We start from the raw sequence: 72,089 nt of genomic DNA, 5'->3' as shown, positions 1-72,089 counted from the left end.
GAGAGATGAAAATCAAATTTTGGGACATAAGGACCCAAAATAGATAGAGGAAATGATGGAAGAATAGTTTTGGAAAGATGTTTAGATAGATCTCTAACACTGAAGGTTGGATGTCAACAAAGTTCTTTGTGAATTGCTTTTCCTTGTGTTTTTCAACAATTTGATGAGATGAGGTATAGCAAGGTTTGAGATGTGTTACAAACCAAGCTACCTAGTAATGAGAGGATGCACTCATAAACTAGTTTTAACCTATCTAAATGTGTAGAAATGCCTCTTAGGATGATTGATCCTAGACGTAGAGACACCCTAAAAGTGATTTGTTGGTTTGATTTAAGCAATATCTAGAAGTACTAAGAACAAGAACCTTTTTGTGTTTTGAGAGTTGAATGGTTTTGTGATGCATGGAGGTGAAAGTGGATAGAATATGTACCTCAATAAAAACTTTATGTTACAAAGGGGGTTTCTACTTCTTCCTCTTTCTCAGGGGTTGGTGGTTCCCCTCGAGCTTCGTTGTATGTGATACAAATTTTATGAAAGAAAACATGATTGATCTTGCCCCCTTTGTTCTTGTGATAATCAAAAGCTCTATACTGATTAAAATCTCTATTGCCCAGAGGCTCTTTGTCAAATTCGTTGGATTTGCCTTGAAGATACAAGTGCATATGATGCAAGAAGGCTCTGTGTGAGAGAAAAAGTTGTCTATTGATATAGAAAATTTTCCTTCTTTTGATAAGAGCTTTTGAACTCAATTGTCTCTTCTTCAATTTGGTCTTTTGATGATGATTTCATTTTCTCAAGATACGAGTGATGGTCATACAAACTAATATTTTGTTTCACTTGTTAATGTTGTTTTGTTTGTCAATGTTGATGTAGATTTGTTGGATGGATACTTTATTTTAATTTGTTTTGAAATTCTTTGACAAGAAAACACAACAAGCACAATAATCTTGCCCCTTTTCAATAAAAGGCACAATAGGGGTGGGTCTAAATCAACCCAATCATGAAATTTTTTACCCTTTTCAAATGTATTTTTTTGTTTCCCAAAGCCTGAAGTTGACCCAAATTATTACTTGTCTGAAACAAGACGAAGACAACTCAAACACTTTTTATCCCTAAGGTCATGGCCAGTTGCAATATTTTCAGCCCACATCTTGATATTTCTTCGACTTTGGTACTACATACCTTATGGATCACGTCGTGGCAGGTAAGGATGTGATATACTAAGTCTTGTGTGAGCATAATAAATAAATGATCCCTATGATGGGGGAGTCACCACTTTCATCAAGCTACAAGTAGCTTTTCAAAAAGCCTTGTTTCTACTCAAGGAAATATGTATGGTGAGTATCTTGGGAGCAAAACCATCTATGCTCTTGCACTGAAATTTTCACAAATATCCTCAATCAATAGAATGGGTGGGCTTCTAGAATAAGAGGTGTCTAGTAATGTTCGATGTCTTTGGATGTAAGTTCATTCTGCAGTGACTCACTTAAGAGCCTTGTAACTTGTGGTGGGGCACATATGTCCTTTCGAAAAGTTACACTGTAGGAACAGCTACAGCTTTCGCTCTCACCTGATTTTTATAGCGGCTCGAAGGATTTACCGTGCAAGGTCGTTCCCAAGAGTGATGTGTCTCTTGGCAGGCCTCTCTTAAAAATAGAAAATTTAGAGCGTTACTAACACTTTTCTCTTGCACCTAGGACCACGAGAGCCAAGGGAGAGGATAGTGTGTTCTTTTTAATTCCACAAAGCCATTTGTTTTCTAACTAGAAAAGTGAAATCCTGGTCAACAAAATTGAAAGCACGTTTGCTTAAAAGAAAATCACTTTTTGTAAACAAAAATGGACAAGTTTTGATTGTTCTTTTTAACTTGCAAATAAAAGATTGATTGTGAATTTTATCCTTGCAAGAAATGAAAGTTTGTTTGGTTTGTTTTAAGCCCAAATTGAAAAGTTTGTCCCTAACTTGCAAGAAATTAAAGTTTGTTTGATTTGTTGTTCTTTTTAGCTTACAATGAGATTTTTTTTAAGCCCAAATGAAGATTTGTTGATTTTTAACCCAAAGTAAAAGATGAGGTTCGTTTTAAACAAAAGGAAAATGAATTCTTTTTACCCAACTTTTAAAAAAGCTAGAAAGAAAATAAATTTTCCTAATTTTAATTCCTCGAATCCTGCAAGAAAACGTTAGTAACCTGCAAAAAAAGAAAAATTAGTGAAATGAAGATCTTTTTGGTGGGCTTCTACAAGCCTAAGTTTTTTTTTCAGTTACAATTATTTTTTGAACTCTCTGTTACAAAAGCGCTACTCTGTGAAAACACAGAAGCACTACTTCGGACAACAGCGCCGAAGTATTAGCACAAGCGCCAAATAAATATCAACAACGCTAAAAGATAAACAAAAGCACTAATCTAAATTGTTCGACAGAATGAAAAGACTAACAGACAGAGAGAACAAAGGTGCTATAATATTACAATAGTGCTATTTAACAGACAAAAGCGCTACAACTATCACTAAAGCGCTAAAACTTATATCAAAAGCACTAGAACTCAAACAAAAGCACTAAATCTTCTTCTGACAATGGCGCTAAAGTGAGTGCCAAAAGCGCTAAAGCGCAACCTGTGTGGAAATTTATAAACAAAATCACAAAAAGTTAGTTTTAACAAATCAGAAGGTTGCATGTTCGATTCACGTCGGGTTCACCAAATGATGCACGCTAAAATGGATGGCGAAAGGCACACACAAGTTCACAAAAATATTCGTATGTTAAATACGGAACACAAATGAACCTATGATCCTAAACATGCATATCAAGAGAGATATAAAGCATACAATGAGAAACATGCAAAAATGGAAAAGGAAGAGAAAACTCCCCAAGATGCTCCTCGCAATGCTCATAGTTGCTCCTCCCTTGTTCCTCTCCTCTCCAAGTTCCACATGAGTGTAGCCCTCAACTTTTTGCACTATTTATGGATGTCTTATGGAGATTCAAGATTATGAAAATGAAAAATAACTACTTATGCAAGTGTAAACAAGCTAACATGAGAAAGCACCTTAATTATTCTATGTTAATTTTAGCACAATAACAAAGAAAAATGCTTCTAAATGCTCTCTCAAAATTACTATAAGTTTGATGCATAAAGATTTCTGGATTTCTAGATTTCTGGATCCTTTTGAAGAAGGAATGGGCTCTATTTATAGGAAAAATAGAGAAATGGATGGTTGAGATTGAGTAAGCTCAACAAGGGTTAGGATTGAAAGTTAATCAATCCATGTGATAGCTTTCAACCCAATCTCAGGATGACAAATGTCAACATGAGATGGCTTGAGAGGAGAGGGAAGAAGCATTAAATACTTGAGATGACGTGAAGGTTACCCTGGGAGGGTTTGGTTAGGCTTGAGTTAGTGAATAAAGCTTTTATCCAATGAATAATGCTTTTATCCAATGGACAAACTCTTATGCAAGAGTTAGTGGAGATAACCATGGTCAAAGCAATAAATGCTTGAAGAGACACATGAGTTAGATTGGGGTTGAGTTAGAGGGAAAGCCTCTAACCATGTGGGCAAGTTGAATTAATCATTAATGGTTTGGAAGAGTTTAGGGGTTAACCTGTTGAAGACATGAAGCCTTTAATGCTTTTCAAAGACTTTGGAGGCTTTGAGAAGTGAATTCAAGTTGCTTAGGAATGTGACAATAATTAGGGGATGGGATTAGGCTAATTAGGAATAGTTTAGAAGAATCTAGAATGGGTTTAGGATGCAAGTGGGGTTGGTGGTTGAAAGAAAATAAGATTTTAATTAAAATAAAATTACTTTATTTCAACCAAATAGTGCAACTTGCATTTGTAGGAGAATGCAAGTCGGGGAGTAGTTTAGGGATTTAAATAAATATTTATTTTATTTAAAGGAGGAAAGGGGTTAAATTAAATAAATATGTTTTATTCATTTAATTGATTGTTAGAGTGTGGCTTAATGAATTAATTTAAATAAATTGAATAATTTATTTAGCTAATAGAAGAAGCGGTTGAGGATGAACTAATTAAATAATAATTTAATTAACTGATTATTGATGGTTTATTAATCAAATAAATATTAAATATTCATTTAATTAAGTGGATAGATTTATGTTAAAACAATGTGCACATGGATCAAGATTTTATTTGTAAAAATCTCAAATTTCCCATGATTAATATAACCCTCCCCCCCCCCCCCCCCCCCCCCGAAAAGAAATGTAACTACAAAAAGAGCTCAAGGGTATCTCACTTTTCAAAGGGAGGGCCTATGTGGGCTTTAAAAAAACTATAATTTTTCGTAGCAAAAGTAGAAACTGTAACTAAGCCTTGTCTCAATTTCTTAGGGTGAAAGTTCAACATTATGCCACAATTGTATAAAGGAAATGACCAATACAAATATATTATTCTAACTTGTACTACCTGAAAGTAACATCTATGTTTTGAATTTTAAAATGATATTAAATAATGAAATATAGAACTTTTAATGTAGTTTATGTTTTTTTTATTTTTTTTATTTTTTTTCTAAAATTAGTTGGGTATAATTTTCTATAAATTTAAGAGAAATAAATTTAACTAATAAAATAATTTTAAAAAGTTCGGTCAATTGGACACCACAAAAAATACAAAATTCCTCTTCGATTTTTTCTATTTATATAACTTGAAAATATAGTGCACAAAAAAAAAATTAATACTAATTTTTTAATATTTTTGAAAATCAAATGAATATTTTTTTTTATATATATTTTAAAATCAAATCAACTCGAAATGTCATAGGTTTGATGGGATGTCATCTTTTACTAAAATTTAATAATAATAAAAAAAGTTAAAATACCCTCTCATAAAAGATTCTCTCCTCTAGTGCATATTTAATCAATCTCGTGTTTAATTTTAATAACTTAATTACATTAATATAAAAACTAATCAAACTATTAAAAAATATATATTTTTAAGTTTGTAGATGCCAAACTCTAGATAGAAAATCATTTTTTATTTTTATGAAAATACCCTTGATCAAAGAAATTTAGAGTAGATTTTTCTTACTGAGCACTCTCTCCAAAAGAGAGGCTAGACTATCACATATATATTCTTAATTAAAGAGTTTCACTAACTATATTTATAGGCCTCATAATTAAAAAACTAGCTACATGTGTGTTCCCTTTGTTGTCTTTGGCTGGTGTGTCTATAATAAGTATCCAATTTGAGAAAATTTAAATGGACTTCCCTATTATGAAGGATGACCTAAGTGCACCCTCCTACCTTTTTGTGTTTCTATCATGCATCTAAGTTTCCATAATTGATAATGTTTTCATGTTTCAAATGCTTTAGGAAGCTTTTATATTTTTTTCATGGTTTTTCACAATTTTCCACAAACTTTGTTGACTCATAATGACAAGTTTTGAACCATGTCTAAATGATTAATGGGTCTTAGTTGCCACACTCTCATGGGTTTGAAAACTAGTCAAATTTTTTTGATGTTGTCTTTTTCTTCCACTGATATTTTTTAAGCCTTGTGCCTCAAGCACTAGTGGATGTCAATAATTTCTACATGGTCCTAAACTTCCTCTAAGATATTTTTTAAGCCTTGTGCCTCAAGCACTATAGTGGAAGTCAGTAATTTCTACATGGTCCTAAACTTCCTCTAAGGAGTTGATGGATCATCCAAGCCTCTAAGAAATAAGATATTTTTTAAGCCTTGTGCCTCAAGCACTATAGTGGATGTCAGTAATTTCTACATGGTCCTAAACTTCCTCTAAGGAGTTGATGGATCTTCCAAGCCTCTAAGAAATTTGTTTGAAGTGGGAGAAAGGATTAATGTAGAAAGGAAAAATGAAACATGACCAATTTTAAGAACTATAAAGTCATTAGGAGATTTTAAGTCTCAAATATATTATTCTATATATTGTTGTCAACCCCAAGATATTTCTAACCATTAGGGCTAATGGTATGTAGCATAAATTGGTTTATTCTATAGAATTTATTGATATTTTCCCAATTTAGATCATTTAGATTTCATAGCTAGGATACTTGTAGGAACCAAAGGTCATTCTCCCATACCTCATAGGTACTACCAAATGTGCTTTTAGGCATAACTGATGGACGATGACCCCTAAGAAGTATGGGTGCCCTATGCATTGTACTAATCAAATATATCATTAATTAAATGTAATTTTCCACACCCTCCTCTAGGGTATTAAGAACCAAGAAGTATTTTATTTTAAGGAGGATGAAAAATGGGGAGAAAATAAATGAGTATAGTAGAAAAAGAAATTAGCTTAAGAAAATTAATAGATTCTCAATTTTCTACTTTAGATAAATAATTTAAAGATTGTGTAATAATCGAGGTTTACCTCGAATTTGAAATCACATTTGTAAGATGTGAAGAGTAAGTAATTAAGGTTGGAATCAACCTTCATTAAGTGTCTCCTTATTCATAATACACATTTCCAAATGTGTTGTTGACAAGTTAGCTATCCAGAAGAGTGTACATTCACAAATATTTTTTGCAATATCATTTTAGAGCTATAAAAAATATGCATTAGTATGTTAAAGTATTACCAAGTAGACTTATCAAATATTCTACAAATATCTAGTTTAAGTGCATGTGTAGAACGTAGTTTATTTTTTGCATTTTAGAATGTATGTTCTTTTGTGATACCTTCATTAAGGTGTCATCTTTTGTCTAAAATTTATAATTTAAAAAAAAAAACAAATATCATCTTAGAAATGATTCTCTCCTCCAGTGCATATTTAATCAGCCTCATGTTTAATTTTAATAACCTAATTACAATAATTTTAAAAAACTAATCAATATATCAAAAAATATGTAGTTTTAGATTCTAGATGTCAAACTCTATTAAAATTCCTTTTTTTATTTTTATGAAAATACTCTTGGTCGAAGAAATTAAGAGTATATTTTTATTACTGACCTCACTCCAATAGAGAGATTAAACTACCACATATATATTCTTAAACTAACCGTATTTCTAGGCCTCATAATTACAAAAAACTAGCATACATGTTCTTTTGTAATATCATCAAGGTGTCACCTTTGGTTTCATTTATTATATTGTTTTGTATGAATTAAATGGATTTTTAGCCCAACTAGATATAGACACTAATCTTTTATTGGCTTCATCTCCCACCATCTTAGCATATTAAAAAAATGTCTATGCCTATTGCTATGTCGTCTAAGTCTCCCGCCCAACCATTTTTTAACCTTCCCACTGCGTCGATGGATGGTGTCCCCCCCCTCCCCTTGCTTTTGGTTGTGGGGGTTGGTGGTGGTCCTATGGGTATTGGTGTTGTAGCTGCTTCATCCAGTGATGTTGACGTTGCCTCTGTTGATGATGGTGGCCCTGACGTTGCATCTTCCTTTGATGGTGGGTTAAGCTTTTCTCACGTGGCCAGATATGTTGCTCATCCTCCCAGAGGGAATCATCCTCTTCCTTGTGCCAAGACCTCCCCTATGGTGGTTTGTGGCTAGGATGTGGTGGAAAATGTTATGCATATTTGTTGGATTCTAAACTTCTCTCCTTGACCTCCATTATTGGGTGAGTGATTCTTGGAAGCCTTTGGTTGCTAGTATCATTGAGCTTTACCCTTGTGCTAAAGACTTTTTTATTGCTTCATTTGATCGTGACTTAGTACTGGGCAAGTTGTGGGCTTGGGGAGTTAGCTCTCTCTCCATCAAACCCTCGACAGTTTCTTTTAACCCTCTTACCGAACCACTTAATGTGCGTCTGGTATGGATTCGCCTTCCTAATCTTCCCCTTCATTTTTGGGAGCATTCTTGCTACGAGGCCATCGGTAACTCTATAGGTTGATTCTTGAAGGTTGATGATTTCACGTCTACCATGGGTCATTCTACCTTTGCTCGCATTTTAATCGGCATTGACATAGATCTATGTCTCTCCTTGGAGATGTGGTTCTTGTTGTTGGGGATAGGTCATGGACTCAATCGTTGGATTATGAGGGCCTCCCCTTTCATTATCAGAGATGCTTCTCAACAGATCACTTAACTTTAGATTGTTCTCTGTCACGCCACAGGGGTGATGCTACTTGGTGGAAAGACGCTACTATTGATCACTCGACTGTCAAGGCTTCTAATTCCGATGTTTCTAATGACTCCTCACAAGAGGATGATGACTCCTCCCGGGATGAGGTTGTGCCTCTTACTGTTGTTGAGGCCTCTACTAGCCCTCTTATTGCTACTGATGTGGCCTCCTCTGACCCTAGGGCTTCTACACCTATTGCTCATGTTCTGCAACATCAATCTACTCCTGATGTATTTTGCAATAGCAGTCTGCTCCTATTACAGACATAAACTCTACGAGGATCTCCTCACTCAGGATCCTTCTTTTGATGCTCCTAATAATAGTATAGTCTGGACTGTTGTTTTTCGTAGGTGGAAGGATAAGTCCTCCCCCCCAAAAAAAAACTCCTCTGGATGTTTCTCCCCTCTTGAGTTGGGTTTTTGGGTTGTTGCTAATTTGGCAGGCTTTTAACAATGGTCTTCTAGCTTGTGGTTAAAGGCATGTCTGACCTAGGGCAGTTATAGGTCAACACCCTTGTTTCGATGCCTTTATTTTTCGTTGCCTACAGGTTGTTTGTATAAAGGGTCAACACCCTTGTTTTACTGCTTATTTTAATCAAAAACATATTCAAAACAAATAATTTTAAACAACTTTTATTCTATGTTTTTCATATATATTCTTATTTCCATATTTGAATGTATGTAACAACACTAAGAGCTATCTCAAAAATAATTTTAAATAGTTAGTGTGGTGGTCCATCAACTTAATTAGGTTCTTAACCCTAAATTTTCAAAATGAGCATAAAGGCACAAAGTGATAACAAAGATAGAGGTGCACTATGCATTGAGTATATTTTGGGTTAGAGTAGGTATATACTTTGTTGGGTGATCCCACAATAATGAGTCCCACTTTTTGGTCAAAGTGGGACATTGGAATCAATAATTTTAACTAATTTGTACTTTCTAACACTTATATTACCTAAACCGTAAAGAATTTGAAGATGAAGCAAACTAATGATTTGTGAGATTTTATGTGTAGATTGTAAATAAATATTTAAAAAATAAATAAAGTGGGGTTTTTTTTACATGGCTTTTTTAAAATAGTAAACAACATTTTTTAAAAGTGGCATTTATGTTAAATCAACGAGTAAAGGTTGGGATGGTCTCAACAAGCTTATGAATGGTGATCTTCTCTAGATTGTTGACGGAGCGATAGGGATGTAGTCTCTTGGCACACCCATATTAGAGGGCATGCATGTCATGTTTTCAAAATTATCTATATATGGGAGTGGACCCCTCATCCACAACTACCAAAAAAAAAAGTGGCATTTATGTTGTAATCCATAACTTTTTTAATAGAAGGGATTAAATTATAATTTTTTAAATATAAATTTGTAACACCAATATCTAGAGCATGTATTTTTTTTATAAATTAAATTTTCATATATTTCTAAACATTTTTGAAGTCAAAGTACAATTTGGACATAGGTGTATGGTGTAACACATAACTTATTTTTTATGTATCAAAATTCAAATTTTTTGTTGAAACAAGGAAATCAATACATAACATGCAAATATTTTTTGGAATTTTTTTCACTATTTTATTATTTTTCCATGTGTAGAACAGAGAACTTGATGTTAGATGATAAACCTATGTACAATAAAACATAAAATAAAAATATACTTTTTGGAAAGCTCATCCTGAGCGCTATGATCTTAAAAATTATCTCCATCCAAGTTCAAAAATATGATGTCCCATGTTTAGGACTCATTTTTGTGAGATCGCCCTATAATGATAGAACATCCGGTGGTTCAACAAAGCTAGAAGTGAATGAGGTTTTAACCACCTCAATAGTTGATCAAAAGTTACCCTATGCAATCATAAGGTCAAAGGTTCCACCCTATGTTTGACACCCTTGGCACTTAAGAAGAGGATTAACTTTAAGGATTTGAAATTTGATAATTTTGATCACCAACAAGAGTTACAACTAAAACTCTTTTGTCCAATTGCTCATGTCATATCACTATTTGTCATAAAACTAGTTGTAGTGGGTCTTTTAATAGTGCATTAAAAGTGTCATGTCAATACTTATCCCCAAAAAAATTTCCTTAAATTTAAAAAAGCAACCAATTATGCAATGCCACATCAATGCACCAGTAAACGTGACTTAGCGCACTACTATATGTCTTACTTTTTAGGGGGAGCATTATGGTCACCTCAACAAAAAAGCATGCTAATGTGGCATGAAATTTGAGCATGTAGACTTGAAACCAATATTTTTAGTAGGGAATTTGATAAATAAATTGGTATATAAAATTGAGAATGATTTGAAATATCCACAATGAATTTTAAGAAGCGTGAAGCTAGTGTGCTCCACTACAAGGTCCTCTCCCCTATATTTGAAAAATAAATATCTAATGAAAATCATATACATTTGGAAAAATAGACAGTTATTATAGAATAGACATTTATGTTGATTGGACTTTTATGACAATTAATAGGTAATTTTGTTTTCATCTTATAAAGAACATTTTTTTAGAGGAACAATAATCTTTATTTTGCTTTAATGAATATTTTGTTAAGTGGTGGGGCCTTTGTTAAGAAGTGGGGGCCAAGTAATCAACTCTGATACCCACGATAGGAGGCCACACAACCATCGAGCCCTCTCCCCTAGCATGATTTCTATTTCCTTTTTTAGGTTTGTGAGGTCCCCCTCACTCCTTAGGCTTTTGAAAGAAATCTCCTTTTCTCTAACATGCCCTAAAATTATATACATGAAGAAGATATTTGAAAAGTGCCTAGTGATGCCATGTCTTAAAAAGCCCACTAATCTAAACCATGATAATTGTTGCTGAAACCAATAGTGATATTTTGCACCATAGATAACATTGCAGAAAGAAATTCAAGTAGTAAAATAAAACCATATAGATAATGCATGTAGATGATAGACCGTTTATGGCCATACCGGGTGGGCTGATGGTTGGAGGGCAAGTCCAAAGAGAATTTTTCATTTATGTCAAGAAACGATTTTCATTATTTATACAGACCAAATTTTTCAAATGGTATTGGCTAGCTCACTGTTTGGATTTACTCACCCCATGATTTTATAATTTGGGGGTTTTATCTAGATTTACTATTACTTTATTCTTATTTTAGTTGAGCTGCACTCTCCTTAACTAGTATTTTCGATCAGTGGAACTGAGACAGCCAATCGATGTTGCATAGCGTTATACAATTCATAGTCTGGCGTGTGCTTCATTGGTCATCCTCCTCGCCTTAAGACTATAGATGAATTGAAATATCCATCGAATCTCTTGTATGCTTAAAAAACTTCTAATTTTGAGTGAATAATTATTTATGTTATAGTTTAGAATAGTGGGTTAGGGGTAGGGCCCACATTGTTTAATTTCAGTTGTAGGTGATTGGCCTAGCTTTCCACCCTCCCAATACTTTCAATCTCTACTATACTGCAACATCAGCATAATTTTTGAGTGCCATAAAATACAAAGGAAAAAAATAGGTTCATAATTTATCATTAAGTTATTTCGGTGCACTTTTTGTTATTCAAATTAATAACAGCAAAATATGGGTGTTGATCTTTATACAAACAGTTTGTAAGTCACTAAAAAATAATCAGCAAAACAAGGGTGCTGACCCAATACAAATTCATGTTGAACAGCCTATTAACAGCAAATCACAAGACCATTGTGCAAAACAAAAGCCAAACAGACCTTCAATCGTTGAGTTTTCTGTAGCTCGAATTGAAGGTTCAGGGAAAGAATGTTTTCTATTTTGTAAATAGAATATTTCCTAGAATTGTGAGGTTAACACCAAGAGCGGTTTTATGTGTGAGATAGTCTCGGTTGTGTAAGACAAGTTTCCTTTCTCTTGCATCATGTAAGGAATGTTTCTCTTGGATAATTATATGTAAGGAAAGTTTCACTTCTCTTGCATAATTGATGTTTCATCAAGAGGGCTACATATGTAAGATCATTGTAGCAACTAGGATTAAATTCTCGAAAGAAAATTTGCTCAAGGCTGAATAGAAGATTCAACATTTGCAGGTTTTTCTTCACATTGGGTATATCGGTGTTATCTATGTTATTGTGTTTATGTGTTTGGTTTCGTGTGAATTTGTTTCCATTGTTCATTATTGTTAATTAACCCAGTGTATTAATTGTTACAAATCAAATAGGTAAATAATTAATTTATTGCTAGGTTATAGAAATTAACAAACATAACACTTATAGAACGGCAAGGAACCCAACTCAAGAGTGGAAAGAAATTTCACTCACAACTCTAGAAAAAGTATTGGGGAAATAAATACCTTTATGCTTACGACAAACAATAGTCCAAGCAATACTATTGTTAGGAACCTCATTACAAGTGGGATCAAGGTGTAAAATCCCAATAGAGGGTCTATCAACATCAGCAAAAGGTTGCTACAAGATAGGAGCAATAGGAGTAAGAACCATAGGGCATGAGGAGTTTGAAATCCCTTTAGAAGGTTTGTCACCACTAGTAGAAATTTGTTGCAGAACAAAAGCACCAGGAGCGCAAGGCCAAAGGAGGCCATACCAATAACAAGAGGGGGAATGGTAGTAAAAGGCACAACCTCACTTGGGAGGAGTCATCATCAGCATTTGAAGAGTCATCAAAATTGGAAGCCTTGACAGCCAAATGATCACCATTTGCATTCTTCCACTAAGTAGCAACACTTTTGTGATGTGAGAGAGAACAATCTGTAGCTAAGTGACCAAATGAGAAGAATCTACAACAACGAAAGGGGAGGCCTTCATAATCCAACGATTGAATCCATGGCCTATCTCCAACCATAAGAACCACATCCCCAAGGAGAGACAGAGAGATGTCAATGTCGATTAAAATGCGAGCAAAAGTAAAATGACCCATGAAAAAAGTTGCATCATCAACCTTCAAGAAGCGTTAGATAGAGTTGTCAATGGCCTCATAACAAGAATGCTTCCAAAATGAAGAGGAATATTGCGAAGAGAAACCCACACCAAATGCACATTGAGTGGTTCAATAAGAGAATTAAAAGAAGCTATCCAAAATTTGACCAAGAGAATTAACTCCCCAAACCCACAGCTTGCTCAGCACCAAGTCACAAGCATACAAAGAAGCAATAGAAAAACCCTTAGCACAAAGAAAAATCTCAATGCTACCAACAACCAAAGGCTTCCAAGAATCGCACACCCAATAATGTGTTAATGTTTGTGTACGCTTTAAGAGATTTTACTTATTTCTCCGATGGTTTTTCCGTTTTGTTGTTCCTTATTTCTTGTTCGGCAATTAGCTGGAAGTATTACCATCTTTGTCTCGTGTATGTGTTGGCAACGATTATTTCATCATGGATTTCATCCGTTGAAGTTCTTTGGCTCTTTGTGTATGTCAGTTGTGTAACGGACATCTTCTTTGGGTGTTTGGCCTTCTGTCTTTCTTCTTCGTGAGCCATATCGAGTCATGTCATGTGTTATATATATGTCATGGGATGTGAAGTTTAAGGTGATCAATATTATGACGTATTTGATGATTACCAATGAAAAGCTCAGATTTTGTTGATGTGACCTTGCATCATCTTCAATCTTCTGATATAATTATTATGTTCAGCAGAGATCATTTGTGTGTGAGGATTTGATCTCTTAAGTTCTGTACACAATTTGTGCATTCAATAAAATATTTTTTGTGTGGCTAGGTTTTTCATCCTTAGGTGGAGGGTTTTCCCAGGATAAATTATGTGTATCTTGTTCTTGTAAGATTTTAAAGTTTCACATTTTTGTGTCATGTTTTTGGTTCTAACATTGACATGGTATTAGAGCAAGTCTGAGGTCGTCTCGCTCACAAGAGGCCTCGGGATTTTGGGAGGGTTGTTTGTTTATTGTTTGGTGTTATTCGATCTATGTTTTCTTAAGACAACACCATTCTCTAAGTTGCGACTTCATTTCTGCCTATTTCGGATTTCTTGAGCAGCCCTGCAAAACACGTCGAGATCTTTGTAATGCGATTAATCAGAGGGCATCTCATCGTGTGAGGTCCGTTTTATTGTTTTGGAAGGACAAGATCATAGCTTCTCTGTGTCGTTGCTCTTATCTGACATCTCCATCCTATCAGCTTGCATTTGTTGTGATCACTTATCACATTGTTGTCATTGCTATTGTCTGCAATCTCTGTCTTGTTCAAAGGAGAGAACACTCGGTATGTGGTGTATTTGAGCAAACCTTAATGTATACCAAAATATTCCTGATATAAAGAACTCGGCTACAGGACTAACTCAATGGGAACCGGCAATAAAGAGGTGAAGGCTACACATGTTCTAGGTCCTAGGATCGTGGTCTTTTCCGCTTCAAAGGGAGCTTGACATTTCAGCTTCAGAAGGAGCTGGATGACAAGGTCTTTCTGACCCTATCTATTTTCAACCACATTTTCAAGCTTGACATTTCAGTAATAGGGTCTTTCTGAGCCTGAGAGAATGAGCAACACTCGCAATAGCCTTGGTAGGACCACTGTCATCAGCAACAACCCATGACCCACCCACAACCAGAGGGGCATTAGAACTTGGATCCACAACTTGGAAGACAACACCCTCATCCACAAGAGTAGGGACACCCAAATGTGCCCATTGTGGAGGCATGAGGCGGGAGAGCTGTTGCGCAAGCCATCGGGAGATTTTTCTAAATTTGTATTTGTTATTTTTTATGTCAACTTAATATAAAAAAAAATATTCTATTTAAGTAGAAGCAATGAAAACTGTGCATCTTATAAAATTTCAAACAAAAAAAAAAATAGGGGCTCCTCAACCTTTTCCTCTCTTCTAGTTACAAGAAATGGTTATTAAAAATTGCACGGTATTTCCTACTGCTAACCTAATTCCTTGGGAATGTACTGATATGCCAAAACAAATTAAGAGTACATTTATTCGTTGCGAGTTGGCATGAACAGATGATATACATTGTGGCTAGATTTTATGATATTGAATTTAAAAATACTTCCACTAATGGGAACAGCTATGCTTGCTATGATATTGAGTTTAATATGATCTTTTTTTTGTATTGATTCTCTTTTCTATATAAAATATTGATAAACTAATTTATTACTGAAATGAACTCTATAGAATTGAACCATATGAACACTTTCTCCCGTGTGCATCATGAAACAAACCTCATTGCTTACGCAAAAAAATTGCCATCCCCATACATATTCGTTATGCGTGTGGAATATTTGAAAACATCACATGACCTAAGGAATTTTATCAAGTAAAAAGAAAGCTGAATTTCAATAATGAAATGCTCAAGTTTAAGATTTTACTTGTTAAGAAGTTTCCAATTAGGAAAATGACCAATGGCAAAAAATGATACATCGTCCAATTGAACTGGCTGACTGTCTAGTAGAAGCAACTCACGCTAGACATTATAGAATCGCTCATAAAATACTTTTTTACAGAATTGCAAAACCACAATATTTTTCCCTTTTTACAAATTGCAATCAAATTAAAAAGGACAATTTAAAATGTTCAGCTCATCCTTCTCCGCACTTTCTTAACTGTAGTATTTCCGGACTCAGTTATTGATGACCTTTTGACAACAGAGGTTTGATTGGAAGTAGCATTAATTGCACACTTTATAAGCACACCCTACTTTAAGATACATTATTAATTTGCCCAAGAGGTAAATGATGTATGTTGAACGGTTACACTCTTCTTGTAGCAACCTAGCTAGAAGACCATTGAGAGTGACTCTCCCCTCACATGTAAAACGAGTTCCAACATTCCACCTTTCAAAGAGATAGTTTGCCTGTCATTTTATGACTTTCACACAATCATTTGCCTAAACTAGCTGAAATAGAATGCTACATTCGTTTGCCTAGGCTGGCCTCCAAAGGCTTTCGTTAACTCACACTAAAATAGACTGATATTATCATTGCAATAATTAATATGATGTGCACCATTTAAATATTAATAATTTGTCATGTTCTATAAAAATCATATAGTAACCTAATAATCATTAAAATTATTTAGTATCAATGACTACTGATGTGCAATGCACCTTATGCATAATTTGGTTTTGAAACCTGCAATACCTAGTTTGAGTGAAATATACCCTGGCTGTATTATTTCAAGTCAATCATCATCATTTAGTAACCAAAATGCCTAATGTATGTGCCTGCAGAGAATGCTTAGATGAAGCAAAAGGGATTTCCCACAAAGGATGGTGCGTTTGACTTGTAAGTCTAAAGAATATAGTATTTATCCTGGATTTCAAACTTTGCACTAGATGTGAATGGGGACTTAGAGTCTTCCACAAAATAGTTGACGAGAGCAACTCATAAAAAATTAATAAATCATAATTTTGAGCACTGAACAGGGTAGTTGGCTAATGCAAGTGTGCATACCTATAAGAGGCAGCATGTTCTGTGGATAAATTGTTACTACAAAGGAAACACAATCCAAGCCATTAATTTATTTATAAGAGCAATGCAAAGGGCAGCTCAAAAAACAGATTGCTTTTAGAAAACCACGGATTCATTGCCTTAACAATTAAGGACCAAGAATTAAGAAAACATCTTACATGAAAATAGAACATTTAATTCCAGAAGTTAACTGGATCCAGTCACACGTTGTGCAATCCAGCCCAGCCCATCATATAGTCCTTCCCCTGTTAGAGCACAACAAGCTTGTATGTGCCAATCATGATTTTTTATAGAATGTAAAGATAGAGCATCACTAATCTCTGCAGGAGTCATTGCTTCTTTAAGGTCCTGCTTATTGGCAAAGACAAGCAAAACTGCATGTTCAAGATCTTCATGCTGCAAGAGTTTAAAAAGCTCATCTTTGATAATTGCAATCCTTGCCCTATCTGTACTGTCAACAACTACCACAACAGAATTTGTGCCTCGGTAGTATGTTGCCCATGATGCTCGAAGACGTTCTTGACCACCTAAGTCCCATACCTGAGGGCAATTCGTTGCAAAAGAACTCGTTGTAAATATATACTTTCATTATGAAAGGCATTTAAGAGACTACAGTAATGTTTTACAACAGCAAAGCCAATCACTTGCCTACCTTAGGCAAGACACAATTTCTCATTATCATTGCTAATTAATAATCTGGGAATACAGTGTTAGCTTATCAACTACTGACATTATATTGAAATTGAACATTATAAACGCGCAAAAAAACATCAAGCTGGAAGAATTCAACAGACAGAAACTTCACTATAGTATTTATAAGTAAAAATACGTATTTTGCTACTGCCTGGAACATGCACTGGGTTAAAGCAGCTAGTGGAGAAAGGCTAAAATATTAAAAATAGTAGATTTCATCCTTAAAAATAGTAATAATAAATGCTTTAGTGCTGTTATTGTGACAGTGATAACAGGTGAAAGTTCAGGCCCAGCTGGTAATGACTCGGATATAAAAGGAGAAAAAGAAAACTCTCTGCAGGGCCAGTTTGCCCTCCAAAAGAGTTTTTTGGTGCTCAAATCACAGCCAGCCAAGGTGGCTGGAGAGCTGGGCATTGGTAGCACAGGCACAAGGATCAGGTTTCTTTTGGATAATGGTGGTTCTGCTGCTGCTATAGCATGGGTACGTGAGCCAGGGGGTAGAGAATTTTTCCTGATTGTCAGAATGCCACTAGCCCCTTAAATACCTACGATGAGTTTTGTAAAAGTATTTTGTTGCAGCCAGACACCTCTTATGTTTCTCTCCTTGTATGAATTGTTGTGGCTGAATCAACTTGACGCCCTGATACTGTTTGTGCTGACAAGCCAATAAGTTTGACCTACACGCCCACCTCAGAGTCACCTTTCTCAGGAATCTTTTAAGGGTATTCATTCGGTCCAACAGTGGAAGCTTCAATATCCACTGTTTTTTCTTCCTGGGGAGCACGCCTTTGTCTTTTTCAGACTTTCCTCCAGATCTCTACCTTCCTGAGAAGCTCAATGGTTCAATTTTTGGAAATTTGGAAAGCCTCTCTATCATTTGCCCTTTCATGAGGCCATATTTGCTCTATCATTTGCCATTTCACAGAAAAATATTGATACACTGAATATGTTTCCTCGTAATGACCCACTGTACTAGAAAAGTTCAGGTAAAATGACAGTGAAGGTCACAATAATTTTAGAAAATGTATTAAATTTGAAAAAATAACAACATTGTCAAAGAAAAATGGAGAATGGAAACTATGGAAAAGAGAATACAGAACAAAATTTAAACCAGAAGCAAAGCTAGCAGAAAGGATTTGACAATAACAAGTTTAGCACATCTAATAACCATTCAGGTCTTGTCACAGAAAAGCACACAATGAAAACTGGTGAGAAGAGAATACTGAATAAAGGTTGAACCAAAAGCTAGTTGAAAACATTTGCCAGTAAGAATCTATTCATATCTGATAACTGTTCACGTCTTGTCAAAATTGATTATAGTGAGAAAAACACAATAGATAGTTTCCCAGGATAACTATTTTCTGTCTTTTTCTAGGGACAGTTTCTGCTGATGCAATGCTGTAGCCATATCAATACTTGTCTGCAGATCAGGATAAACAGAAAACACTAAAGTGAAAAACAATTATGAGTGTAAACAGTGAGAAGCAGTGAGTCAAAAGCATCAAGCATTGACATAGAGAGCTTTGGTGCCCTACTAAAAAATGTTATGGTTAAGTGTTCCTTCAATTCATGCTCGTCTGGCAGATTTCTTATATTTCATTCCAATCAATATAAGGAAAAAAATAAGCCCCATTTATGATGAGGACATCTAATATAGTGAATATTTTAATGATAAATTGATAATTATCAAATATTTATGAATCATATCAATATGCAAGTAGATGGGAATAATTAAATTATAAAAAGCTAGGTTGACAGATAAAACAGTTTAAATAGGCAGGAAGTGATGAATTAAAACTACTCACATCTGGAGTAAATATAAAGGATCCACCGGGAATGAACTATACTATAGGCCAACAACTGGAGCAGCTAAAATAGTAAAGGCAATAATATAAATTAGAAGTGGACAGACAACTAGGATAATGAAATGTCACTGAGAGATTTTTATCCCGCATATATAGGCTTCTATAACATATATTCATGACTTAGAAATAGTCATATCAATTCGTACCAAAGCCTAACGATCAGACCCTTCCCATTTCTGAATTTTTGAGTTTCTCTAGTCTTTAATTCACAGATTGTGTATTTGGAATTCCAGATTGCTAGATGTCTAGACTTAAGTTGCCAGTTTATATTTTCAAATAAGTGATTCAATTTCTGCTCATCAAATTTCTATAGATCTGGCCTCCCATTTTTGATGAGCAGTTCAGTAAATCCACCAAACTCCAGCCAAAATTCCAATTTGCTCCAATTATTCATTCAAAAGATCCACGACCAACAGCAGAAAACTTCATTTCAACTCTTCTTTATGCAGCTGATCACAAAAATGTTACAGCATCTCATGGGGCAACCACTGAACTACCATTTTCATTCCTTTCACCAGCCCAATTGCACAAACTGTTTTGTGTTGTACATCACATTGTCTGTTTCCGAGTTTGATGGCACAATCAATGGGGACATGTTGGATGCTTATATTCTCAATCAGGGGGCATAATTCAAGATATAATCACATCTCGGCTACAATAAACTATAATAGTGAGCACCCATATGAACAATCAAGCTCTCATCTGATCACAATCTCACATCCAGCATCTTTAAGTAAACAGGGCTACCAAAAATTGTTTACTTTGGATAGATTCTAGCATGCAATTTTACCCATAATTTGCAAACATGGTATGGGTTCTTGCCAAACTCACGAGAACTTGCAAGCAAATCCGAAGACCAAATTCTTGCCAAGCTAGTCAGTGAGTCTCACCTGCAACTCACAAGTTTTTCATGAGCTCTATCTGCAGACTCCCACAAAAAACAAATTCACAAACCCTTGATAAAACCCTAGATTTTTGTATCTTTTGTCATTTTTGTCTTCAGCAATTAGGATCTCAGCAGCATAAATTGATGATTTGATTTTCAAGCGATTGAAAAGATTTATCAACAATTGGTTCAAAATTATAAAAAATGGCATGCACCAAAAGGACCCTAGGACTTGAAGACCTTAATTCCTGCCTCCAAACTCCACTAGAGGCCCTAATGGGAGCTATTAGTGATCCATAAACTAGGGTAGCTATGTCACACTCAATCATCAACAAATGGCTTTAATGAGAAGCTCTCAAAATTATCTCAACACACACCAACACAGCCTATAATGGATGCCAAACATAATGACTATAGCAAATAAAGGGAAAACATAGAGAACTTCAAACATGTGGAAATAAAAGAACCTTGCAATCACACATTTTCAGAGACAAAGTTAACTGTGGAAAAACATTCAAATGGGATTAAACTCCACAAAGAGCAAGAATTTGCTCCTTGAGCCAGTAATCCAGAGTCCTGCATGTTTATATGTTGCCTCTCAATTTTTACAGAAGCTCTACTTCACCAAACCAAGTTCAATCAGATCCATATATGCCTTAAAGATGACATTTAAATACAGCGACATTCCCAGCAATGGAAATTAAGGACCAAAGCCTCCCTAATGAGTGATAGATTTCTACCTCCAACTCCATGAAAAGGATTCTGCTATTCCACACATGGAACTGTCCAAAACCTAGGTGAATTAGCCCCATTGGCTCAGTATACAACCTACTATAAATCAGTTATTACCACTACCAAATGGGACAACAACGACCACTCAATCTAGATGCCTAAAGGGAGCTGCTTCGCCACATTTGCAGTAACATACTTCCTCCTTCACTCTCCTAACCAGTCAACCTCTGCGTGGCTCCAGCAATCTCTACCAACCAGCCCATCATGGAATTTCAGCATTCACTGTCAGCCAATCATCTCTCATATAATGGCTTCTGCTATCAAATAACAGGAAGGCTTCTCTTCCCTCCATTTCGTCCACTTTTGTCTCTACACCTTCTGTCTACCCATTCAAATATGCACCGGCTAGGAAAGTGGATGATTGCTGCCCTGAACTGTTGCTGCTCAGTAGTGAGTAAACAGCCATCGTCAAGGGGACAAACCAATGCCACCTAGCAAGGAAAATAGTCACAGTCCTAGGTCAAGAAAAGAGGGCCACCAACAATAGGAAAACAGTGTCCAACATGATGAAATGCACACCCACCAAGAAATAAGATCTGATGCACTCAGAAGAGGAAAAAACGCCTGGGCAGTTAGTAATCTGAAAGGAAAGATGAAGAATCACACACTAAAAAGCGTAAAAACATTGTTGTCTGGGATTAAAGTCACCCAATCAAGGGAAAACAGTCACTGTCAAAAAGACAAAATGGTGCCTCCCATCAAGGAAATAGTTATTATCAAGGGCAATGAATAGTTGTCCCAATTAGAGGGAACACGATAATTGCAAACACAAACTGCCCCCTTGACTTCCTCTCTCTTGTTGATTCAAAATCTGCTACCACCAACAAATACCCACATGGCAGTTTATGTCTTTTGTGCAGCTGTTGAATGCTACCAAACTTGCTCAATTGCATGCCCTAGCCATTCAGCCACACCTACAGCATTAATGCAAGCAAGCAATAGGATCACCCCCAACAGGAATAACCATTAATACAGGCTATCAAGTGTTTCTGTTGGATAATTACACAACAGTTGACAAACTACTAGGTTCTGTTAAGACAATTTGAAACACTAGTGGCCTTTGTTGCATGTGAAATTGCTGCACCACAAAGCACCAGCAACATTGCCGCAGGTGCCGCACCTACAGCATTAATGCAAGCAAGCAATAGGATCACCCCAACAGGAAAAAACATTAATACAGGCTATCGAGTGTATCTGTTGGATACTTAGACAACAGTTGACAAACTACTAGGTTCAGTTAAGACAATTTGAAACACTAGTGACCTTTGTTGCATGTGAAATTGCTGCACCACAAAGCACCAGCAACATTGCTGCAGGTGACTTTAAACTATCTTTATGGTTAACAACGCACTATCACTAGAACCCATGCTAGCACAATTGAAAATAAGACCTTGGGGTTTCACATCTGCATTCAATTGTTTTAGGACAAGACAAGCTTGTTGGAGTTGTTATAGGTGATTGCACGCAATTGACCTGGGTGTTTATTGGAAAGAATAGCATAGAGATGATAGAAGATTCCTGAAAAGCCTTCTGTCATTAATCAGATCAACTCAAGTCTAGTTAATATCTGCGGCTAGAGCTCGGCCCATTATTCTCATCTTGTCATGTTATAGTCGTTTGGGTGTCCATCTTTTAATTGCTAAACAGGACTTAAGTTGATTTCTCAAAACAGTAATTAAAATGCTGGACATGCCTCTATTATTTTCTTCATTTCTTTGTCATAAAGCCACAGGTTTCATATCCATTTTTACCGCTGGAATTAAGATTTAGAGGGCTTCAATATGAGTAGCTGTGAAACTAGTATTTTTTTACTCTGAATCGTAAGGAAAAGAATACAAAAGGTATAATAAATGTCACTGTACACTTAAACTGCTTCCTCTTGAACTTGCCCCTTGACAGATGTATAAATCATATCACCAGGATCTGAGATTCAGTTTGATTTTGGTACGTGATTGAAAATTTATTTCTGTCACATATCTTGTGATTTATTTTTGAACTTTGAACTGCAATAAACTAAGACTTTGAAAGTTCTACCAACTTCTAGAAAAAGTTCAAAATAAGATTCAATAAAGTTTTGAATTAGATAAATAAATCAAACAAATACCTCATAGCGAACAAACAAAAAAAGATTCCCACTAAATAATGTTAAGCAGGATAGGAAAAATGAAAAAAGGGAACCCCCATTAAATGGCAAAGTGGTGCAGGAGCACCCTAGGTTTAGTAGGTTCAAAATTAGCATTTTGGTTTTGTTTGATGTTCTTCCATGTAATAAGGTCATTTAAGACTATGTTATGTGTGCTGGAGTCCATATTAGGTCGCTAGGTGTGTTGGAGTGTCAAGTTGCACAAGTTGTCAATTTTGCTAAGTGTTGTAAAAATTGCAAAACATAGAATATGAAGAGCCATAAGTTGTAAATGTGGGAAATTGAACAGTTGTAATTTGAAAGGTAGTTAGTGATTGTTGAGGATCTGTTGAAAACGGTTTAAAAGGCCTTGTATGGTCAAGAACAAGGGGGTTTTTGATGTTTTGTAAAGATTGGAAGCAATTAAATTCTATTTTCCTGCATTTTCTGAACGCTTCTTTGCTGTTTTCTTGATGGGTACAGATATGTACGGAATTTGTACGACCTGAATGTGGTATGGTTGGAAAGATAAATGAGTTACCTTTCATTTGGTTTTGGTTTGGTTGAATTTCATTAAGTTTGGCGAAAGTTATGGCAATTTTAGTGCAGGCTTCCTGGAACTCTACCTAGGGTTTACTAGTTTGGAAAAAATGGCATAACTCTTATTTCCACCATTGGATTTTGATAAGAATTGGAGGAAAGGTCTGTAATAAGGTCCTTTTCAGTCTCACCGGAGCAATTGGCCTATTTCTTTGATTTGTGAAAGATATAGGTGACTGTTCTTTTCTCTTGCATGCATATTTGTCTAATTAAATCTAGTCAACAAGCAGAACAGTCAAGTTTTGAAGCATTCTGTACAAAGTAACCTACCTTGGTTCTGAGATATGTTGTATAAGGTCCAAATGGGTGTCTGAAAATATGTTTACATTTTTTATGTTGTGTCTGCACTGAAAATTATGGCCAAAAAACCCAATTTGCTGTCCTAAACAAGCCTATTGGAGAAATAGGACAGTCAATTTTTGAGCCCTTCACTCCAAAGTAACCCCTGTCTATTTCAAAATATGTTGTCAAATGCCAAAAAGGGTATCCTAAATGGTGATCAGATTCTGGATTTGAGACCTGGTTGGGAAATTATGCTAGAAAAACCCTGTTCATTGTCCTACAAGGCCTAGGGTCAAATTGTGAAGAAAATCACTTTATTTGAAGTGTTAGGATTTTGGCAAAGAGTCGTTTGAGTTGGTTAAATACAACCACCCTGCTCTGCATCACAAAGCCTTACACAACTTTGAAGGGACCTCCAAAGGAAACCCTAGGATGCGTGAAGGAGGAATAATCAAAGATGTATGTAGCAATATGACTATTCCAAATGCCATTCACATGGAAAAAGCTTCCGACAACAAAGCCAAAGCTATTGCTCTAGGCTCTAGTGTCAAGACAGATGTAATCTCCTTGCTAAATATGACTGCAAATATTTATCAAACCTTCTGCAAATATTATTTTAAATCAGCTGCTCTGGTATAGCTTATATTGTCACAATCAAATATTTATGGTAAATAGTTGACGGAATTAATAATACAAACCCTAAATGTGTATCAATGACTACCCACAACATTAACAACTCGGTTGTAAAACCAAACCTCATAAACCCTAAAGCACATTTACATTAATGGGAATACCCAGAAAATCTGCCTTGCATTCATGCAGGTTATATCAAAGCCTAATATTGTAGGTTGAGCTCATCATGAAAGATAATTGCAGCTTTAAATCTAATTTACCAAACTCCACAAACTAGATTCAACCATAGTTTTGCACTAAGTCACAGAAATCGCCGTATTTCAAGCATGAAGGTCAATTTTGATCAAATTTCAAACCTCTTAAAAAAATACGTTCAAATTCAGCCCAAAAATCGTACGGCCAGACGTCATTTTTTGAAATTAAAGCGAACATTTAAAAAGCGTTTATTTTGGGGGGGTTTTTAAACACGTTTAGGGTTTTTTAAGATTGTCGGTGTATTTTTTTTATAAAAGGTTCATCTCTGCCTCTGTAAACACAGAACTCCCATTGTGCGTGGGTCGTCGTAGCTGTATTTTTTCGGCGGAACTCAAAGTGGGTCGCCATCGTTGCAAGCCTGAAGGGTCGTTGTCACTGCAAGCCTTGCCATCGCTGCGTTGTCTGTTGACCGTCGTTGCGTTGCCTGAAGGGTCGCCACCACTACCGTCGCTGCCATAGCCAAGCCAAGTTCCCAGTTCGCAGTTTTGCCGTGTTCAGGTAGGCGCCCGCCCGATTCATTTTTTTTCCTTTGCCATTGATTTTTTTTTGTGCATTCGATAGTGATATAATTTATTTTTATAGTTTTATAAATTTTTTTGAAGAAATATTATTGTGTTATATATTTTATTAGTCAATTTTTTCATTATTATAAAAAAATATATACAAGTATTATAATACTTGTATATATTTTATTATGATGATTTAATGATTTTTATTATATATTTTATTACAATGACTTTTACTATATATTTTATTACAATGACTTTTATTACAGTTTAGCATAAAGGTGGAAGATTTTTTTATAAACGTATTATAATACTTGTATATATTTTAATTATTTGAAAGCTTTATTACAATGATTTTATTATATATATGTTTTTTAGAGTTAAATATAACAAATATTATATTTAAATAAAGTTTTAAACTTATTGAATTATTTTTCTTTTTGGAGCTAAAAATTAACATGTATATTTTTTGTTTTAATGTTTTTAAATAAAATTTAATCCATGTTTTAAATATCAAAAATCATTTTTCTTCTAAATTGGACAGATTGTAATGACTCCCAACAAATCAACTTCAAAGGGATGGAAACATGTGACCCACAATAATACTTATCTTCATTGTAACTTGTGCCCGAAAGTTTATACCGGAACTTTAACAAGGATAAGGGACCACTTGCTTGGTATTTCAGGGGGTAAAGGTGGAGGTGTTACTGCACGTCCAAATGTGTCCAAAGAAATTAGAGCTATTTTAGACAAAGAGCAAGCCCCTTCGATTTCAAGAAAGATACAGGTAGCACAAAAGAAACAGAAAATTGAAGAGGATGTATCTAGATCCACATCTATTATGTCTTCCTCTTCAAGTCTACCCAAGGCCACATAGGCATCCAAAGAGAGTGGAACTTTGAAAAGTCTTTGGAAACCAGTAGAGAAACAACAGGTGGATGATGCACTAGCAGATTTGTTTTACACAAGTGCTATTCCATTCAATGAAGCTAGAAGTCCGTATTTTCGCAATGCAATTCAAAAAGTTGCAGAGTTTGGCAAAGGGTACACACCTCCTACTTCTGAGGCTTTCAAGACAAGTCTTTTGGAGAGGTCAAAAGTAAGAGTGACTGAGAAACTAGCTGAGGTCAAAGCCTCTTGGAAGGCAACAGGTTGCACCATATTGAGCGATGGATGGTCAGATATATGTCAAAGGCCATTGATCAATGTTTTGGCGGCTTGTCCTGAAGGTGTCGCCTCCTTGAAAGTAATTGACACCATGAACCACAAGAAAACTTCTAAATACATATTTCAAATATTAGAGGAAGCCATTCTTGAAGTAGAGGTGGAAAATGTGGTTCAAGTGGTAACTGACAGTGCAGTAAATTGTGTGGGAGCTGGAAAACTGATTGTTGAGAAATACCCACAAATATATTGGAGTCCATGTGCAGCACATTGTTTGGATTTGTTGCTTCATGATTTGGCTAAGTTTCCATGGATACATGAAGCAATTCATAGAGGGAGAGCAATTGCAAACTTCATAAGAAATCATCGTCTCACATTGAGTCTTTACAGGCAGCATGCATCTAGGGAGTTGTTGAGGCCTTGTGACACAAGATTTGCTTCATTTTATATCTTTGAAAAGAATTGTTGAAGAGAAAGCAGCTTTGAGATCTGTCGTTTGTTCCAATGAGTGGGAAAATTCAGCGCTTTCTAATAGTGCCAAAGGCAAGAACATAGAGCAAATTGTTTTAAATAGTAGCTTTTGGGAAAGTGGAACAAAGGTTTTGAGTATATGTGAGCCAATTGTTGGTGTGCTTCGTATGGTTGATGGTGACAAACCTTGCCTTGGCATGCTTTATGAAAGCATGGATCGTTGTAAGGAAGCTATTCAAAGAGCACTAAATAATGTAGATGCAGAGTACATGGAGATATGGGCAGCAATTGATTCCAGATGGAAAATGATGCACACACCTTTACATGCAGCAGCTTGCTATTTGGAGACTAAGCTATTTCATATTGATCGACAAGCTGATTTGGAAATTATGAAAGGGTTTCATGAAGCCATTAGCAAATTTGAACCAGATCCAGCAATTGCATCTCTAATCAAAGACTAAAATTGGCTATACAAGAGAGCAAAAGGGTTGTTTGGAGTAGCAGGAGCCAAATATGATATGACACGAGATGCGGTGCATAGTTATGGATGGTGGATGAGCTATGGAGCACAAACTCCTGAACTTCAACGCTTTGCCATTAGAATACTGAGTCAGGAAGCAAGTTCATCAGCTTGTGAGAGGAATTGGAGTTGCTTTGACCATATCCATTCCAAGAAGAGGAACAAATTGTTGTCTGGAAAGTTGGGAGATCTTGCCTACATTTGCAGCAATTTGAAATTGTTCATGAAGAAATCACCAAGTGACTCCACATCTTCTTCACAACAACGCATTCCACAAGACATAGAAGTGCCAGTTGCAGATGAGCCTGACTTTCTTGATGAGGAATTGGATAGTGGTACAAATGATGGTGCTACACCATCTGAGCCAAGTGCTCTTGATGACTTAGAGCTTTTCTGAAGTTCTAAAGTCTTAAATTTTTATTGTAACTTTTTAAAAAAGAAAACATCTTCGCAATCGTGATTTCACATGTTTCTTATGGTTTATGCTACACCAACTGAGCCAAGTGCTCTTGATGACTTAGAGCTTTTTTGAAGTTCTAAAGTGGAACAAAGGTTTTGAGTATATGTGAGCCAATTGTTGGTGTGTTTCGTATGGTTGATGGTGACAAACCTTGCCTTGGCATGCTTTATGAAAGCATGGATCGTTGTAAGGAAGCTATTCAAAGAGCACTAAATAATGTAGATGCAGAGTACATGGAGATATGGGCAGCAATTGATTCCAGATGGAAAATGATGCACACACCTTTACATGCAGCAGCTTGCTATTTGGAGACTAAGCTATTTCATATTGATCGACAAGCTGATTTGGAAATTATGAAAGGGTTTCATGAAGCCATTAGCAAATTTGAACTAGATCCAGCAATTGCATCTTGTTGTGACCATTTCACACATCGCCCCATCGCAAATGGGGACCCCCCCCCCTCTTTTTGCTCGCCTTTTGCTTCGTTTTTTAGGATTTTGTTAGTCAGTTAGTTGTCTGGATTTAGGGTCAACCCCTAGGGTTTTTATTTTTGTCTTTTCAGGCCAAAATCCAGTCGTTTTTGAGAGCTTTCGAGCTTCCTTTTCTAGGATGCTAATTTTGAATGCAATAAATTCGCCAGAATGGTTTAATGTTCAATTGGAATGTTGATGCAAAGCTTAATTTGTCTAAGTGTTGAAAGTGAAATGTGTATTTTTGTCTGATTGAATATTTTTGACCAAATTTTGACCTTTATGATTTTTGATCCTAGGCATTTGAAATGATTTGTTTTCGCCTTGTGAAGTGTTTAAATGTGAAAAATCATGTTATTTTGGCCTGTAGGAGCAAATTCGCTCCTGTCCCTCAGTGAAGGACGGGAGCTCGTTTTCAAATATCGCACTATTCCTGCAGAGTTCAGATGAATTACGAATTGTAAGTGATGGGAAAGGCGAGATCTTTCCATTGAATATAAATTGAAGATTTTCATGAACACAGAAATGCCTCCAGGAGGAAAATCGCTCCTGTCCCTCAGTGAAGGACCGGAGCTACAAATCAAATTTTGCCTTGTCCTTGCGAGATTTCGACGACTTGATGATTTGAAGGGGTCCAAAGGGAGATGCTTTACCAGATGAATATAATTTGAGATGCAAACACGAAGGAGAAGGGTCCAGAATGCAAAGTTCGCTCCTGTCCCTCAGGAAGGGACCAGAGCGAAGTACCTTATAGCTCCTGTCCCTCAGGAAGGGACCAGAGCGATGTCCTTCATTGGGCAAAATCCAGGCAAAAATCAAGACAAGTTTACGTTCAAAGGCAAGGAAGAGTGTGAGATGAACGCATTGAATACAAATTGAAGATTCTAAAACGTCTGCAAGGGTCCCAAAAGGCCTAGTTCGCTCCTGTCCCTCAGGAAGGGACCAGAGCGATTTTTGTTATAATTGATTTTCTTGCCAAGTTGCAGACGATATCAAGGCATGGATGAATGGGGTAGAGCATGACGAGTCCGTTGAATATAAATTTGGGACCTGACAAAGTGGAATGAAGGCCACAAGGGATGGATCGCTCCTGTCCCTCTCCAAGGGACCAGGGCGATACGGTGGTTCAAGGCCGTTCCTCCAAGTTCAAGACCTTCTAAGACAAGGAACGAGGGTGGCAAGGACATTTCAAGACATCTTCATCGAGCACAAGCGCTTAAAGGTCATCACAATAAAGAGATTTACACTCTAATACCCAGATCGCTCCTGTCCCTCAGGAAGGGACCAGAGCGATATCTCTATAATGGCGTAAATTTCAAAAGGTAAACAAGTTTCGAGCAACCAAGAGGGTCAAAAGGACATCATTTCACGTAATGAAGATGATTGCAAGTTGGTAAAAACAAGAACAAGCACATAATGATGAACTTCGCTCCTATCCCTCAGGAAGGGACCAGAGCGATGTTGGATATATTGGCCACTTCATGCAAGATTTACGTAAGGTCAAAGTTTTGCGAGATTGTAGAAGGTCCATGGCATGATTAGAGGGTGATACAAAAGGATTTTGAACGTAAAATGATCATCAAATTAAACATAGAGACCATATCGCTCCTGTCCCTCTCCAAGGGACCAGGGCGATTTGCTTTGGATTCTTCGTTTTGCTCCAAGTTCATGCCAAGTCAAAGCTTCGCAAGGTTATGCAAGGTCCAAGGCGTTCTTTGAAGAGGACATGCAAGTGTTTTGAACGTCCAAACATTGTTAAACATGCTAAAGAGCTCATATCGCTCCTGTCCTTTGGACAAGGACCAAGGTGATCCCATCAAAAACACTCATATTCCTTCAAAGTCAAGGCAAGGCGAGGAGGGACAAGGTGAGGGACGGCGTTTGGAAGACATCACAACAAAGATCGAAGTTTAAAGTTGCTAAGATTAAAGAGAAAGACATGGATCGCTCATGTCCCTCTCCAAGGGACAAGGGCGATGATCCCTCTAAACGTCCGAACACTTCATGAAAACAAATGGAACAAGCGTAGAAGAAACGAGCAAAGATGTTATTCGCTTCACAATGAAAGTTCGAGGATCAAAAATGCATATTGAACATGAAAACATGGAGATCGCTCCTGTCCTTTGGACAAGGACCAGGGCGATGAACATCCAAAGGCACTTAAGCACACATGCAAGACGATCTAACTCAAAGGACCCATCAAAATGATCGATATTGAACATGGAAAGGAAGGAGATGAACATTGAAGTTGCAAGAATCAAGACAAAAATCATGAATCGCTCCTGTCCCTCTCCAAGGGACCAGGGCGATGAGGTACGTCCCTTTCATTTTCATAATTTTGGCGCCAAATAAACATTTCAAATTTCCCTTAAATGCTAAGTTCGATAAAATTGAAAATCCTATTTAAATTAGCATTTAATATGGTGTTGATCATTTATTAATTATTTTGCCTTTATTAAAAATCGAAATTTATAAATTAAAAACGAAAGGCATTTAATTAATTATTAATTAATCTATAAAAAATCGAATTGGAGCGCTTTGGCATGTAGGTCGGCCTTGTTATTTAATTAAAAATCATTTAAAAATCGTTCAAAATTGCTATATTTTATCAAGTCGGCCTAAGGGATGAATTGAGGTGCAAGCGCTATATATAGGGGGGTGAAAACTATTATTTTCACATCATTATTTTTATCCCTCTACATGCGGATTAAGGAGAAAGAAGATAGTGCGAAGTGTGCTTGAAGGGGTGCGAATTCCATTCAAACCAAAGGTGGCGCTAATACATCAAAGGTGGTGCGATACTTCATTTGAGTGAATTTGCCAAGAGTTGAAGACCACATCAAAGGCGAACTTGAAGATCACGTTGAAGACAAAGGTGGCGAAGTTGATCTTTTGAGGAGATAACATTGAAGATCATTTATACCTCAATTTTGCCTAGGCGAATTTTGTCTTTTTGCATTCTAGAGTTAGCTCTCTTTTGAGGTATGGCGATTTGATTTTATTGCTTTTATTCATTCATCGTCATATTTTAAATTTTGAAGTTTTGAATTTTGGTTCTCTTAGCTCAATCGTTGTTTTAGGAAATGATAACTCTAGAGACTTATCATGACGTTTCCTAAAAACTTCTCTCTCTAATCTATGTTATTTATTGCAAAATCAAGTTCTTATAATGAAATGGTGCGTAGGTATGGCGACCCCGAAGGCGGGAGCATCCACCAGTCGCTCAGCTCTCATGAAAGAAGATCAGAAGACCGAAGAAGTGGAGACCAAGATCGTGTCGAAGTGGAGCAACATTGGAGATACAAACTTGGGGAACTTTAGCACGAAGAAGTTTCGAGAGGTCCCTTACATTGGCAAGCCATCACCTGTCGCCCGGAGAATAATAGAGAGTGGCATCATCAAGGCGGTCGGTTTTCCTCCAGCTATTCAGTGCCACAAGTTGATGATCGAGTGTGCCCGTCACTACAATCCACAGTCCAGGACAATTGTGTCCAATGAGGGAAACACTTTGGCGTACCTTTCAGAGGAAGCTATAAGTGAAGCTTTCCATCTTCCAGAGCACAGGGACATGATATACAAGAGCATTGAAGGAGTCAGATCAGTGTACGACGATGATCCAGATGCTTGCTTAAGCATAATCAACAAGAACTGGCTACTCAAGAGTCGTCCCCGTCTAAGCAAGGTACCAAACACACCGCACAGGATTGATTTCCAGGAGGAGTACAGAGATTTGATTACTATGCTCAACAGAGTTACAGGAGCACCTCATGCCTTCTATTTTGAGAAGTGGATGTTTTACTTCATCCAGGTGATTGTTCAAGGAAAGGGTACAATACATTGGGCTAGGATAATTAGCCATTGCTTAGACGTACAGTTGAGGAGACTCAGGGCTACTAGGTCCTTCCACATGAGTTCATACGTCATCTATGCTTTGATCAGGAGTGTTGAGTATGCAGGTCTACCTCACAGAGGAGTGATTGGAAGAGGACCCGGCGAGGTCAGAGCTTGTGAATCTTATACCTACTTGCATCATCCGTCAGGGAAAAACTACAAGTTAGTCAATGATACCTTCACGATGAACATCACGAGGACGTTGCAAGGAGGGATTCACAATAGATTATCTCAGGACGCCCAGGAATTCATCAAGAGGTACGGTGCTTGGTTCATTCAGTTTCCCAAGTTTACTTACATTAGAGTGCATGGATGTCCTTTAACTCCATACATGTTGCCGAGGTATCCGACAAACAGAATTGTGTTACTTGAAGTAACAAGGCAGTTGGCAGCATATGTAAAGGCATTCAGACACAGACATCAGAATGGAGTCCAAGTACCTATTATTTTGGGTAATTCAGTTGAGGTATGTCCTAATGTCTTAGCCATGGATGACGCAGAGAAGGAGTTAGCCTTGTATTCTTTTTCATCTTTTGCTTGGAGAGAGAGTTTTGATCCACATGGACATTTAAAGGAGACGGTCGATAGAAGATTTAGACATGAGCATCAAATTGAAGATTTTATGATGAACCTCCTAGATGATCTTGAAGTGAAACGAAAGATACATTCTAGATTGCCTTTGGATTTCATCAGGAAATGCAGGATTTACAGAGTGGCCGACCAAGCTCAGGACAATGGCAGGCATATCCAGTCTTCCTATGATAGAGAAAGCAAAACAATAAGGTTGGATTGGAATGAGCCCGGGATCGTGGATTTAGATACTTTGATGGCACCAGTCTTGTCTTGTACTCGCAGATGGGTTGACATTCAGCATCAGAAGTTAAGAGAACAAGGCATAGCTATGTCTTTTACTTTGGAAGAGAAACCAGCCGAAGGTGGAGCTAGTGTGAGTGAAGGCAATCCTAATCCTAGGAATTCAGGTGAAGGTAACCTTCGATGTGCCAGTGAAGGCAATCTCCATCCGAGAGGTTCGAAGAGAAAGGAAAGATCAGAAAAGAAAGAGCCTTCCAAGAAAAAGCAAGGGGCCAACAAAGATCAAACACCAGGTACTTCTTCTAGACCAGAGAACAGAACAACTCAAGTGGAAGAGTCCATGGAGTCTATGGTACAGAATGACAAGCAGGAGGAAGGACAGGCACAGCATGTTTCGTCAGATGGATCTCTCCAAGACTATGATTTAAATGAAGATAATGAGATGACATCTCCTCCCAGAAAAGAAGAAATAGTGCATAAAGAGATTCAAGTTCAAGAGACAAGATCAAATATCCCAAATTGGTTGAAGGAAAGATTGACTAAGGTGATCGTAGTAGAAGACGAAGACAATGCAATTGATTTAGAGAGCCTTGTTGGACGTTCATGTGAGGTAACAGAGAAGAAGAAGGCTACAAAGATGTCCAAGATGATTCAAGATGAGACTGGATCCAGAAAACTGCAGATAGCTACACCGGCAGCAGACAAATATGAGGGTGAGATCCTAGCAGAGGATTATGATATACAGACTATTGAGTTAGGACCATCCACTGCAGAGCAGACAATGGATGATGCTACCGACACATTTGAGGCATTGAAGGACAAGCTTAGAGAAGAAGTGGAAAAGAATAGAAAGCTTGAGAGAGAGGTCGGTGCATGGAGAACATATTTCAGTCACATCAATGAACCTTTGGGACGTCAGGATCCAGTTAGATCACCAGTGCAAGCATTGCCACTTCAATCGATCAATGAAGCAGAAAGGTTTAGGAACCTGGTCCAGCGTACATGTAATTGGATGGATAGATCTCATACAGTGGCCATAGAGTTTGTTACAAGGATGACGAAGATCATTCATTAGGCTATCCAAGTTCTTGAGATAATCCACAGATTGATGGTAACAGTAGCTGCATTTGCCCATACCAAGGACGCTATCATTCCTGTCTTGAAAGTTATAAGACACACGTCCAGAAGAATTTTAGCGCAGGAGAGGATCTTGGAAGGTGATTCTCACAGTTTATTTCAGTGGTCAACCTTACTCCATATAAAGAATGTTCTCTTCGAGGACATCAGTGTTAGATGCGGTCAAGTTGAGGAGGTGATCAATCCGATCCAGGACAGAGTATTTGAGGTACTTCGTACCATTCTTGGCAGAAGGATCGAGGTCGAGACAGATGTGGATATGCAAAAATTTGAGGATAGAATCAAGATCATCTTTTGCAAGGACGCAGATGTTACAGATGAGCAGTATGATCAGATGTATGCCACCATGCTCCTGATTGATAGAACGAAGGAACTTGAACCTACATGGGACGCAGCTCTTCTAGATGCATTTGATCAGGTCATCCACTTAGAGGAGAGTATGAAGAATCTTCCCGAGATTCCAATCACAGAAATCGAAGGAATCGTGACAAAATTCATTGCATATGCTAAGAAAGAGAATTGGAAAGGGAATAAGATTCTAGATGAAAGGTTGTTACAGATGACATGACACCTTATTTCTCATTGGTTGATACCTCCTAGGTTTTTGTGCCGAATTTAATATTTGGCTATGTATTTAATATTGTTCAGTAAAAAGGAGGTCATTTGTAACAAACCCTAATTAGGGTTTTGGTGTCATGATCTTGTCCGTTGATTTACTTTTAATCTGGACCTTTCATTGTAACTGGGGATGCTATTTATACCCCCATTTTTCATTTCATTAAGAAGAGAGTAATAGTCAATAGTCGAATAGTGAAATAGTTGATGTAAGAGAGATTAGAGTTAGAAGCAATTTTATTTTGTAGCAAGATTGAGTCTTGAAGAGAGAAATTCAAGCAATTGTTGTACATGATGACTTGGAAATCAATAAAATATTGAAGTTATAGTGTTTTGTTGCAAACTTCTTGAGTTATCTTCATGGTTGTTTGATATACTTGAATCGTGCTCAATCGAAGTAGATTGTTAATTTGAAGGACTAAGTGTGAAATTTGATATTTGGTAGGATTCGTAGTCCAAACCACTAGCTTCTTGCTGATTGTAGGAAAGCCTTGCGTGGTCGACTGGAGAAAACTTTGAATCCTTTAATCTTCAATCATTATTGTGTCTTGGATATGTACCTTCGTAGTAGTGTCCTTGATCTTTGATGCATTGAATACCATTATATTACCTTAGAAGATCGCACTAATTTCAATTGAGTTGTTATCTTATGGCAAAATTGAAGTTGGTTGAATCTTACCAAGTCCTGTCCATACTAAGTCATTCATAGGGTTAGGCTAGATTAGACCTCTTTTTAAACCCTATCCTTTTGCTTTTTTTTTGAAAGTTCCTTTTTAGTTTAGTAAAATCTTCGAGCTTTAGAATGCGTAAGACCCCTTGGAGGAAACAGCAAATCACATCATACCACTAAAAAAGCTTGTCCACACGTAGAGACCCTACTAAAAGAACCTTGGAGTCTACCTAACTGATCCTTTTTGCAGATCTTCAGCAGTTAGAGACTATTTTCTCAAGAGAGGATAAGATGCCTATTGGTATTTTATTCTGTGTATGATTGTGTATAAAATACACGTCAACACATCTCTAATCAAAGACTAAAATTGGCTATACAAGAGAGCAAAAGGGTTGTTTGGAGTAGCAGGAGCCAAATATGATATGACACGAGATGCGGTGCATAGTTATGGATGGTGGATGAGCTATGGAGCACAAACTCCTGAACTTCAACGCTTTGCCATTAGAATACTGAGTCAGGAAGCAAGTTCATCAGCTTGTGAGAGGAATTGGAGTTGCTTTGACCATATCCATTCCAAGAAGAGGAACAAATTGTTGTCTGGAAAGTTGGGAGATCTTGCCTACATTTGCAGCAATTTGAAATTGTTCATGAAGAAATCACCAAGTGACTCCACATCTTCTTCACAACAACGCATTCCACAAGACATAGAAATGCCAGTTGCAGATGAGCCTGACTTTCTTGATGAGGAATTGGATAGTGGTACAAATGATGGTGCTACACCATCTGAGCCAAGTGCTCTTGATGACTTAGAGCTTTTTTGAAGTTCTAAAGTCTTAAATTTTTATTGTAACTTTTTAAAAAAGAAAACATCTTCGCAATCGTGATTTCACATGTTTCTTATGGTTTATGCTACACCAACTGAGCCAAGTGCTCTTGATGACTTAGAGCTTTTTTGAAGTTCTAAAGTCTTAACTTTTTATTGTAACCTTTTGAAAAGAAAACATCTTCGCAAGCATGATTTCACATGTTTCTTATGGTTTATATTTTATAAATGTGCCATCTTTTTATAATGACTTCAAATCTATTTAGCAATGTTAAGCTATTTTGATAATTTATTAGAAGTATACATATATTTAAAAAATAAACAAAATTATACAAGGCAAATTTTATCCGATTTTTTTTTTGAATTTTTCCCTCGTCAAATTTCATCCGAATTTCATGGTCGTCGAATTCTAATTCAAATTTGAACCTTGTGACTTAGGTTTTGCAATAACAATAATAACTGAAAATTTCATCATGATATTACATTAGGATGACAACAACCCAAATCACAAATCAAATCCACAATACAAGATAAACTACAAACTGTAATAATAATAAATAGGTCAGAAATGCTTTACAAAACACTTTTACCACAGCAATCTCCAACTGAAATACAACAATTATAATGAAAATAAAAATGGCTAACCAGCCATAACAATAAACTCTAACTACTCTACTTAGTTTGCAACAATGCTACAAGAACAACACAAAGCTATCACTGCTTGGTCTGGGATCTATTGATGTGTTTTTTATGCACCTCAAACATAAAATAAAATACCAAGGTATCTTATCCTCTCTTGAACAAAGTCTCTCAAATGCTATGCTTCACAATCAATGAGACTACTCTAAGGTTCCGAAATGTCAAGTCTTGATGTGTGGATAAGCTCAATGGTTTGATGTGATAATGTTGGAACCACAAGGGGAATTACATTGCATGTGAATGCTTAAATGTTTGAACGTTACTAGAACTTGGGACTAACTCATCTAACAAAGAAAGAACAAAGGAAAGGGTTTAGAGAGTCTAATCTAATCCTGGAATGTAGCATGTAGTGGATGACTTGGTGAAATTCTACTAGACTTCGCTTTGACATCAATCAACAACTCCACAAAGCTAGTGCGATCTTCTAAGGTAAATATATGGTGTTCAAATTACCACCAACAACAAAGACACCATCAAGGCGATGCATATCAATGTGTGAATAGCAATTGGAGTTAAGCTTGAATAAGGATTCCAATTGACCACACAAGGCAAGTTTACAAGCAGCAAACTGCTAGTAGTATGGATATATGAATTTCACCATTAATCATCCACAAAAAATTTCATTCAATTAACCAACATTAAAACAAATGAGAAGTACAGACCATGCAACATGTTGAATCCACATACCAAAATTCAACATAACTTCAATGAAAAACAATATGTCCATTGCAACAAGATCTTGCCAACAATCTTTACCTTCTCTCCTCATCTACTTCTACTCTAACTTCTAATTCCTAATTGCCTTAGCAACTATTCTTCTACTCTTATAAGATTAGCCCTCTACTATTAACATTTACAAATGAGAGCATTGAGCTTTATATAGAGGCCTCATTTACAATGAACGACTCAGATTGATTCACAACCAACGGCCAAGACCGAAAGACAGAAACCCTAATTAGGGTTTGATACAACCACCATTACATCGGCCAATGAGAGATGAGGATAGGTAAGATAAATAATAGTTGATGTAGGGCCACGTGTCACTTATTCCCTCCTTGAATGAATGTCGACTTGCAACCCTTTTGATTGGACGAATGGTGACTGGAATGCCATCTCAGCTTGCCTTGTAGATCATCACAAGTGTGTGTACAAGTGTGTGTAGTAAAGTGATATCTCTTGATATTCGAAAGTTCCAAGCTTGATGATGTGATGAAGATCACATCACCCACAAGTGATCGGATTGATCTTCTAGTCTTAGGTGATCTTTGTTCCATTGGATCTTTCACCTTGAAGTCCTTTACCATCTTGATTCATACACGAAGTTGAGACCTTCCATGCTGCCATTGCGATGTTGTCCTTGCATTGTTTTCTTTGCTGAGGGATCTTACTCATTCCCTTGCAATCATTCCTTGGGTGTCTTGATATTCATGAATGTCCCAATGAAGTTTGTTCTTACAATTCCTTGTCCTAGACTTGGATTCCTTGGTGGAGTTCCTACTTCATGTTGTGGAATCCCTTGTGCTCATGTCTTCGATTTGTCTTTCCTTCATTTGTTCACCATCATGGTGAAGTTTTCTTCATGTTTGAGCTAGTCCTCATCTGTGCTTTTGGAAATCCTTGTCTTGAAATCGTCTTCCAATCCTTGAAATGTTGATCTTCCTCATTCACATTTGTGATGTTGTCCTAGCAATATGCCTATAAAGTCTTTTCTCCAAATCATACCTTTATCTTTTCTTGAATTTGAACCTTGATTTTCTTCATTCTTGCATTTCATTTGCTTGTCATCTTGGAGCTGATCCTTCGTCATTTGTTGCTTTGAAATGTTGAGCCATTGGTATCCCTGCAAGTTGCATCCTCTTTCACCTCAAGCCTTGATCATTTGAGTTTCTTCATTCTTGCATTTCATAGCATCATTTGAGTTTCTTCATTCTTGCATTTCATTTGCTTGTCATCTTGGAGCTGACCCTTCGTCATTTGTTGCTTTGAAATGTTGAGCCATTGGTATCCCTGCAAGTTGAATCCTCTTTCACCTCAAGCCTTGATCATCATGTTTCCCTGCTTGCATTGAACCTTCCAAGTCCAGGAATGATACATTGTCTGGAAATGCACCACTTAGTGTCAGAAAACCATTCCCTAAGGTCCAATCCACCAATTTGTTCAATCGGATTTTGAAATCAGATTCTCAAGCTCTTCTAGTTCTGCATATGATTCGCCTCAAAAATCTGATAGAAATCATATCTGTCTGTCAAACGATGTGCCCCAGGTCTGCCCCATAAATTTGATGTGAATGAGCTTTAAGTTGATGATGAGAATGGGGTCTTGGATACCCCCTTCGCTCCAGATCTGATGTGTCACAACCGTCCTCATCATGGGACTCCCTTGGCTTGATGAATTCCTTCCTTGGATCTGCTTGAACACCTTGATTACTCTATGAGGTTAAGTCCTCCTTTCACCTTTCATCCTTGCATTGAACCTGAAAAGGAAACATTAGGAATCAAGAAGCATGAAAATATAAATGAAAACAACATCGACACTATATCAAACAAGCTTTAAAGTCCCCCTAAATCTGGAAATGAGTATCTAAGTCCGGAAATGATGATGCTAGTTTGAGATCATGACCAAATCGTAGATAGTAATTGTTCCAAATCTGGATGTTCTCAGCTGAAAATTCACTTTCAATCCAACCTCATCTGGCCTTCGCTTAGCAAGGAGATGAAGGCTTTGATCTTTGATCAACCTTCTGTACGATTTGGAGTTCTGATTTCTTTCCTAAATCCGCTGATCCTCTGCAGGTAATTATCTCTGCCTTGAATCGCATTTGAGTTGGGGTGCTGGTCATGTTTTATCTTCTTCTATTTATATGTCAATGAGTTGTCTCTCCAAAGGTGGTGTTTCTTCTCCATTTCCAGCCGACTTGCCTCTCAACTTTTTATTTCGCACCCTTACACTTTCAGTCGACTTGCATTATATTTCATGATTTGATGTTTGTTTCATCTGTTCTTATTCAGTTTTGCTCCTTCATTTTCCACTTCACAGGGAATGTGGGATAAATGTCATTGCAAATCACCTCTAAGTGGAAATTCAACCTGCATAAGGACTTGGTTTAAATTTGATTTTTCCTTTGTTTTCTTCCACCAAATGCAACGGTGGAGAATTGTTATTCATGTGGACACATTTCTCCTTCAGATTTATCTTAAAATTTCCCTTTGAAAATTTACTTTATATGCAAGTGGGAAATCGACTAGTATAGGGACTGGGTTGTCCTGATGAAATCTGATCAGACTTGCACATTTTCAGCTCATGTGGAAATTTGAACTTAATCAGAACTCCTCTTTATTTCATTCACTTGTCCTAATTTCATATGGGTAAGTTAATCTATAAGGCCAGGAGGGGAAAACCAAACTCCATCAAGACTCCTACTTTCCATTGTTGTGTCCTGAGTGGAAATTCCAAGGTCATCGGGACTTTCCACAATAAAACCTTCATTTGCTTTATTAACTAAGTCCCGAGAGTGGAAAAACATGGGTCATCAGGACTAATGTATTTTTTGCCTTGTAAACTTTCTTTCCAAGTGAAAAAACGACCCTCATTGGGACTAAACATTCCAAACATGTCCCAAACTCATAATAGGTAAATTGGTGCTCAAAATGGAGGGGAAAAATGACCACCATCGGGACTGATTGATTTTACCTTATTTTCTCAGTGGAAAAACGTCTCCCATCGAGACAAAGCAGATTTTCATGACTTCCATTGCTCAAACTTGACTTTGTTCATTCATTTGTGAAGTGGAAAATCACATTCTATCAAGACTAGTAGATTTTAACTCTTCTGCATTGTGTAAAAATGATCTCCATCATGACTTTAAGGACTTTTAAATTTGTTTTGCATTGTTTTGAGTCCCTGTTGATGTGTTTTTCATGCACATGCAAACACAGAATAAAATACCAAGGTATCTTATCCTCTCTTGAACAAAGCTTCCCGACTGCTGAAGATCTTGCCGAAGGATCAGTCAGAGTAACTCCAAGGTTCTAATATGTAGGTTCTCTACATGTGGATAAGCTCTTTGCGGTACGATGTGATTTTGCTAGAATCACAAGGGGACTTACTTTCGACGACCTGAACGTCTGATTTGCTTTGGATATTACTGGAACGTGGAATTTCACCGACCTTGATTTTGAAAAAAGGAAAAAGGATAAGGGTTGGAACGGGATCTATTTCTAACACTAAGAACGTAAGAGCAATGAATGACCTTTGATGAAATTCTAACTAAGTCTTGCTTTGACATCCTAGGATCATCTCCACAAGATTAGTGCGATCTTCTGAGGAAAGCTTCATGATGTTTAGATCACCGCTACAAGCATGGAGACTGTCAGGTTGATGCATATCAATGAAGAAGCGATAATTGAAGTTAAGCTTAAGCTGAATGATTCCAATTGACTACACAAGGCAAGTTTGCAATCAACAAACCGCTAGTAGTATGGATATACAAATTTCACCATTGATCATACAGATTTCTTCCATTCATCTAATAACATGAAATTAAACTTGAGAAGTATAGAGACCGTGCAAATTGTTGAATCGACCCATAGAATTCACCATTCCTTCAATGAAGTTTACAAGTCTTTTGCAACAATATCTTGGCAACAATCTTTGCCTTCTCTTTCTACTCTATTCTAACTATTTCCTACTCTCTGACTATTCACTATTAGCTAACTATTAACTATTAACCTTTACAAATGAGGAGCCAAGGCTTTATATAGAGAACCCTTTACAAACAGGCAGCTCTGATTGACTTAGAACCAATGGCTAGGATTACAAGATAGAAACCCTAATTAGGATTTGTTACAACAAACTTCCTTAGCCAATGAGAAAATTACATTCCAGGAGCGAGGACCAATAGGAAGCAGGGGTAGGTACACCGAAGTTTGTGCTGCCTCCGATAAATTAGGTACATTGAATCTAGTCATGCTGAGGTGGACCAATCCGACCGAAGGAATGATGACTAGGATGCCACCTTGTCTAACGTTTGTGACTTGGTTGATCCTTCTCTGTCTCTGAAATGATGTACTTCCTTTGCTTGATGAGGCTTCCTTATTGTCAAGTCTTCCTTCTCCAGTAGCATATCTCGCCCTCAAGTGCTGGCAAAGCCTTTCTTTGTCATCATGTGGTTCCTTAGTGTGGCGAAGTGAAGGTTTTGGCAACTTTCTTGAATACCTGTAGTTTCCAACGTTTCAAAACACCTTGAGTCCATCTTTGTGCTTTTGGAATGTCCTTGATGAGGATGGACTGGAATAGGTCGTCCAGGTCCAGGCTTGATCTTCTTTTATCTGCGAAATAAACCAAAGGATGATTAAGCACATATGACATATTCATTTCAACGTAGCATTTTCCACCTTAAATCATTAATGAGAAGACATCAAAATGGAATTTCCCTCAATATCCTCTCCAGGGACAAGCCCTATAAAAATTTCGCTCTGGACCCTTTGGAAGGGTTAGGAGCGAAATTTTCATTTTAGCTCAATCAGACCTCATTTTCAACATTACTTCACCAAGATCAAGTCATTCACCTCCAAAATTGCCAAGGAAAAGGTTTTGCTCAAGGACCTAGGCAAAATATTAGACCACTTAGGAATTTCACTTTGGACCCTTTGGAAGGGTCAGGAGCGAAATTTGCATTCTTGGCTCAAATTCTTCTCACTTTGTGACCATACTTGCTCAGATACATGTCTAAGGATGCCCTCAATCTCAACCAACACCAAGTTTGATGCAAAATTGGAGCAAAATGGAGTTTTTTTAAGGATTTCGCTCTGGACCCTTTGGAAGGGTCAAGAGCAAAATTTGCATTTTAGGACAACTTCTATCAGGTCTCTACTCCAAAATGCCTTCCAAAGCAAGCATACGCTATCCTTCTCTTCACCAAAGCCTAGGAATCCACAACTTGACCTTCATCATGAGAAAATTAGGTGAAATTGAGAATTTCCCTCTGGACCCTTTGGAAGGGTCAGGAGCAAAATTCTTGACTTGCTTGTTTTCCTTCACCAAGGTCTATCCTTTTCACTTTCTATACTTGGACTCTCATCTTTGGATCCCTCTCCCATACATGCAACACTTGCTTGACCCTCAAAATGGCTAGAAAGGAGAATTTAGCTAAAAATCATGGCCAGGGACAAGACCTATTTAGGATTTTGCCCTGGACCCTTTGGAAGGGTCAGGAGTGAAATCCTTGTCCTAGCTCAAAATCTTGGTCATTGGAGGCCACAATCCATTCCGAGGCATGCCTAGGGGTCCTTCCAAGCTCAATCTACCTTGATCCACACCTAGCTTGACACAAAAATGAAAGGAAAAGGTGGATTTAAGGTGGATTTTAGGAATTTCGCTCTGGACCCTTTGGAAGGGTCAAGAGCGAAATCCTTGTTCTTGCTCAATTCCTTCACATTTGTTGATTACTAGCAACTCAAAGTCATGCCCAAGCACATCTCCAATCCTAGTTCACCCTGCCCCACACTTGTCTTGGCATAAATTTGAGAGAAAAAAGAGGTTTTGGGGAATTTCGCTCTGGACCCTTTGGAAGGGTCAGGAGTGAAATTCACAGTCTAGGCTCGATATTTCATCTTTTCAACTCCAATCTTCTCTGGAAGGTAAAAATACATCACTCTTTACCCAAGGAACAAGGTTTGTAGCCTAAGCAAGGGAGCAAATGAGGTTTATAAAGAATTTCGCTCTGGACCCTTTGGATGGGTTAGGAGCGAAATTCATCCTTTAGGCAAAACCTTCATCTTTCAATGCTTTCAACCACTTCTCAAGGCAAGAACATATCAATCCACCTTCCAACATGCCTTAGAAACCAACACTTGGCCAAAACTAGGAAGGAAATGAGAGCTATGGGGATTTTCGCTCTAGACCCTTTGGAAGGGTCAAGAGCGAAATCCTCATTCTTGGTTAATTTTCCACTTCATTCATCCAATTCTTCCTCAAATATGATCAATTCAACTTCCTTCCACCCTAATCAAGGCAATCCACCATCAAACTAGCTTCAGACAAGGCCAACCCAGGGCTTAAGGCAAAAAAGAAGGTCAAATGGAGGATTTCGCTCTGGACCCTTTGGAAGGGTTAGGAGCGAAATTCTCCTTCCAGGTTGATTTCCATCATTTCATCGCCTCAAACCTCCTCTCCAAGGCAATATGCATCCAAGTCCTCCAAACTATGCCTTAGAAGTTCCAAACTTGGTCAAGTTAAAGAGCAAAATAGAGGAAATATGAATTTCGCTCTGAACCCTTTGGAAGGGTCAGGAGCGAAATTTACATTTTAGGCTCATTTTCACCTTTTTCCTCCCTTCTTTGGCTTGGATATAACTTATTAGGCCTCTCCTGATCATCCTCCAGTCCAAGTTAGCATTCACTTCAAGGTTTTGTGAAGAAAAAAGGGTCTCATACGAATTTCACTCTGGACCCTTTGGAGGGGTCAAGAGCGAAATTCCTCCTTATGCTCAAATCCTGACTTCATTTTCATATTCTTCACTCCAAATAAGTGTTTTGCCCTCAATAAGGCCTGGGAATGAGTTAGTTCCAAGTTTGGATCAAAGTAGAATGTCCTATAGAGGAATTTGCTCTAGACCCTTTGGAAGGGTGAGGAGCGAAATGGAAATTCGCTTTGGACCCTTTGGAAGGGTTAGGAGCGAAATTTGACATTTTGGTCTCTCCATCAAGATTCATATACGGAATATAACATTTAAGTATATGAAAGAAGTATTCCATATATATTGTCATGATGTTTGAGAGTGGTTTCGGACCTCCAGGAGTTATAATGCAAAATCTAGTTTTTGGAGGATTCTTCAATTTTCCAGACTTAGTCAAATTTCAAGATCAGGATGACATTCCAGACTTCATCACTCACCAATTTGACTTAACTCAAACCTTCAAAGATGATATTCACTCACCAAGCTTCATTGACCTCCTCAAACTCAAACAAGACACAATTAGCAACAAGAGCAAAACTTTGTCCTAAGCAAGACTTTCAAAGATGACCCTAACCCGGAGCATCCACTAACTCACCTTTAGCTAAAATAGAGCCTGCTATCTTAGTAATCCCTTTGGCAACACTCAGCATGCAAAGGTTAATAGACAAAACCCTAAAAGACCTAGAAACAAACCCCAGAAAGCAAAAAAGTAGGGGTCCCCATTTGCAATGGGGCGATGTGTGAATACGTCACAACAGTCCCCAAGAGTGGAAAATCCTACTCCATCTCGACTTTCACAAAAATCACATCGATTTGCAATAATTTCAATAATTTCAATAATTTTATCATTTTTGCTCAAAATTTCTAAGGCAAAGTGGAAATTTGATTTCTATGAGGGAAAACCGACTCAATAAGACAACTTAACATTTAGGACAGCCTTCTTGCAATTTGACAACTTTTGCATCCCTTGACGACATTTCCCCCTCACTAGCAAATACTAAAACTAGGCAACTATTGCCAAGCAAAGACAACCTAAGCAAAAACCTTCCTAAAAAGCGAAAAAGTGGGGGTCCCCATTGCAATGGGGCAATGTGTGAAAATGTCACAACGGGATCTATAATAGCTTACTTCATATCGCATAAACAATATGAAGATGTAGCATACCACCACGAGCGCTCCAATTTCACTAGTCTATTCTCCTGCAACAACTGTAAGTGTCATGCTGATTCAATATCACCAATATTGACCACCATTAACACTCAAGAGCAACCTATAGATGAGAATTGCTTCTTCGGCCAACAAAGTTTTCATCCTTTAGCACGTGAGATCTTCAAGGTTTTCATCATTTGACCTCCAATGAATTTGAGGATTTTTTTCCTTAAATCTATATTCTCAAATGCTATGGTTAAGAACAACTTTGGATTAGGGTTTTGGAATATTTCATACTAATCCTTTTGTTTTCCCTTTTGGTCCATTGTACGCCAAGAAAGGGCATCAAATCCCAACCATGGCCACCAACTCAAGACTGAAATGTGTCAAGACAACCCATACTAATTGAGCATCGTTTCTCCTTGAATCACACCTAAAATTATCTCCTTGTCTGCAAAAATGGGCTTGAGAGGCATAGAAATATGTCCCCTACAAACTACAACAATCCTTAGCAATTCTCTTTGGGTTTGGAACCTTAACTACCTCATTAATGGCAGCCCTTGTTGTCCCCTTCGTTTACACAATTGTGTGTCCACATGAACCCAAATTCTCATTTATTAAATGATACTTTTATGCCCATGAAAAACAATCTGGAAGATTTGTCATCCACCAAAGCATTAACGGCAGCCCAATCATGCTAGGAGGTGGGTAAATGAAAAATGCAAATAGGTGAGAGTTTCAAAGTTTGAGGATCATAGATAGCTTGTCACACATACCACTAATCGCAAAGCAAGTTTGAGTAGGAGGCATTCTAGCAACATCAAGTCCAAAACTCTGACAAAGAAAAGAAGAGTGAGGGATGTATGAAAGGTACACCTAGACGAAGAAATTTGATACTCTAACAAGGATAGAAAAGAAAGCGGACTTGGGGGGGAAAGTAATGACAAGAAGGGAGATTCCACAACTCAAACACCTTACATAGACTTAGAAAACTAAACATGCCTTCATACTTAGAAATGCCATTGATCTTAAGCAAATGCATAGGGAATGAAGGGCAAGAACATACGAAAATTTGACGCATTGGAGATAGAAAATGGGTGTTTGGACTATGACATAGATTATGGAAAAAGGGAACATGACAATAGAAGCCAATAGTTGGTCTTGGAATTCAAAGATTGGATTAGGAAGTAGACTCGATTCTTTATAAATGACATGAAGCCAAGAGGGGTCTAGAATTGGAAGACTAAAGTAGGCCTTAAAGAAGCAAAGGAGATGACTGCAACATTAATTTTACATTTTATCATTGCTTCAGAAAGTCAAATGCTGTAGCAGATAGATTAGCTAATAATGGAGTAACTAGTTATCTTTAATTAGAAACAAGAGACACTGCTCAATGGTGGGATAGTTGGATCGTTTGTTACAAAAGCACAGAGGTCAACTACAATAGCATATGTCATGAAACAATTACATAAATGCTAAAATAAATGAGGCAATTGAATATATTTGACATCAAAGATAAGAATTTTGGGGAGTCTGTTGAACATAATAGTGTTCCTGCTTCTGTCCCTTATACTCCCAAACTATTCAATTTCAAAAAGCTTGGCAAATCTAAATGTTTCTGAAGATAAAGTGATGATTTTGGGGACTGCACCTTTGGTTGCAAGCCAATGCATTGTTTCTGAGAAAATTACACACCAACATTGTGGCTTTGACAAATTGGGAGAAAAGAGTTTTCAAGGTTTTTTCTGGAGGTTTTGTGGATTCTAAAATTGTGATTCTCATTAAGGAAAAGCAGGTTGAAGCCAAGCAGGGGGTTGGTCAAGGGCAATGAAGATATCCTTGCATTCATTCCCTGCAATTGCGCTGTTGCTGTTGTTCTTTTCTGTAATCACTGCACAGTTAAATAGACATGATTGGCATCTATCTCGACATACAGGTTGTCATGGGCTAGTTTGGACCTTCAGATTTTGAGCTACTTGGAGCATCCTGCCTACCATTTTTGTCTTATTTAATATTATAAGTTTATAATAAGTCAAAGGTCTCTACAGGCAAGAATAATTTCTTATGGTTCTTTACGTCAAGGAAGTTTGTATTATCAATAATTGTGATTGATATCCCTACTTGTGCTTTGATGTAGTTAGTGCAATAAGGTGGTGAATGTTTTGGCTAATGTGGGCATCCAGCAACTCCTCTTCTCCACCAATATTAGTCACAATTCAGAGGAATGGGAAATCCCCCCTACCATTATTTCTGTGGATTCTTCTTCCCATTAAGCAATGTGTGTACCATATGGTTGTTCTTTGAGGTTAAAGTTATCTTCATTGATTTAAGGAGTGCAAAAAGGAAACAAGATCATTTTAGTATTTTACTAATGCAAGCATCAATCAGCTCACATTAAGTTAAGTATGTGCCAAATTTGTGTTCCCCTCCCTGGGAGGGAGTTTAGTATTAACTTTGGCCACTAAATTTGGAAGCAATTTGCCCAGTCTCTGGGGATCCTCCCTTGAGCAAAGGCCACATCATTTGATTGCAATGGATAATCTGCCCCATGTGTGGCATCTTTACAATAGGCAGACAACAGCCAGCATAAGGCATATGCACCCTCCAGATTTTTGTGAGTGCAAACAGTTCTAGCTCCCCCATTGTGTTTGGCATCCACTTGCAATGTTAGTAGACTTGCCATTTTGCAGGATCTTGCAGCTTGTTTTCTGGTTTTGACAAAGAGCAGCAGCAGCATGGTTTTCTTCAGGACACCTCATTAGAGTTTCTACATTGAGTTGCTCGCTAGAATTCTCACAATGATGGCACAGCTGTCAAGAGCAACATCTGCATGGCACACCAGTGATGCCAAAGTTCACCTTGTTTTCTGTGCAGCTAAGGGATCAGCATGGAGAGGACACAGTTATGTAGGAGCATAACACCCAGTTATGCAGGGAGTCTTCTTTAAGATTAAAACCTAGTTAACTATTTGAGAATTGAGTGAATTGTGGATGTCACGTAGACTCAACTACTTTGATTGGAAGGTATTAATTGTTAGACGAGGTTGCTTGATTAATAAGAATAAATGATTAATCAGTCAAAATGGGTATCGCTCCAGCAAGTTGTAAGCTTAACTTGGATTTACTTGACACCTCTTAGATTCTAAATACACCTATCTATTCAAAGGGCACATATTCTAATTTTAATTATGATACTGAAAAAGTCCCTTCACTAAAATTTCATTTCGTTGCAGTGTATTTCTTTTCTGATTTAATGAGAAGACAGTTGCAGGTTTGAAAGTTCAATTTTAATATCCCTTTTTAGAACATTGCTTATTTTTGCCTTAAGATAATATTTCAATTTCTAAAATGATAATTGTCTTTATATTTTTATAAAAATAAATTAAATAAAATCATGAGCTTGATTGTAATATTTAAATAATTCTAGTAATAATCTTAAATAGAATTTCTCCTATATTTTCTCCTAATTTGCAGCTATTTCCTTGAATGATTGTCCTTTAATTGCTGGTCAAATTATGAGTTTTCGTCCAATAACTTGATATGAGAAGTTAAAAGTTTTCGTCCTGTTGGTGTACGTTTTATCATATACCGAACACTTAGAATAAAATATCCAAGGATACTCTATCCTCTCCTGAACAAAATCACTACTTGTGCCCAGAGTGCGAGAAAGACCACAAGGCGACTCCAAGGTATGTGCGAACAAGCAACTTTAGTGGGATAGCTTCTTGGGTAGTGTATGCTGAAAATCTCAAGGGGGACTTACGCTTATCAGTTGTTATCATTCAATTGAACTTAGGTGGATTTAACAATTTATGCTCTATGTTTTGGATTTTTCGGTTTAGGACTTCAAAAAAAAGATAAAAAGGATGAGGGTTTAAGGATTCTCGGGTGCAATCTTCTAGGGTTGTGCTTAAGATTTTCACTTTCATGAATAATACCGACAATTGAACAATATTACTCAAACTAGAAGTTAAGCATCTGCATTTAAAAGCTTAGGCTAACTTTACACATCGAATGAAAATCATCCATCCAACAAAAGTATAAGCAAAATTTCACCAATCTAAACTATCAATCCTTCATTCATCTAGCAACTTCAAAGCAAATTACTTAGCTAATTTAATCTAAGTGTTGAAGGGATTATGCAACCATTTAGCAATAAAAAGACTTCAAAACAATGCTGATAACGAACTTTTTATTACTCAAATAGCTCTACGCAACAATTTCATAAATCTCTCCAAAATAATGAAATGGGAGAGTGGGTTTATATAGAGTTTTGAAAACAGGATGAAAGGTCGAGATCAATCTAAGATCAAAGATCAAGATTAAGACAACCTAACCCTAGATAAAGTTTCCTAAAACAAGATACAAGATCAATTGCAAATGGGATAAGTGTCACAAGATGCTATTTTTTAGGATTGCACCCCTTTCTTCTGACATTCAATGAATTTGGAGACAATTTGGTCCACTTCCTCCATGGTGACATGTGGCAACATGTTGATCCTGAACTCTAATCCTTCCAAGTCATCTGCACTTAGAGCAAAAGAGATCTCCCACTCTAATTCTTGCTTCTGAAAGGCATCTTTGATGGACAGGAGGTTCGATGCCTTAGCCAATTTACTTTTCAAGACTGGTTCTGTGATGGCAAAGAAGATGTCTTGAACTTTGACCTTCAAATTCTCTAATTGCATATCACTTTCCCGGAAAGTCTCCTTCCCAAGCATCTTTGTAACTACAAGGAAGATCTTGTCCTAAATTGCCCTTATATGTCCTTCTATTCTATCAACATCAACTTTCACCTTTTCCAAGACCTCATTCTGTGCAACCAGCGTCCAGTGCCAACTGACGAAGTCATAGGCAGCCCCTGCTTCAATTACATTTTGATCAACCAACTCTTGAGATGAGATTCCTATCAGTTCTCTAAGGCGTGGAATGATTCTATCCTGGACATCCTAGAAGTCAACCCACATTTCTATCGTGTTCGCGATCCTGGAAAGCAAAGAAGAAGTTTGTTCATATGCTGATGATATTCCTTCTATAAACTTGGCTGCTTCTTCTCTTATACTTTCCATCCAATCTCTAGTTTCTCTGATTGTTACTGCATCTTCCTCGGAAATTTTGACTACCTACTGTGAATCCAAAAGTGGGAGAGCCTCTAGATTGGCTTGATCAAGAGGCTTAGTAGTCAAATGCTGAATATATTCTTTTAAGCCCTCAACTTTTCTCTTATGCTCATTCTTCTTTTGTGTCTCTTTATCCAGCTTTGCCTTCATGGAAACAACTGAATTGTCTAAGTCCTCTTTTACTTGGGTCTTTGTGCTTGGTCCCAAGTCAAAGATATAAATTTCATACTCATGAGGAGTGATGTCTCCCTTTGCTTTGTTCACCTTAGGCACAGCTATCTGCACTGTACGGTTGTCTGTCTCATCCCTTTGGATGGTGGAAAATCTTTTGGCTGGTTTCTTCACTGCAACCTTTTCTAGTCTGGCCAGGAAATTTGTCATGTCATCCTCTTCCATATCCTCTATTTTTGGTGTCTTTAGTTTCAATCTTTCTTTCAACCAATCAGGAATGGTGGGCTGCTCAATGCCTTCCATCTCCTAATTGTCCTTTTCACGTCCAATACCTCGAAGGGCAGAAATCATCCCTTCTTGGAATTCTCCTCCTTCCATTTCGTTTTCTGATTCTAGAATTTCTATGCAGGTAGGAGATGGTGGCTGTTCATTTTCCTCGTGGACTGATTCTACATTCTCCTCATGAATTGAAGAAGGAATGTCTATTTTTGCCAATGACTCGTCAATAGTTAATATATATCTTTCATTCTTAGATGTGGCAGAACGAGATGGTTCCACCCTTTGCTTCTTCTGAGCAGGCTCTTCATTCACAGCTGCTTTCCCCTTTCTTTTAGCACTAACACTCTGAGTTGCTTCTTCATTTGAGGGGTATCCTTCTGCTTCTCCCATTAGATCATAGGTCAAGGCTATATTTCTCCACTTCAATTTGTGACACTATTGTTCGACCCACCACCTGGAATATTTCATGACTGGCCACATTAGGGTGGTTAAGTCTGCATCCTCTAGCTCTGACCACTTGATAGGAGGAAGGGGTGCATGCTCATCAAAACCGAGTTGAGTATGCTCTTCGTTATCTTCCAACTGATCTGGCACAATGAAAGGTCCAGTCATCCTGATCAGCCTTACTGGCAACCTAGAACACATCCTTTTCCTAATATCAAACTCATCTACTGCATTGGCCCAAAAATCTTCTATTTCTACCCTGTGTTTGTATCTTTTCTCCATTTGTCGATCTAATGTTGTTATGAGGATTATAATTTGTTTGAGACTGATAGAATGTGAAAGGATACCACTGCATCTCTAGCCTAGTACTTTCAGCTGCTTGTGTTGTCGAACAAGATTCTTCTATGTTTCCAATGATGAATGGGAAGGATATAGTTGTCTTTTGCCTTATTCTTTTGAAGTTTTGATATGTCTCTAGCTGCCTAAGAACTTCAAGCGGGAGTATCCTGTTAGTTGGGTACATTGGCAGTTTATAAGAACGTTCTTCAAAGCCTTGGACTCTTATGTATGTGAACTTTGGAAACTAGATAAACCAGGATCCATACCGGGTGATCAAACTTTTAGCTTCAAGAGACAATCTTTGGTGAGTTCCTCCTTGCAACGTCCTTCTAATATACATTAGGAATGCATCATGTGCTTGATAGCTCTTCTTCTTAAGTTGTAGCTGCGGGTAGCAATCAAAGGACCGGGATTCATTTTCTCCATTGCCCACTATGCCTCTACAAATTAGTCCAGAATATCTATAGGTTGCAGCTAGCAGGTAGACTATGTAAGAACTCATGTAGAATGATTTTGTCTTCTCCAAATTTATCAATTGCTCATGAAGGTTATTGCTGATTATGTAAGACCAATTAAACATCCTGACTCCTGAGGTGATCTCGTCCATGAAGTAATACATCCATGTTTCGAATGGTGTACCCTTAGGGCTGCCCATTAGTCTATTCGGCAGCAAGATAATGTCACAATCCTCCTTTAAGTAAGGGCGCAGCAGGACCTTAGGTACTTTCCCTTGGGGTCTCTTCTCCAACCATGATTTGTTTACATTGGCTGCACAGAGCTCAAAGCATCATAAATCTTCTTAGTATCCTCTTTTGTCTTGTAGGTGGTCTTATTATATTTTGGAATTCCAAATGTTTCTTGGATGGACAGCTCTGAAAGGTTGGCTAAAACCCTGCCATCAGGTGCAACGATTTCTCTTGATTGTGCATTGTAGTGCCTAGCACATTCAACCATTAGCTCAGCACATTGCTTGGCGAGAGGAAACATTGCTGCCTAGACGATACCATTCCTCATCATCCGACAGGCTATGGGTGTTGGTAGGTGTCCATCAAGACCATAGATTCTCTTTTTGAACTCTTCCAAGTCAACATGTCCAAGGTCAGTATCTGTGACATTCTTCCATTTAGACATGATCTTAGATTCCATCTGCTTCCCTTTGCTAGCAAACTTCATTGATGCTTCTTGAATGATGTTTCTTGCAAAACACATGAAAACTTAATATTATTTTCAGATTTTAATTCTGATTTCTAATCCTTTTTCCTAAAATTTCACTTTCAGCCTTGATAAATGGTTAAGTTTTTGTGAAAAAGCGGATTGAAAGTGAAGGGTTTGGCCAAGAAATTGATAAAATTGAGGAAAATATAACAGAAAGAGAAGGAAATTTAGTCAGATTGAGTTTTTGAATCCTCTTTATGACTGAAATTTACCTCTGATAGAGAAAATACTTAATTTTTTGACCTCTAATACTTAGAAGATTTTTACTTCTTGAAAATCAAAAATTCACAAACTTGAGAGAAAACTTCTTTTCAGTTGTTCTCTGAATTCTCAACTTGAATAATGAGTTGTGGGAGTGAATTAGTTGAGAATATATAGAGTTTAAGATTCTTTAGAAGATTTATTTTGTTTGAGTCTTTCCAAAATGGAAAGTTTTATTTTCCTCTCAAAAAAAATTTCTCATCAAAGAACCTTCTAGCACTTTCTAGAAATCTTGGATTTTGAAAATTCTGTAAGTGTTAAAAAAAATTAATTTTGGAAAAATAATTTTAAAAAAAATTCATTTCATGTGACAAATTTATTTTCCAAAATGCTGGTCTGATTTCATGTGAATTTGTTGATCAGAATTTTGTCTTCTTGGTATGGCAAATTAATTGTCTTCACATTTAATGGATCAAATTTTAGGTCTCTAGCTAGGTATCTTCACATATTCGACTTATGCCTAGATGAATCAATTTGTGTCAAGGGTTTGATCAATCATGCAAGGGTTTGGACATTTTCTTCATGCCTTAGGGTTTGAGTTTTTTGGAAGGAATTTGTTTCAATTTGTACTTCTTATGCCGTGGCATGCTTCACGTCAACTGGATAATCATCTTTCTTTAACTTTCTTTTCCCTTAGGCTAACTTGAATCTTGTTTGTTTTGTTCAATTCATGTCTATGATCAGATTTTGGAAGGTTTTCTGGACAATCATCCTTTGGTGGATCTCCATGCTTTATAAGAAAACTTTCAATATGTTATCCTTTAAAACCCTAGGTAGGAGTTTGATTAATCGTATGCCATCTTTATTGACTGCAGATCGGATTTTAGTAGGATCTGGACATCATTCCCCATGTCTTGATGAGTTTGGAAAGATTTTGGACAGTCATATGTCTTCTTGTCATAATGGGCATGTGTGTTTGGAAGTTATCTTATCATTGTGCTTGCTGTTCATGGTGAATTTCAGTGATGATCAGACAGTTTGTCTTGCTTTCTACCATGTCTTTTGTCTAGGTTTACTTGATACTTTGTGTGATGCTTTATTGCTCAACCCTAGGCGGACTTGGATGAAAATGTTCCATGCTTTGTAAGACCGATTTTATGCTTGAATCCCTTCTTCCTGGAGGAGTTTACATGCCTTGGACAGGTTTGTATTTGCTTGGAAGATCATTTAGGAGACTGTCAAAACATGTGCAGATTTGAATAATCTCTCCTTTCCATGGTGAATTTTGGAGATTCAGAATATGACAAGAGGAAGATGCTCTATTGTCATATCAGCAAACCTTTAATCTGCTGTCAATGGTGAATTTGGAGGATTTTTGGTGTGTCGAACTTCTCAATTGCTTCTTCAAAACCCTTGGAATTCTTTGCTTCTTATCTTCATGGCAGATTCTGTCTAAAATCAAGTTCTTCCATGCTTGGAGCTGCTTGTTTTGATCATCCTTAGCGAATTTTAGATATAAGCTTATGCTCTTCTCATAGCATACGAACCTTTCTTGGCAATAAAGAAGTTTCAATGAAGCACAACCAGGTTTTATAGATGATAGACGATTTCTAAAAACTTTGTGCTTTATTCCATCCTTGAGAAGTTCGAACTCTTTGCTTGGCAAATAAAGAATTAAAACCTTGTCTTATAGCTTCTTAGGTGGTTTCTAGAAGCTTTTAATTTTGGGAAAGTTTTATTGTTTTACTCTATCCTTAAGGAATTCGAACTTAGAAGAATTCTTATTGGTCTTCAAAGGACATGTCAATATGCTTTATTTGCTTCAGTCTTTCCTCAATTTTGGCAAATCTTAGAAGCTTCTATCATGCAAATCATAAAAAGCTTTATCTGCTTTCTTTTATCTCTTTGCCTTCTCATAGAGTGCGAACTTAAAGAGCATCTAGAATGTGAGTTTTAGAGGGAAAGCTTTATTTATTTTATTGTTTTATTGCTTTCCTCTTGAAAATTCAAACTCTTTACTTTGTTCTGGAAGAAATCCATTCAATCCTTGCAAATTTAGAAAGTTTCTCAAACATGTTACTTGCTTCTAGAAGGCGAACTTGGGAAATATCTTTATTTATTTTATTGCCATGTAATATTTCCACTTCAAACTTCAAGCGGACCCCATGCCATGTCATTGCTTTATTGCCAACTTCTCAACTTTGTCATCCTTCTCTTTGTCAAGTAACTTTTAATTTGCCATGTCATCAACACATTATTGCCAGCTTGGAAGACTTCCTAGGCAAACTTTATACATGTTACGCCAACTTCAATTTTGCCTAGGCGGACCCTACATTGCCTTGGACATTCTTTCTTAGCCTTGGCGGACTTCCACAACCTTCTTCCAACTTTGCATGGGCGGACTTGAAGAGATATATGCCAAGGGCGGATTTTGAAGGTTCTTTGACATGTGAATGTTTTCCTTAGGAAGGGCAGACTTGAAGAAATGTTGGACATTGTCACTTAGGCGGACTTTATGTTCCTTGTACCATGCTTTATCAAGGCGAAATTTTAAATTGTGCTTGCCTTCGACAAGGGCAAACTTTGAGGTTCCCCTTCCATACTTCCCTAGGTGGACTTTGGGGTTCCCTTGCCATGTTCCCTTGTGACATGCTTTATCAAGGCGGACCTAGAAGTGCATGACATGTATGTCAATAAAACTTAATAAAAGATAATTGAAAGATAATAAACAATAATAAAACTTAATAAAAGATAATTGAAAGATTAATAATAAAGAATAATAATCTAAAATTTTCATAAATTAAACTTCAAAATTAAAATTAACCTTAATAAATTAATCAAATTTAAAAGATGAATCCTAATCATTTTTTTAAATGGGAGGAAAAGTTAAAAAACCGTAAAAATTTGATAAAATTATAAAATAGCATAACTTGAATACTATTCCCCAACTTGTAAAAGTCAATGCATTCCAATGGTGAGAAAACAAATTTGGACAAGGAGCAAGAAGAACAAGGGAAAGAGAAACTTTGGAGAAATAGCGATCAATGTAGTGCCAATTGATCACAAATGAATGAGAAAACTGCATGAGAAATCTTAACCATCTCTCAATGTCAATTCAGTTTAGTTGCACAAGATCATTATATACTAGGAGTTAACCTGTGACGGGAATACAACATCCAAACTATATCTAGGCCCAAATGTTAAATTGCCCAATGTGTTTGACCTCATTCCCTTAATGGATTTGCCCATAACATCTCTCCAATTTGGAATAGTATGACTACAGCTGTGAAATAGTCCAAGTTTCCAAACTCAAGTTTCTGGAAATCAATGAACTGAGAAGATAAACAGAAAGGCCCTCTCACATGACCTCAAGATTTGACTGAGAAGCAAAAAAGTTTCACTTTGGAACTTTCTTCAATTCAATTCATAAAAACTGCAGCTTCAGATATTAAAGATCAGCATTGTTGGGGCTGAAGAGGTTCAGTTTCTTCAACAATTGTTAGCAGGGTTCTTCATCAAGTTGCAAGGAACAGACGTAGCCATGAAGGATCAGAAGTTACAGAGAATAATCAACAAGTAGCACGGAAACAGAAACCTACCGATGACAGTTTCCAGTGCAGTACTACTAGGCATGACATGGCATATGTATTAGAATATTTAATTATATTTTAGTCACCTATATTTAGTTCCTTGTTTAATAGTTATTTAGCTTTTTAGTTAATTAGCTTTTAAGCTTTTATTTAGCATTTAGATTTTTCTTTTTAGTTAATTAGCTTTTAAGCTTTATTTAGCGTTTAGCTTTTTAGTAGTTCACTTTAAACAACTTGTTCTTAATTTAGAACGTCGTCTTGTAATCTCTATATATACGCTCGTATATTGTTGAATACATTATCTGATTATTGAATCATTCATTCAATTTATTTTTCATGCTATCAGAGTGGGTCGATGGGATTTTTTAAAATTTGGCGAATTTTTTAATAAAAAATCATGGCCTTCTTTCTGGAATATTTTCCAGATTTTTTTTAATTTTAAAAAAAAAAAAAACGATTTTGCTTTTTTGAAGGCTTTTTTTAGGGTTTTGAGGGTTTCTGGTTCGTGGGCGAATTTCTTTGTGCTGGGCAGTAGTTCATGTTTTTTTTTAGCGTTCTGGAGATTTTCGGGCCTGCAACCTGGAGATTTTTTTTGCAGATTGAAAATTTTCCTAGGGTTTCTGCAATTTTCGACTAGGGTTTTGACCCTTCAGTTCAAGTCAAAATTTTATTCTGGTTGCACATTCTTGATGGATTTTTCGAGACCTCAACTGGGTCGTCGTCAGATTTTTCTACGTGCATCGTTTTCCATGCCTCAATTTTTGAGCCATCGGATCTGTATTCTGATTTTAGATTCTTGGTGGGTTTTTCGAGATCTTTTATGGGTTGATCTCAGATTTTTCTTGTTGCCTCGTTTTCCGTGCCTCAAATTTTGTGCCAGCAAATTTGCCTTGGAATTTAAAAACAATTCACAATTTCTGCTAATTCTATGGGCACTGTTTATTCTGTACATCCGCCCTAGGGTTTCTGCCCTATTTTTTTTTTGCATTTTTTTTGGAAAAAATCGTTAATATTTTTCTTTTTTTTTTTACAAAAAAAAATCAGAGGTAATTTTTTTATTTTCTGCAAGTTATTATTTTTTTCTAATTATTTTCAGGAAAAAATTCAGATTTTAAGTTTGCAGAAAATTTTAATTTATGGGATTCTTCCAAACCTCGAAATTTGTGCTTTGGAATTCGCTCCAGAATTCTCCTCCAGGGTTTCAGATTTTTTGTGCAGCTGCTTCTCTATTCTGATTTTTGAATCAGATTCTTTTGTCTCATGCTTTCACTAGGTTGACCTCGTTCAACCTCCATTTTTGTGATGGCATCTTTGACCAACATCATGTTGGAACACAGTCAGAAGTTCAACAGCTACCACAACACCTGGAAACAGTGCATGTTCACGATATCTGAATATCGTTGCCTTGATCAGATTGATTTAGGCCAGACCTCGTCTTACAGGTCCCAGGGTTTTCACGATTTTTTCCTGAAAAATTGTCTGTCAGTTTTCTGATTTTTTCCACAAAAAATCATGGGAGGGTTTTCACGATTTTTCCTCAAAAATTGTTCGCAAGGTTTATAATTTTCCCCTTAAAATTATCTCATCTGTAATCCGGGATATTCGCGTAAGATTTTAGTTATTTGGGTTTTACCCTTTTTTTCCACAAAAACGATGATTTGTAACCTCAGATTTCTTGGTTTTTCGATTTTCTCCTCAAAATCGTAATTTCTCTTTTCGAGGGTTCCTATTTCAGGGTTTGACAGTTTTTTCCTCAAAATTGTGCTTTGTTGCAATTAGTTTGGGTCGCACCTGCCAGGGCGAACATCTGCAACCGTGGCATCTTGCAGTCAATTTTGGAGTTGATACTCTTCTGCAAAAGGGTTTGCCGATTTTCCTCAAAATCATGGTTTTAGTTTTCAGTTTGGTTACCCAACGTTAGGTTGGATGGATTCTGGTATTCTTGGTCATTAACACTTTTCAGATCCAGGGAGGGTCTCCACTGCAGCAGAGTGTTCTTTTCATTTGTGATCAAAAGACCTGCAATGTCTTCTGTAGGGTAGTTAGTAGATAGAATGACCATTAAGGGAGGGTAATAGAATATTTAATTATATTTTAGTCACCTATATTTAGTTCCTTGTTTAATAGTCATTTAGCTTTTTAGTTAATTAGCTTTTAAGCTTTATTTAGCATTTAGCTTTTTCTTTTTAGTTAATTAGCTTTTAAGCTTTATTTAGCGTTTAGCTTTTTAGTAGTTCACTTTAAACGACTTGTTCTTAATTTAGAACGTCGTCTTGTAATCTCTATATATACGCTCGTATATTGTTGAATACATTATCCGATTATTGAATCAGTCATTGTAATGAAGAATGTACTAATGATTGATAAATATATTAAAAGAGAAAAGTGTTATGAGTTAATGTGTATATCCCCTTTCTTTCTGTTTAAGTGTTATTAAAGGACAGTAATCTATTTAATTCCTCTTGAAGTTTAGCTTTAACCAAGCTTCAACGTTCTAACATAAAAGCTCAGCAACCTTTACTAATTTTTATGCAACAACAGTTTTCAAGGCTAAATATTCGGTGACATCTTCCACCATGGACTAAACAGGCATATTCAGCCAGATTTGGGGCAATGTATTTACAGAAATTGTCTGAAGTCTCTGCTTTCCTTTAGTAATCAAGGCTTACAATTCAATGACATCATCAACCATGGACGGAAAAGACATTCAGGCAGATTTGAGTTCATATAATTTGTCCTGAAATCTCTGAAATCCTTTTGTTGATCTACCAAGATACATTTTGAAGCAATGAAGACCTCAAAATACAAGGTTTTCAAGGTCCTCCCAATCATAATGACAAGACAGAAACAGTAAAGTGCCTGTTTATATATTGCCCTCATTCTTCTCAAAGATTTTTTCTCTCAGATCTGTTGAGCAAGCACCCCATCTTTAGCATCTTCTAAGAAATTCTTAAACTAATCTGATGTGAGAAATTCTAGCCAAAGTCTAATTTACTATTCTTTCTTCGTCCTTTAGAGCCTATGGCTTGAGAGGAACCACTCCATCTTCAAACACATTTTGAGTATTAGTTATAGAACAGGATTTGGGGAAATATTGATGAGACAATACAATCACATTAACAGCATGGTGTGAACAATTTACAGGTGGGGATTATGTCCACTACCCAGATCTGGAAAAATAAAATACAGGTGGTTAATTAATGCCCCCTTCGTACATAATCTCCACTGAGTCCTTTTTCTCGAGCTTGATTTTGACACAAACTCAAAAATAACATGCCTCGTGTTGACATTAGAGCCATCATCAAAGGTCATTGAGAGATCCACATAAAAACCTATGCTTCAAGCATTGATGAAGCAACCAAGAAGGACGTTGAAACTGAATTGACATTGATATCGGGCATATAAGATGAAATGTGCTATTACCAAAGTACTCTAAAGCTTGATGACTCTAATCAGAAAATACCAAAGGCAGCAAACTGTAAAGAACTGATTAATTCACACAATACCAGACAGGACATACTCTCTTTTACCAGTCTTTCTGCAGTCTGCTTTAACCATGTACAAAGATGAGCAAATTCTGTTGCCAACTTCCTAACCAATGTCACCATACAAAACACGTTCAGTACACCTGCAACTGGCTGCATGGGTATTGCTGCATAGTACAAGCTACTCAGGCCTATAGTAACCAAGTATAACTTGCTAACAAAAACATCTGGTGCAGCATGTGGCATATTCTTGCTACAGAATCCTTAACAATCAAGGCACACTTCCCTCATCTTTTAACTTTCAAGTTCCTTATGAATTTTCTTCCCAAATCATTCTGCTGAATTGTGATATCTATAGTAACAGACTTCAACACTACTGCTATATTTTCATCTAAATTTATCATGTCATCCAACACAGTAGTGCATTCTGCAAAAACATTATATTACAGATATTCATCTGCACAATATGCAATGTCAGTCGTTACAGAAATATTAATTTTCTAATTTTTGCAATCGAAGGAAAAATTTAACATTGATTTAGATGAAAGCTGCACCTATAAAAAAAAGTTTTAATTAAAAGAATTATTCGATTTTAACTATCATCATCCAAATTCCCATTAAAGAATCAAGATTAGTCAATATTGATAGGAAGAGGGTAACTTGTAAGGTGGTGCCCCCCATCTCAGCCCCGATGGAAGCTGAGTTTTGATGGGGTCTACGAATGAATGAATCACTCGAGATGCATAGGGAATGTCAGTCATCAACTTTTGTTGCTCATCGTGTGAGAAACAACAAAGCAGAGGCCTGGGCCTTAGTGGAAGGTTTGTGGCTAGCTCTTGAACTTCTGATTCTGGAAAATGAAGGAGACTCCCAACTGGTTGTTTCTGCAATGAGTATGTATCTATCCACATGATAAATTGAATAGCTTAATACTTGAAGAAAAGGAGATGATCATGAATATTCTGAGCTTGATAGAGCTGCGAACATTTTGGCCAACTTCATGATGGACCAAGACACCTTTTCCTCAAATGCGAGCTCTAAGGCAAATGATGTCAGGGTTGTCAGACTTTGAAAAAGTCTGCTCCCTCCCTAAAGGGAAAGACAGGCCCCCAAAATATTTTTGTTTAAATACTTTGAAGTGATTTTTGTCAACCAAATAAGAATATGATAGCTGGTGCAGCCAAGTATTAAGCCAAGCAATCTCTTTGCCACTCAACAAGGGAAATCTCTGCAAAGAAAGAATTTATAAAAGCATATCATCTTCCTCCAAGATTTTCCCCCCCTTCTCTGTGTAGTGTTGTCATTCCAGTACCCTACACTGCTCGTTGGAAATGGCTTGATAGTTTCTATTGTAGTACAAGACCCCATTTGGTGAAAAGATTTCATCTTGTTGGACGAAAGTGGTTTTGCAGTCACCAAAGGTATTGACTTGGGTCTATTTCAGATGCATTGGGCCTTGATGAATATGAGGGCAGGTGTAAGATCAAAAGATAAATTCACCAGTGGTTGATGCTTTCATCAGGAACTTAACTGTAGAGGTTGAAAATTGGATGATTTGTATGCAGCATCCAAATTATGTCATACAGGGTATCTATCTCCCTCACTCAGCCAAGTTGAAGCTTTTGTGGGAGTTAACGGACAAAGGATCTTCTACTGGATAGGGCTTTGCAGAGAAGTCATTAGTGGACTAGGGTAAATTGATGACCCTCAACCTAGAGAAAGAGCCTCTCTTCCTACTTCTTCAGCCATCAGTTGATTGTCCTTAAGCAAAGCTTTGAAGCATTTAAGGACCATTACTTTTAATTTCTGGAGTTCATTAACAGCAGGAAGATTGTGATCAGGGATCTGGGTGCTCTCAACACTTTTTGCAGTGGAGAAAAACTGGTCTTCTACCAACTCCTAATCCTTTTCCCTCCCTGACTCCTCTTCCTCAACCTGTTGCTCCTAGACTCCTAGTCCAACAGCTATGTACGGTTCATCTGATGATGTTTGTGAAGGTGTGCATTCTAGGTATGCAAGGAGGACTTCAGGACCAGTTTCTGAGTAGTTACTGTTGCAGCTTTGCAAGGCAGATTGCCGACATGTTGGAAGTGAGAGGAAACATGATCAAATGAAAGAAATGAAATTTTTGAGCTCTTCTCTACTTCTGTCGGTTGTAACCTCCTGTTGACCCTAATGGAGGTACTGGGAAGCTCGAGGTAACATAATGGTCACAGGCAAAATGCAGGTAACCAATGCCATGGCTATGCGAGTAGAAGTTGAGCAAGACAGGCTGATGATGGGGCTGCTGATAGAGATGATGCATCTTCAGTTCCAGAAAAGCTTTAGCTGTTTATGCTGCTGGTATGTCTCAGCTGGAGTTCTAAAAGAAACAGTTTTCATCCACCTTGTGTATGGATTTTTTGTGTAGTAAGGCTCTTGGTCCTCCTCTCAATTTAGTAATCTCGATATGCATTGGTTAGCACATGTGTCCAAGCTATATAGTTAAGCTATGGCCGATCGGAAGACAGGATGCATGTTGAATGTTTATCTTTTGCTTAAGGGTGAGGGATCTCAAATAATATCCCTCTTTTATTGATCAAAACAAACCTAACATCATACAAAAACAAATCACTCAAGTTTATAGTTCAAAGATGTATTAAAGCTAGAAATGATGGTTACACTTACAGTCTATAAGTAACAAACAATGTAGACTTGACAACAACCTTAATTCCTACACATTTTTCAATTTCATCTTAAGTCATCTTTCAGTTATAGCATGAAACAAACAGCAGAAAAACACCAAACCATTGATACAGAAATGCACCAAAATTCAATCAAACATTGCATTAAACTGTACTCCCCAGTAATACCAAATGAACTCACCTACTTAATGCAGTCTGCAGAAGATAGGGTGTTGAACAATATGACCTTAAAGGTAATCATCTGGTATTCTGTAGCAGAGTCATGTATTTGATGGGTTTTTAAAATGTTCAATGTTAAAATTAGGTCAAGTATCACCGCCCCAAGGACAAGACCAAGTACAAGTCCTGGTGACATTGCCGAAGAAATGACACACGGAAATGGCACCTAAGTCAAAGGCTATCCTCCAAAGAAAATATACTAATAGATAAATGTGAAAACACCCAATTACACTAGAAATGAACAAGATACATAATTTCCTGCAAACCACGATATGAGAACCAAATCCTTGACCCCAAAAAAGCTTGCAATTTCCATTAGATGCTGCATTGGACTGTAAACACAATAATATCTAATCAACCTACCCAATCAACACCTAAGTCAATTGTGTCCATGGGGTGAGTGATAGATCATGGGTGATATCATACCAAATTCCCTGGGTCAAATAGCCAGGAGACATGTAAATACTAATTATTGAAAAAATTTACCATCTCTTATCTATGGTGTATACCTGTGTGCAAGAAAGAAAATTTCAAGTGATGAAAATTCTTTTCCAAGTATAAAATAGGGAATTATACATGTTGCAGACGAATTATAAGACAACGATCTAATTTAGTACCTACACACCCATATTTGGCGATTTTGACAAATTTTATGTGCATTCTACACGAATATATTGAGGATAGTTTTTCAAAAAGTTGCTGGAGAGCAAATATATTTTTTATAGAATTTTGCCATTAAAAAAACGGTTGACCAAAAATAGCCCATAAAGTAACCAGGGAAATAACAGGTGCAGGACCCTCCATCATAACAAATAAGGCAAAAATTATCCCGCAAAGAGGAATTTACAAATTAAAACTGAGACACACAACGATGGTATATATGGTCAAGGTTATCGCGCAAAAAGGACTTAACGAATAAAACATAAAGCCCTAAATTTTATTTTCCAGTAAACCCTAACTTGATTATATCTTTATGCACGCCTAATATTAGAGTTTTAATTTAATTCTAAACATAGACAAAGGGTTTGTGCGTGACTCACCTCAAACCTTATATTTTTATACACGAGTTCTTCAACGTTACTCCCCACAGTAGGATGTGTAACCACCACTTCCCCGAGGTGCAGCTTATACAGAGTCGTCGTTTTCCCCGCGTTGTCTAGCCCCACCACCACGATTTTATATTCCTTTGAGGGGAAAAGCATGAACCATAGCCTGGAAATCACAGCCCCCATTTGTGTCTAAACCTAACCAGGTGACCACTGACCTCGATTGAAGGTGCAAGCTCCCAAACCCTAAATAAATAACGCTGTCAGATCTGCAGGTCACAAACACCGTTTGATTTAATTTTCGCAAAAAGAAATCCAATTGTTTTCTTTGTTTGAAAAAAATTGCCGGTTTAACTTCGACCTACAATTTGGTGTTCTGAAACAATCAAATTGTTTTAAGGAAAAACTGACATTTCCAAGATGCTATTTAGACTTTCTGTAAAGGCGGGGCGATTTTAGAAATACGTTAGCGTGTGTTCGTCGATCCTGCACTTTAAAATTTAGCGTGCCTTTGCAGAACTGTTCCAGTTGAAAAAGGTATGCTTATTATTATTTAAAAGATAGGGCAGTAGGAGAGATTCGATCCTTAGACCACTTCTCTCCTTTATGGATTTGACAGTCAGCAAAATCTCTTTTCAAGGATCAACTTACGAGTACATGACGAAGCCCATAGAATGATACCCTAGAATATTGCTTTCGATATTTATTTTTTCTAATTCGAAATACTTTATGCAAAATGAACCAATCATATTATTTACTCTTCTTCCTTAGGAAGGTGAGTACTCGCTAGTGTGTATGTATGTATGTTAGTCAGTCATAAGGTCCGAATACGAATTCGGCAAAAATGAAATTCAACTAGGGGAAGAGTACCAATAGCTGAAATAGTACCAATAACCATCACCTTAATACCATGTTGACCTCCCAAAAACATTAAAAAAAAATGGTCAGTACATAAATAAAAAAATACCAGTAAATATTTATTTTAACACCAATACATGTTCACAAATGAATTAGTAGTTGAAAACCAAAAAGTAAAAAAAATAAACAACTACTGGTACATTTCCTATTTTAATACAAAACATCTTGCACAAATAATAAACACTTTTTATTTTTTTAAAAACTTAATGTTTACATTTGCCACTTTATGCAAGTGGCTTAAGAGTACAAATGTACTCCAATTACAATTACATATGCACAGCGATTGGTGCATTACATGACATAAAAACAATCAATTGTAAACTTCTTAGACACTCAACTGTACATCCTTCCAAATATCACTTCACAGCTTCATGCATTAAATGGATCTGCATTTGGTACCTACATTTGCAACAACTAGTGTAAGGCTCCCCAATATCCAAGAATTTGCATAAAATCCAATTTAAAAAACCAAGTTTCATTCAAAGCAAGGAAGAAAATTGAACAATTCGAAGCAATGGAGGACTGCATATTTAATATGACATGACCGACTGTTTCCCACAAAAATTCAAATTTGAAAATAGCTAGCTACCACAATCGAATGCATTGCACATTCGAATTATATTATAAGACAGAATTTTCCGTGTCACTTTCACTACAATCCAATTCATTGCATATTCCTGAGCTTTGCAAATACCCTCTGCACATTCCTTACTGGAGAGCGCACATTTAGGTTGGTACACAGAAAGTAACTAAATTCCCTACGTTCTAAATGCTATAAATCTTTCAATTCAAATTATATTGTTTTCAATACACCAACATTTCTTTCAATATAGTCACTGTAAATAATATAAACTACCATTTCTTTCAATATAGTCACTGTAAATAATATAAACTACCATTTCTTTCAATATAGTCACTGTAAATAATATTAACAGCCATATTGGATGTCCAATGATGGTTTACCTCCTTCGTAGCTGCATTATGCTTTGTCTATTGATGATTTCTTTGTATGTAGTTTACAATTTTATTTCAAACCAACTGAATATATTTTCGTTTTCTTCGAAACCCCTTCATTATTTATCATTTCCTTTTATGGGTGCGTTGTTAAATGGTGTCTCTCTGTTTATAATGCCAAAATCATTACAGTGAATGTGAAAAAAATTGAATATTGTTCATAAGTGTTCGAAACCCCTTCATTATTTATCATTACAACAATGCGTATGCTTGATACTATTACTTACAGTGACTATACACTGGCTATACACACACACACACACACACACACACACACACACACAAACAGATATATATATATATATATATATATATACCAGGCCAAACAACTTTTATTGCAGAGTTTAAAATGGGTGGTAAAAAAATATGTTGAACACCCGTAACATCCTTCCCACGAACACGTTATGGGCCCATGTTGCACAAACTCCCGCTATCTTTTTTGCACTCAAAACATAGGGAAATGAAGATTTTTTGTGGCATTTTCATTGTTTGCTCTGCCTTCAATTTGTTAATATACTCATTGTAAATAATATTATCAGGCATATCATGTAGTTCTTCCATTAAATTTCACATGAGAAATACAACAACATCATTGAACCATTTACTCATTTGAGAAATGAATCTGCATCTTCGTACTATATCAACAATAACCACTTTTTAATCACATCACAGTTACATCTTCCACCCATGCATCTCATGCTTGTGGTTTTTCTCCTTGTTATACAAGGTTTCAACTTTTGTACCTATGTCTGTGTGTGTGTGTGTGTGTGTGTGTGTGTGTACAGACACATCACAGTTACATACTGGACTCCTACATGGCTTTTTTAAGTTCTCTAGCTATATGGTTATTGTCTATATTTTCATGCATACAGAAATAGAGACACAATACCATTTTTTTTTTGTTTCCCTTGATGTTCAAGATGAGTTACAGAAATAGATTTGTTTTCCATCGTTTATCTCAATGGCATTGAGGGTTTCATTTCAATGATATGTCTCTCTATATATATTTATACGATAGCATTTTGTTTTGTTGTTGAAAGATGTTCAATGATGAGTTACAAAAATAGATTTGTTTTCCATCATTTATCTCAATGGCATTGAGGGTTTCATTTCAATGATTTGTCTATCTATACAGTAGCATTTTTTTTGTTGTTGAAGATGTTCAATGATGAGTTACAGAAATAGATTTGTTTTTCATCATTTATCTCAATGGCATTGAGGGTTTCGTTTCAATGATCTCTCTATGTATATATATTTATAATGTACCATTTTATTTTGTTGAAAGATGTTCAATGATGAGTTACAGAAATAGATTTGTTTTTCATCATTTATCTCAATGGCATCAAGGGTTTCGTTTCAATGATCTCTCTATGTATATATATTTATACTGTACCATTTTATTTTGTTGAAAGATATTCAATGATGAGTTACAAAAATAGATTTGTTTTTCATCATTTATCTCAATGGCATTGAGGGTTTCGTTTCAATGATCTCTCTATGTATATATATTTATACTGTACCATTTTATTTTGTTGGAAGATGTTCAATGATGAGTTACAGAAATAGATTTGTTTTTCATCATTTATCTCAATGGCATTGAGGGTTTCGTTTCAATGATCTCTCTATGTATATATATTTATATTGTACCATTTTATTTTGTTGAAAGATGTTCAATGATGAGTTACAGAAATAGATTTGTTTTTCATCATTTATCTCAATGGCATTGAGGGTTTTGTTTCAATGATCTCTCTATGTATATATATTTATATTGTACCATTTTATTTTGTTGAAAGATGTTCAATGATGAGTTATAGAAATAGATTTATTTTCCACCATTTATCTCAATGGCATTGAGGATTTCATTTCAATGATTTATCTATCTATACGGTAGCATTTTTTTTGTTGTTGAAGATGTTCAATGATGAGTTACAGAAATAGATTTGTTTTTCATAATTTATCTCAATGGCATTGATGGTTTCATTTCAATGTTTTGTCTCTCTATATATATTTATACGGTAGCATTTTTTTTTGTTGTTCAATGATGTAATTATTCACTATCTAATACAATATCAACAATATCCAATTTTCAATCACATCGCAGTTACATACTGAACTCCTGCATGGATTTTTTGAGTTCTCTGGCTATATGGTTATTGTCTATATTTTCATGCATACAGAAATAGAGACAGTACCATTTTATTTTGTTCAATGATGAGTTACACAAATAGATTTGTTTTTCATCATTTATTTCAATGGCATTAAGGGTTTCATGGAAATGATCTGTTGCAGGTTCACTGAACATAATGGCATGAGGTAGAAAGGGAAACAGGTCTGTTAAACGTCGAACGGTTAGAGTCACTCGTGGGGTACACTTCCCTGCTGAAGATAATTTTGTCCAAAATGAAGACCCACTTACTCCTGTTGTAGATGACCACTCACCTAACAATGCAACTGATGTGGATATTGTTGTTGTACATGACCATCTTACTGCAGATTCTAATCGTATTCCACAAACACCACAAGTAGAGGTGGCCTCAAAAGATCCTAAACCAAAATGGAGCATATCTGACATGAAAGAGGCAATTTCATGCATAAAAGCCAGGCACATGTCTCTTAGAGGCACATCAATCAAATATGGTATCCCCATTGCTTCTTTGAGGGCATGGTTGATGGGAACCACAACTACAACTGTGAGGGGTCCATGCACCATTTTATCAGTAGAGGAGGAGGATGCAGTTGTTCAATGGTGCAAAGACATGGCTGAAATTGGTCACGGTCTCCAAATCAGTCAACTTCAATCAACTGTTGCACAAATTACTGAGAATAGGCCTAATCCATTAAAAAACGGGATGTCAGGGAGGGCATGGTGGGCAAGTTTTAGACGAAGGCACCCTGATCTGATGATGAGAACAGCTGAAGGAGTGGACTCTGATAGGGCTATTATGCTTCGACCTTCTATTGTTGCCTCTTTCTATGACAACTTGGAGTTAATGTACAACCTCAATCACTATGGTAGCAGTCAGATTTGGAATTGTGATGAGACTGGTGTGCAAGTTGGGAGGAATTGTGGAATAAAAATGATAGCCAAATTGGGGCAGAGGTGTGTACCGCACCTAATTTCGAAGAGTAGAGAGTGGATCACTGTTTTGGCATGTGTTAGTGCATGTGGTTTCAGCATTCCTAGATTTTATTTGTTCAAATCTAAGAGGCATATCCGAAACTACATAGCAAACTGCGAGCCAGGAGCATGCATGGCAGTCCAAGAACATGCATGGATGACGAAGGAGTTGTTCTTAAATTAGTTGGAACATTTTGCACGTTCAATCCCTGGTGGAGTTTCACCCTCACATAGGGCCCTACTAATCTTCGACGGTCATGGCAGCCATGTAGCATTCAAGACAATTGAAGAAGCAAGGCAGATAGGTATTGATTTGGTGACCCTTCCGGCTCATACAAGCCACAAACTGCAGCCACTTGATGTCTCTGTATTCTCACATTTCAAAAATTATTTCAAACAACAAAGGAGTATATGGATGTTTAAGTTCCCACAAATTGAAATTGGAAGGGAAGAGTTGACAACTTTTGCGAGCAAGGCCTTTGCCCAAGCATTGACACCGGCCAATATAATCAGTGGCTTCCGTAGGACAGGGATTTGGCCACTTAACCTAAATGCATTACAAAATGATATGAGACCAAGTGAGGCATTTGAGGTTGGAACAAAACATGATGTTGCTTCAAGAGATGAAGAACCAGAGTATATGGCAGCGGAAGCGTGCTTGTGATTGGCAGGTTTTAATGAATAACATATTCAAGATTTTGTAAAGCTCAATACTGGAACACAAGCAATGGTTGAGGGTATAAGTTTGACACCAGAAACTGCCGAAGCAGGTTTGCCCCGACAAACCAGCCAGCCAAATGAGGGTTTCGAAAATACATCAACAGGCATGTCTTTGCCAACACAAGCTGACATACCAGAGTGGGCCCAAGATGCAGCCAACTGTGATGATGAAATGCTTTCCATGCCTAGTCTGCCAGAATTTGATCCAGCAGATGTCATTCATTACTTCACCAATGCAGTCAACTGGGAGCAGCAAGATGGTACTGATGGTGAAGACAAAGTTCACATAAGTGAAGATGAACCTGAGTTTGTGCCATGCACACAAGAGGATGGGCAGCAACAGCCAAGGCAAATCAGCCAATTCTTAAGACTTCCAGTGCAGAGAATGAACCAATCTTCACGTGGAGGTAAGAAAGGGGTTCTACGTCTTAGTAGCTAGTCACAGATCTTGACATCTGATGAGTACATTCAAAGGGAAAAAGATAAAGAGGCTGAAAGGAAAAGAGAAGAGGAATTAGCAAAGTGAAAGAAAGAGCAGATGAGACAGAGGAAGGCACAACGTGAAGCAGAAGCGATAGAAAAGGAGGCTATGAGGGTGGAAAAACAGGCCTAAAAATTGCAAGATTCCCAAGACAAGTTCATTCGAAGACAAGACAAGGCAAAGAAAGATGCAGAAGCAAAGCTTGAGAAGGAGAGGATGAAAGCTGAAAAGGCAGCCAAGCGTGCAAAAAGGACAAAAGATGTTGCCACAGTCGCAGAACCTCTACCCATCCGACACCCAATTCTCATGGAAATGATGAACCTCTTGTCCCCAGCCTTTGCAGCTATTAATACTATGTAGGTTGGGACTGCACTTGGACCCTTGGACACCATGCAACTTACTTCAGGTGTAAACCAGGCATTACTTGCTCAAATAGCAAGTTGCTTGCAAACCCCTCACAGTGAAGAAAATAAATTTGGTGAGCCAAACCCTAGTAGGCCACAGTCCGTTGGGGTTGGATTTGTCACACCTCCTCCATTTAATACCCAAATGGAGAATTGATATAACCATGATGTGATTAATACCCAAATGGAGAGCAAATTTTGAGTTTCGATATAACTGTGATGTGATTATAGAATGACATACTGCCAAATTTTGTAATGTGTTCATAACTCCGTTGTTTTCAGATATATCAGATGGATATTCCAATTAATTGATGGTGTTGTTGTAAATCTGATATGTTTGTTTTCTGTGATGTGATATTTCTCATATATCAGTTGAATTGATCTCGTATATTTCTCACTATCAAAAAAGGCCACATAAGTGTTCAAATTACTCATTGTCAAAAAGGCCATATCAATGGCATTTGATCATTCACATGCCACTGATATGTCCTCTTTTGATAGTGAGAAATTTGAACACTTATAAATATTCAAGTTGCAGTCATCATATTATAAGTATTCAAATTGCAGTCATCATATATAAATTGCAGTGTAATATGTCTACTAGGTCATTGCGTCGAAATGATAAAAGGAAGTGTCCTATTTGTAAAAAGGCACCAGATAAAGAACTATTTTCTATTGCCTTAAAAGATATCTTGTTATCTGCCAAGTTATCATTCTTGGCAGTATCTAACAAGACATCTTTTAAGGCAATATAAGACAAATCTTTGTCTGGTTCTTTTCCTCAAATAGGGCACTTCCATTTGATCATTGAAACACGGACAATTCAGAAATTGAAACAAATTGAAACACAAACAATTCAGAAAGTGAGGAATTTAAACAAATTGAAACACAAACAATAGGGCACTTCCTTTTTCTACTGCACTAAGTGAGGAATTTAAACAAATTGAAACACAAACAATTCAGAAATTGAAACATAAACAAATAAGAAATTGCATTGTCTATTAGATCATTGCCAAAGTACAGATCAAAAAAGAGAAGATTGAAACATATGAACTAAGTGAGGAATTTAAACAAATTAAAAAAAAAAAAAAATCTGAATTTGAAACATAAACAAATCAGAAATTGCATTGTCTACTAGATCATTGCGAAAGTACAATTCCAACAAAGAGAAGATTGAAACATGTGAACTAAGTGAGAAATTGAAAC

General features: G+C 36.8%; 1 protein-coding gene across 4 annotated transcripts; it reads right to left on the bottom strand.

Moving 5' to 3' along the window:
* Positions 1-16,377: 16,377 nt before the first annotated feature.
* On the bottom strand, positions 16,378-64,878 carry LOC131033962 (uncharacterized). 4 transcript variants are annotated; one of them, XM_057965285.2, is made up of 3 exons: positions 64,594-64,857; positions 64,223-64,497; positions 16,378-17,004 (listed from the first exon to the last, which is right to left on the bottom strand). In XM_057965285.2, the coding sequence occupies exons 2-3, from the start codon at positions 64,412-64,414 to the stop codon at positions 16,651-16,653; spliced, it is 546 nt and encodes a 181-aa protein (XP_057821268.1). In that variant the 5' UTR covers positions 64,415-64,497; positions 64,594-64,857; the 3' UTR covers positions 16,378-16,650. The 4 variants fall into 4 exon arrangements, with proteins under 4 accessions (XP_057821268.1, XP_057821269.1, XP_057821270.1 ...); XM_057965286.2 differs by having other exon boundaries at positions 64,640-64,857; XM_057965287.2 differs by having other exon boundaries at positions 64,694-64,857.
* Positions 64,879-72,089: the final 7,211 nt, after the last annotated feature.

Source organism: Cryptomeria japonica, chromosome 7, assembly GCF_030272615.1.
Source record: "Cryptomeria japonica chromosome 7, Sugi_1.0, whole genome shotgun sequence".
In the NCBI taxonomy this organism is placed as follows: Eukaryota; Viridiplantae; Streptophyta; class Pinopsida; order Cupressales; family Cupressaceae; genus Cryptomeria; species Cryptomeria japonica.
This window is presented reverse-complemented; position numbering and strand designations above follow the sequence as displayed.

What these genes read in the sequence shown, in the direction of transcription:
- LOC131033962 (XM_057965283.2), bottom strand. Translation starts at nt 64,414, where the DNA reads ATGGGGGCTGTGATTTCCAGGCTATGGTTCATGCTTTTCCCCTCAAAG. An exon ending in ATAAAAATATAAGGTTTGAG is followed by an intron (nt 17,005 to 64,222) that starts GTGAGTCACGCA and finishes AATTGCCCTCAG; the next exon opens with GTATGGGACTTAGGTGGTCA.